The sequence below is a fragment of the Haliotis rubra genome, unplaced genomic scaffold, assembly GCF_003918875.1.
Source record: "Haliotis rubra isolate DU_JTF1 unplaced genomic scaffold, ASM391887v1 Scf356, whole genome shotgun sequence".
NCBI lineage: Eukaryota > Metazoa > Mollusca > Gastropoda > Lepetellida > Haliotidae > Haliotis > Haliotis rubra.
This window is the reverse complement of record NW_025767031.1, coordinates 615220-687308: the sequence shown is the minus strand read 5'-3', so window position 1 is coordinate 687308 and position 72089 is coordinate 615220. Positions and strand designations below refer to the sequence as shown.

The following is a 72089-nucleotide window of genomic DNA, read 5'->3' as shown; positions in this document are numbered from 1 at the left end:
ACTCATTCAGCTTCAGCTTGTTCTGAAACATCCAAGCTTGTATATCCTCACAGCAGCCAGCTACCTGTAAAACTGCATCGTGAGCATCTGTAGCATTGGGAGAGAAAACCTTGTTCAGCTGTGTGTCGTCTGCATAGTGCTGTCGGCAGACAGAGACATGTCTATTACTGATATCAAGTTTGGATGGTTTCAGCAAAACCCTACGCACTGTGTTCACACTTTGAACATTATGAACACCGTATACCTGGCGCATAAATTCTTCAGCGGATCTGGTCCTGTCTTGGTTCAAGTTTTCAGCGCACAAATCCATTAGGAGATGATGATGATTGAGAAAGACCCCCAGGCTGATCTCTTAGTATGATCACAGAAGTAGGATGTGGAATCACAGCCCGTTGGTGCATGAAATGGCAACAACGATGCAACAGAACATGCTGGCAGTTAGTCGTAGACTTTACCAACTGGAATGTACTTTCTTTTTCTGAGCAGTTCCGGTCAACATCCAGATGTTGTCAGCTTTAAGAGATGGAAAGTGTGATAAGAGAAACAGGCATGTTAGCTGAACTGACTTTTGACATGACATCTGGAATATCAAAAGGTTTGATAGTTTCAATGTGTAAAAAATCATATCAGGGGCTGGTCCATGCTGCCATCCTGCTACTTGTGTTGCATGGAAGGTGTTTTTTTTCATCCAAGGTTTCATCCAGGATATCAATATTGTCTGTTGTGAAGAAAACAAATCTGTTTGGTATGAGGTTTAGTGATATCACAGAGCCAGCGTGTGATTCATTGTTTTCAACGTTGACTCTGTCGTGGATGTGTCAAGTCGCATGAGCTGCTTGTAACTTAAAGTCTGTTCTGCTTTGTGAAACAACTGAACAAGATCTGGATGAAGTGTACATACAAATGTTTAAGGAACATGTAACTATCCGTGTGTGCTCACTGTAATGAGAAGACAGACACAACAGAAGATTGTGACAGTAATCATAAGAAATGCACAAGTTGCTCAGGAGACAATTCCACTTTCTCTAAGGAGAGTCCGATTTGCAAGCAGCAGATCAAGTTCACTCAAAATATTAGTTTTGCTAATGCCAAACAACTTATAATAATAATAATAGTTCATTTATAAAGCGCATAATTCCATGCACAATGCATGCTCGTAGCGCTGATGTCATGACGAAAAAGCTTTTTGGAAAAGGTGGGTCTTTAGCGATGTTCGAAAGGTTGAAAGTTCTGTCATTTCTCTCAAATGTTGTGGGAGATGATTCCATTCTTAGGAATACACAGAAGATTATGTTTCTCGGAGCGGAGGGATCTTGTTGGTTTGTATGGAGAAAGGAGGTCGGACAGATATTGAGGTGCACTTCCAGAGAGACATCTGAAGGCGAGAATGCAGAGTTTAAAAGTGATGCGCTGTGGGTTTGGCAAACAGTGGAGGTCCTTCAACACAGAGGTGATGTGAGCTGACTTGGGTGAGAGAGTGACTATTCTTGCTGCTGTGTTCTGGACCCGTTGCAGTCTACCAATCTGGGATTTTGTTGCGCCAGCAAAGAGGCTGTTGCAATAATCCAGTCTTGTCATCACCAATGAGAGGACAAGGATTATAGCTGACTCCTTTGTGAGAAGCTATCGAATGTTTTCAATGTTTCTGAGGAGTAGGAAGCATGTCCTGCACAAGATGGTAATGTGCTGGTCCAATGACAGCTCTGGATCAACAGTCACGCCAAGGTCCAATGCAACGTGTGCTTAAAAAACCAGGGCGCTGTCTGAAGCAACTAATAAAGTACCTAAATCATCTACAAGCTGTCAAACAAACAAACTTGGATGAAAACCGATTTCTCCACAGATTTTCTCACTTATCCACTCAAACTCAGTCAGAGCCATCTTCTGATCATGACACATGACCAAGCACAAAGTTTCAACCGTTATCTAAAGTTCAACAAATTAATGAAGGCAAATTAACCAAGCCTGAGGTGGCATAGCCCCAAACGAAAAATACAAATATGGATCACCTGACTAACCGGAGAACATGGACGTCAGACATCTTGTCGGCCTCCATAAAAGTGAGAGAGAGAATGAATGAATTTTACCCAGAGCCCTAATACACAAACTACTAATCTCCAAGCACTTGGAGTGCCACTTACGTTACACGTTGCGTTTACATTATTCTCTCTGTATGTCTCACCGTTTTCAACATTTCAGAAGACTGATCTTCAAACTCTATATGACCATCTCCCAAAACCGTGTCTTTATTATGGTGGATTTAAATGACCACAACAACCCTATTAAGATGGTACAACTACAACTGCCCAAGGTGAAATATTGGAAGACTTCTGTTCCGATATGGTTTTTTCATATATTTTGAGGGTTCCAACACATATTTACATCCTCGCACAAGATGTTCTTGAGAAGCATATAGAAGTTATTATTCAAGTATAAGCCCGGACACGTTGTGTATACAATGAAAAAGTTGACATCCATAATATTTTGTCTTATACTGGCACAGGAACTTATTCAGCTATTGATTTACAAGTTACAGATTCAGACCAACTGAATGTGAATGTGAATCCTCAAGCTGGATCTTTAAAAAGCATTTATATGGAACTCTGTGTTGTAACAAACTCAAACCTGAACTTTTTATAGAGGTTCCTGATGCTATAAAATATTGCTCTGATGAACAAAATAACATAGCTGATGAGTGTATCCCTACATCCTCTGCAATTCCACAAATACGAAAAGCACAAAAAAGTTTCAGCATTTGTTGGATAAATGAAAACTTATAAACGCGAAAGCACGGCATACTTTCAAGCAAGGTGAACGCCAATCCGCGCGAAATTATGTCTCTGCTCTTGAACAAGCTCACGGTACTGCTACAGGAGCTGATAACATACATTATCCACTCCTGAAGCACTTACCAGAATCATATTAAGACACCCTCTTAAATATTTTAGAAACATTTCCGTCTTCATGGCGTGATGTATGATTGTCCCATTCCTATACTTGGACGTGATCATCGACTGATTTCACAAACTAGCTACGTTTTCAAGTAGCATTGATCATTCAGTGCGTTGAGAATCATTCGTCCAAATGGCATAATTAATAAACAACAGGCTTGTTTCTCTTTTTCGATTTAGAAAAAGCATACGACACTACATGGAAACATGGTATTTTAAGAGATTTTGGATTGCGATGCCGTTTGCTTCAATTCATAACCAACTTTTTAAATGACAGGCAGTTTCAAGTCCGGATGTATTCTACCCTGTCTGATCATTATAATCAAGATCAGGATGTCCCACAAAGCAGTGTTTTGTCTGCCACACTATTAAGTATCAAGATCAACAATTTATCAAAGGTTTTAAATGATTCAATTGATGGACCACTCTTTGTGGATGATTTTAATGTTTCTCGTCATGCATACTATTGAAAGGCAACTGCACATAAAATTCGTATTTGGTGTTTAGAAAATGGATTAAAATTTTCAAAATCTAAAACTAATGGCGTTCACTTTTGTCGAAAATAGATACCTCAGAAGGACCCGGATCTATTTTTCGATGGTAACCTTGTTAAAGTTGTAAAGGAAGCAAGTTCTTGGGTATAATTTTCGATGAACATTTGACCTTTCGGCCACATACCAACTATTTAAAGAATATATCCCTGAAGGCACTTGATACATTGAAAGTTGTTGTACGGAGCACTGATCCATCTTAAACTTGATTATGGCTTGATCGTATATATGTGCAGCCTGCAAAAGTAACCACCACCAAGATCTGAGACTTTATCTTGGATCATTCCGAACATCCCATGTTGTTAGCCTTTACGTTAAACAACGCCGCATTAAACTATCTTTGCAATATATGACAAAACTATATCCATGGTCTTATCGCTGTTCCTCCCAAGAACTTAAATAGCTAAATTTTGTTCGAAATCGGACTGTTGGTTTCAAAGTTACAGATGTTTGAAGTGTATTTGAGGGCAAGAACTCGTCGAAAACACACCCAGAACACGTTTTTGACACGCGAGCGGATTTCTGAAATACAGCCGGGGTCGCGGGGGTCATGTACCTTTTTAAATAGTTCCCTCTTTAAAAGGCTGTAGCTCCAATGTCCGTGGGTGTACAGTGGATACAATTAGTATTCTGGAATTGCCAGGGCCTCAGCTGTCAGACACATATATTCAATGTTTGTGTTTTTTAAAAGTTCGTTTCAGTTTTTACCTGGGAAGTTTGGTTTGGAAACAATTGTGCAGAGTAGTTCCTGGACACAATGTATGGAAATTTTGGAAGCTCTGGAGCTGAATGTTCGAGCTCAGCACATTTTGGAAGACAAGCACCCAGAAAAATGGTGAAAAACGCAGCCAAAAACTTCAATCCAATATGGCTGCCAAACGGTGCCTTGTAGCTACCTGGGTACTACACTTGAAATTAAAGGGATTCTGATTCCGGATCTGTACCCAACATTTGGTGGTCTTTGGATCAGTAGTTGTTTTGGTTATTGGTCTGGAAATTGAATTTTTTAAATTAATTTTGAATTATATGCCCTTTGTTATTGGGCCTAGAGCCTTGAGATCTTTAAGAGGAATATCTTCACCTCGGTGGGCATCTGGGTGATTTTTTGGAGCGATTCACGGCACTGGTTTAGGAGTTATGTTTGGTACAAAGTACGGCGGAATAATAAATAATAACAATGCGAACGATTACAATAGGTCTCCTTGCCTGAAGGCATGAAGCCCTAATTAATCCAACCCTGCATATAACGGTGTGTTTAATCCCCTTTATGAGGCTTTGTATAATAATATAATATTTAATTAGGATAATAAAAAGATGTATCTTTTAACCGTCAACCTTTAATCGAAATACTTAAATCATTTAATGATGTTGCTACCGGCCAATACGACATCGTTTTTTATTGTTTACACAGCCACGTTGGAATCATCTTAATACAATGGCTGCTGCTGCAAAGGCGGCACTCAACAGATCTGTGACACCACTTCTGACACCCTGACCCGATTATAAACATACAAGACTAGAGGTGGCACTCAACAGATCTGTGACACCACTTCTGACACCCTGGCCCGATTATAAACATACAAGATTAGATCTTACATCTGAGATCTAATGCAGAAAAGTAGGGCACCCTTGTGAATGTAAATAGATTACATGAAATTAAACCATTTGTCGGTTACATCTACTTGGGTTGTCAGTGCAGATTTGAAGAGGTCAATATGCAACGATGTCTCATTAGCTATTCAAGATATACACATGAATATTCATTGAAAGGTGAGGATCCGCCATTTTGCATACCTTGTGGTGGTATGAATATTCCATGTGACTTAAAATCTAAGCCCAATCACTCGACTACAATCGCCACCCACCAGCACAAAGGGATTGTAGGCTAGGATCATCGATTCAATCGAAACTTATAATTGGTGTGGACCAATCTTATGTTCCTGGGCCCTGTTCTTCAAAGCGATCGTAGCGCTACAAAAGTCGTAAGTCTGTGTTAAAGTATGGGAGATACGATCACCTTAGCGCTACGATTACTTCGAGGAACGGGGCCCTGATATCGTTGGAGTCACAAAATGGTCTGTTTCACACAAGTTATCAGTTCGAAGATTGCTTATGTATTTTGTTAAAACTGTATGCTTCGCCTCGACACTTCAACAACACGGAGAATGCACACTTAACGTCGGAAACATCGTCATTTGGTGTAGGGAACCACACAATTATCCAGTCGATATCTAACAGTACTATTCCCATACCTTTTCGACGATCAAAGAAAGGATAACAACGAAAGTTGTCTGTGCAGTAGGGTGGTGGTTATAACTCTGAGTAGTAACCACTTAGGTGCCACCCTCTAATAACCCCCACAGCCTTAATAATAATATAGCAACTGGATGAAATAAGATGATAACAGCATCAGTACCAGCATATCTCAACCTGCAACACGTCAGGATTCATGAACATCTAGACCATATCTCCGAAGATCCGAGTTAGAGCCGGTCTTCAGTAATCAATGTTTGTCGTAAGAGGCGACTAACGGGATCGGGTGGTCAGGGTCGCTGACTTGGTTGACGCATGTTATTGTATTCCGATAGCGTTGATGCTCATGTTGTTGATCACTGGATTGACTGGTCCAGACTCGATTACTTACAGACCGCCGTCATATAGCTGGAATATTGCGGAGTGCGGCGTTAAACAACTATCAATCAATCAAACCCAGTATTGACATAGCCGATTCCCTATGTCAGAGAGATTTCTTCAGGAATTTTGGCTTTCTAGTGCATCTGGACAAATCAATACTTCAGCCCAAGAGAGCACAGAAGTATATGGGCGTCATATTCAACAATAACTGAGGTATTGTTATCTCCCATTGGAACGTTACCAGGATGTCACAGGATATCAAAGTTCAAGGAATCTCCACACAGTCTACGGCAATAGATGTCCCTATTAGGAGCACTCACATCTCTGCAGGATGTTACATTCAGAGGCCGACTGCATCTCAGATACATTCAGAATGCTCCCACACCTATCTCTACTATCCGTTATGTCTTCCTCATTGGCCAACGTTTCTCTGGCAGCCGAAGTCAGTCATGTTCCATTGCAATCTTGAACAGTGCCACCTACACCGATGGAAATTATCCAGTGACACCTCGGTGCAGCAGGATCTTCTGAAGGAGTTTCCTCAGCTGTTACACAATCAATCAGAGCTTCAATATCTGCTTTATATGAATTACAAATGGGGCCGATTCCAGCAGTGGACAATCAGATCAGGAACAGCCAGTACTATAACAGTGTTGATGATTGCAGATATTTACATACACCTCAGACAAAATCTGAATCTTAAGCAGGGACTACAGAAGGTTATTTCTTGGTACATTAGCATCTGTTCCTACGAAACAGGAGATACATACTGAGAGGGATCTAGCAGCATGTTACGATCATGTTAACTCGGGGATATCCTATAACAATGCATAAGTACAAAGTAGGATTTGTCAATTGTCTTATCATTATTGTTAAAGCATTCATTTGAACCCATGGGAAAGGTAACTCCATCTCATCTTGCTTGGAAGACTGCCTTCTTTATGTCACTGGCTACAGCTTCACAGATTTCCGAAACGCATGCTCTGGATGTTAAATCAGTCCAGTGTAAATCTGATTTTTCCAGCTTCACCTGGACATCCCCTTCTTCTTTCAGCTACTTTCACCACTAAATATACTCTTTATAATACACTTAATTCATAACCCAAACAGGGTCCTGTCGGTAGTTTTTGTTTTGCATGCGTTTACGTGCTTTCAAGAAGTCCATGGACAAAAAGTAATAAAACGAACACTATATAAAGAGGTGGCTCTTAACATTGTTTAGACGTCGACGGGTCCGAAAAACACAAATTTGGAAGCATCTGCTTGCATTTCTCTAAATGAAAGATGGTGAACCATTGGAATGCTTGAAACCCGAACACCGAGGGTAACGTTGCACAGAAATTTATTGTGCACAGGAACACCATATCTGTGGAGACATTATCAACAAAACGCCGTCGTTGCAGACCGTCCCCGAAGTGGCCGTCCACCTGTAACCACGCCACGCAGCGATCGTTGGATTCGAACCACCCATCTGCGCCAAAGTTTCCAACCAGCCACACTGACAGCCTGAATGAGTGAGATTTATGCCACACACAGCAATATTCCAGCTACACGGTGTCCGTCTGTAAATAATCGAGTCTGGACCAGATAATCCTGTGATCAATATCATGAACATCAATCTACGCAATTGGGATACGATGTCATGTGTAAACCAAGTCAGCAAATCTGACCACCCGATCCCGTTAGTTGCCTCTTATGACAAGCATGGGTTACTGCATTCTCCTCCCACAGAGGTTACTTGTCATATACGAACATCTGTTCTAATACGGCCAAATTTCCCGGTTCTCGTAAAATTCCCAAGCGGCAAAATATCGCAACACGCATTATCTCCCTTCTTTCTTTCCAATCAGAACACGTGTTACATAGACTTAGATCCAACTTGACTAATACAAGCAAATGTGGGGCCACAAATATCCTTCCACTGCTGGGGACTTGTGTTGATGTGACACACAAGGCATTTAATGGCTAGCTTGTCCGCTGTCAATGAGGGCGATGGAGACGCCATTGATCCGCTATTACATGACTGAGTTCTGTCCTGAAGAAACGTGTGCACATCGCGCAGGGGAAGAGGTTCTAGTTTTCCCGGAGCATACGGAAATTACCGAAACTTGCGAATGATCACTTTTGAAACAACGCCGCTGATTGCACAACTAAATCTGATTGCAACCAATCACGAATCCTGAACACTCGCACCATGAAAGGGCAGTATCAGAACAGAGGTTCTTAGGAAGATGTGACAAGTAACCTCTGTTGGAAGAGAATGGGGTTACTGAAGATCAACTCTAACCCGTAAATTTTACATTTCTAAAATATATCAACGTGATAGTTTTAAATGTAATACACAGTGACATAAGTATTAAACAATGACTCACTCGAAATATTATTTATTATTCATATTTCCCCATATTTCTTACAACAACAATTCCTTCACTTCTGGAATAATTTGGGGATTTTACAAAAGTCCCCCAAACAGATTAAACAAGGACTCATTGACAACAACTGACAGAGCATACATTTCCGTGGTATTTTATAAGGAAATATTCTTTATATTTCATATATTAATTTTCATAATTATACTGAACAGCAAAAGAAAAGCAAGTTTCGAAAAAATGAAATCTCATGAAGGTAAGCGTTCATGTTTATGGAACGTTCATGGTAAAGTGACGTAATGATCCCAGATGAGATGATGTCATGCAATTTTACGTCCATACGAAACATTCGCACAAACACGCCAACAGTGCAGCAAAACCATAATTTTAGCACGTGCATCGACGGTTATGGATGAAAAGCGTGCATTTCACTCGGAGGTATCCTTTATAAAGGTTTGTGTCAAATAAACAGTTCAGTATTGACGCTAGGAGGTGTACATGCCACACAAACGATGCCTAGACTAACGACTGAGCAGAGGGGAATGGCCATTGGAAAGTTACACGGAGGTAGCACTGCAACCGCTGTAGCTAGACAATTGGGCTGTCATCTTACCACCATTACACGACTTCCTCAACGTCATCAGCAAAGCGGGTTGCTGCTGATCGTCCCAGTACCGGACGGCAACGAGTGACAACTCATGCGCAAGATCGGTTCATCCGGGTCACTCATCTAAGGAATCGAACTGAAGCAGCAACAGTAACAGCAGCCTTAGTTCTTGGGTCAAGGGGAGCAGTGCCAAGCGATACGATTAGGCATCGTCTTCGGGCTGCTGGAATCCACTACCGAAGGCCATATGTGGGTCCAATTTTGGCACGTCAACAACGCCAGCGACGTTTGCAGCCCTCACACAGCAAGGGTGTCGATGGATTCTCTGGCTCAGAACAACATTAACGTCGCTTTCCCCGGATATGGCACCCATTGAACATTCTGGGAGGAAATTGGACGGAGGATTGCTGCAGGTAGACAGCCACTCACACTTGCACAATTGGAATAGAGATTGGTGTTTGAGCGGAACCAGTTGCATCAGGCATTCTTTCAGACTCTAGTGAACTCAATGAGGCCACGTTGCACGGCCTGTATGCAAGCGCAAGGTGGCTATACGCGCTACTAAAGAGACTGTCACTTTTCGCGTTCAGGGGTATCTCCATTTGACGGACTGTGATCAATTTGAACCTATTGCAATTCAATGTCAACAGCAACTTTTAGCTGTTACATTGACAGTGTTTTCTATAGAATAAATGATTAGACATAATTTGGGTTGTCTCCTATTAAAAAAATTGACAAAAAGCCAGACTTGCGTTTCTTTTGCTGTTCAGTATATTATGTTACTAAATCTAGACCCAAATTTATGAATGTATTTATTCGTATTTCAATATTTTCATATAACATGTAGTTGCAATATCAAACTCACAGTTCCTAAATCACGACAGTTTGAATGGAAACAAAATCTTGATTGTCTTCCTAATAATCGTTTTCTTCAAATATACTCAGCTGCAAAAAAACGTCAGTACGAATTCAAAATTAGATAGGCACTGTAATCAGATCATTACAGAAATGGACATAATAAGTGGATCAAAACCATTTTTGTGTACAATATCTTGACACATCAATGAATAACTAACACAATTCCAAGACATTACGTGAACGTTTGCAGTATATTCAGACCCTTGACTTCAGTATCTAGTGTGACCACCACGAGCAGCAATAACTGCAGCACAGCGTCTATGCATGGAGTGCACCAATCGATTGATGAAGGCCATTGGCACCTGGAACCACACTCTGAGAAAGGCCTAGCGCAATAAATCGGCTGTGTTCGGCCTTAGTATGACATTATTCAGTCTCCTCTGAATTTCATCCCAAAGATGTTCAGTTGGGTTTAAATCAGGACTATGGGCTGGCCACTGCATAATGCTGACACCGTTCTGCTGTAGGAAGTCCCGTGTAGCTCTGGCAGTATGGGCCCGGGCGTTATCATGCTGGAAAATGTTGTTCCGGTGACGTGCGAAATGTGGTATGACGTGGGGTCTGAGAGCTTGGTCGATGTAGCGCACCGCTGTGATGCCACCTCCTCTCCCTGGGCCAAGGTTCTGGAACACCACAGGACCCACTCTCTGGTTCAGGCTTATTCCACCCCCATACCATGATGCTTGCACCTCCCTCTGAGTCTCTTTCCATAACACATTGGTCTGAGTAACGCTGGCCACGTCGTCGCCAAATTCTTGTTCTGTCATCTGCAGTTGATACGCAGTACGGACTCTCATCTGTGAACAGAACAGTTCTCCATTGCCTGTATTGCCAGTGTTGGTGTTGTAGGGCAAACTGTAGACGTTCACGCCGATGACGAGGGGTGAGGATAGGTCCATGGTAAGCTCTACGGCAATGGATGTTCCTGCTGTTAAGACGTCGGCGTACTGTATCAGTACTGATTGGTCTTCCGTGTGTTCCCACTGTCTGGCGTGCTGTTCGGATGCCTGTATGGAGGGATTCTGTACATCCTGTCGCACAACATGGCGGTCTTGTCGTCTTGTGGTCACCCTTGGTCTGCCAGTACGGGGGCGATCATTTGTGGTGTTGGTGGCCCGGAAACGTTACTGCAGCCTGTAGATGGTCCGAACGTTGACCTGGAAGTGAAGTCTTCCTAGCGCCTGCTTCCTCTGAGCTGTCGTGAGTCGCGGCATCCTGCTTACGTAGTAATGTGAATGTTTTTACCAGGTTTGGGGGCGCATTTTATAGGGCTGGTCCTTGTGAACAGCACGTGCAGCATGAGATGCATGAAAAACATGGAGAACATCGTACCATCTCCGAAATCTGGTTGCGTTTTTGAGACCATTTCCTGTGTTCCATTCTGAGTTTGGGAAGGAATGTCTTTGCTCAGGTAAAGTTGGAGATGTCAAAAATATACAATCAAAACATTCAATGAGTTTACAGTTATCCGTTTCTGCGAAGGAAAATTCCAAACTGACGTTTGTTTTCCTGCTCAGTATATTTGTGTGGAATGACAAGTGTGCAAGGTGCAATGGAGGGAGGTATGTGCTTAGTGCCGTCATTGGTTCTACCTTTGGTTTGAGCAGCATGTTATGCCTGCTTGCAGACGACTGTAGACAGGAGTTGAGTTTAAAAATTTGTACCTCCATCATCGAAGATTTTGACCTTAGCAAAGATTGCAATTATAAATCCAAGTCGTCTCACAATCGCACTAAGATCGCTATGTGCAAGTGGAGTAGGGCAGTATGGTGATTGTGAACTTGATTGTAGGGACCTAAGATCAATTGTAACTAATTTAGGCACAGGCCTCAAATTACAACTTGACAATGCAACACCACACACAGCTGTTTTGACATGAAATTTCCTGCAAAATGCGGATATTGACATCATAGAGTGGTCATCAAGATCACCTGACCTCAATCCCATCTAGCATGTATGGGATGCTCTTGGAAGAAATCCTCGTGCCTTGAGACGTCAACCCCAGAATGTTCAAAAACTGGACGCCATATGTTTGTAAAGCAACGGCGTTGGGTACATAATGTGTTCACGGGTGGTAGTCAGTCAATAAGACAAAGTTGCCATGCTGTTGTAAATGCGAGATGAGAGCATTGCGGTACTGAACAAGCTCCAATACAGATGGCTAGTCCTTGTGAAATCCATAAGTGAGTTATCATGCTACTGTTGACAGTGGAGGGTGCACCAAGTGCACCTTAATGCCTACTATTGCTTCTGTGTATGCTCAATATATCAATAAACCAGATTTATGTACTAGCGACACACTTTGTTCTACATGTGAGTGAGTGAGTGAGTTTAGTTTTACGCCGCACTCAGCAATATTCCAGCTATATGGAGGTGGTCTGTAAATAATCGAGTCTGGACCAGACAATCCAGTGATCAACTGTTCTGCATGTGTATGTTTGGGACATAAAATAACACATGTGTCGTTTCTTTTTTTGTGTTCAGTATAATAACCATATTGCAGGAACATTGGCTATGATGTAATAAGGGTTTGGCTATGATGTAATAGAGGTTGGGTATTCACAGTAATTATAGTCATGTCTTGGGGAATTAATCCAGCATGTCATCAACACAAAGTTACAATTTCTGTCTCTTATGTCCTTTCCACATAAATGTAAAGTGAGTTTTATATTGGTTTGTAAATCAAAATAAAAAACTCATCAAGAAAAATGCACTGCGATGACTTACCTATGATTTATTAAGAATTCTTCCAAATGTAATAGCACATGAAGTATTAAGGGACTTTCAACTACAAGGCAAATGCTATAAGAGCTTTCTATTGGTTTAGAACACAAAATGGAATTCAACATGCCAAAGTATCCCTGTCTTAAATAGATTCTATACAAGTTTTTTTTTCAAAACTCAATGAACGTGACAATGCTGGAAAAATGTAAAATTCAATACTCACATTTGGATATTTTGCATAAATTTAGTCTTATAACTATTCACTAAACAGTTTTGAAAAAAACAAACATATGGGGGACATCATTTTACTCCATTCTTAGACTCACACACAGTCTAAACTTGGCGAAAAGTTTCACTTACACAGATCAAGACAACCAATACAGGGAATTTCTAAAATACCAAACAGGACTGATAATGTTTTTTACTTTTGAACTGTTTGAGTTACCAGGGGAATATTATGTTTATTTTGGAAACTTGGGACTCCAAAATAATTCTTTTTACAAATCCATCTTTAAAACGAAGGTTGACTGTACTATCTCATATTGTCTTACGTTTCCGATCGTCATATGTTTTCGATCCGCCATAACGGTTCCTGTTTATAGTGTGAGAATGCGAGAAAATCCATGAGCAGTCCAAATGTCAACAAGCTGATCCCAGCTATCGGTCTGACATCAGTATACTACTCAAGTTTCCATGAGTAAGCATCAATCAAAGACCCACAAAAGATTAATTTTAATTCAGGGATCATTAATGCTACTACTACGACTTTCTGTATCATATGCTACTCTACATGATGAATTGAATGGGAAATCTACATCCGTTGGTGTTTTGTTTCCAACGGGCATGTTCTACTATTACAACATTGCTAAAAATATACAGCCAACCAAAGGATCGAAAACATGTGACGTCACGTCCTGTAAGACTTTGAGATTGCATCGACTGTAATGGCAGGTTACCGTTATGACATGCAGAAGGTAGGCGGAATGATATTAACAAATAATATTTTTTTGTTAACAAAATAGTTTACCGTTATCCGATAGAAAGCCCAAAATGCCAGGTGTGACAATAAATTTTAACTCACTCACTCAAAATGCCAGGATAACAATGTTTGCTGAAGGAACTGATTGTTATATATGAATGTCATCCAGCTCCTTCAACAGTAGGAAGTCACGAAGGCCCTGTGGTATGGGCATCAAACTAAGGTCATGAAATAGTCGAATTCCATGATGGTGTCTGATCCAACGTCTGCATAGCTGTTTCAGTGTCATGGTTTGTTGAACCTTTTGTAGCCAAAAACTGAGGTCAGTGAGTAGATCAATAGGTAAGTCTGACGATGGCAAATTCTCTCGAAGGTGCAATGTATCAAAGCCCGAGACAATAAACATTTTGAGGACAGCAGTGTTGCCTTTTGTTATTGCCAGTTGAACTGGACAGCTATCTTCTGGAATACCTTTCTGGCACTGATAAGTATCTACCTGACTATTCGCTTTCAGGAGCAACTTCACAACTTCCAGACGCCAGTTGGATACTGCATACCACAGGGGAGTGTGAAATTCACTATCTAGCAAGTTTATATCAGCACCAGCTAACAGGAGGTCATTGATGCAGTCTGAATGCCCTTTGAATGACAGAATGTGCAAAGGCGTTTTTTTCACCGAGTCATTGGCAATATTTGGGTTACAGTTGGCTTGACAAAGCAACTTTACAACATGAGAGAAGCCTTCTGTTGATGCAAGTAGTAGAGGAGTGCAGTTGTTTATATCACACACATTGGGATTTGCACCAGCTGCCAACAGTATGTCCACACCTGTACCATTTTGGCTGGCATAATGAAGTGCTGTACGGCCACTCTTGTCTTGACAGTCGATGTTACATTTTTTTGCGATGAGATACTTCACAGCACTGAAGCGGCGTTCACGAGTAGCAACAATCAAAGGAGTTTGCCCTGCAGAATCTCTTGCATTTAGATGAGCTTTGTGATTAACAAGGTGTTCCATGCATTCTGTCATGTTGGTTTTGGCTGCTATATGCAAAGGATAACATCTAGATAATCCAATAACATTAGGGCTTGCACTTGATTCCAGCAAAAACTTGGTCATTTCAACTTGATTGGCAGCTACACTATGATGTAAGGGTTGGTTACCGCTTGCATCCTCCCACTCAACATCTGCACCTATCAAAATTAGGTAATACAGAGTCAGACCATAGGATTATTTGCAACATTTGATGAAATATTTCTAGAATATTATACTTTAATCGCATTCAAATAACTGGCAAAGAAGTTCAAAAGACACTGAAGTGTTTTCAAATTTCAACAGTACAAATATTGAAGTATTATCAAAAACGAAAATTATTATAATACTACCTCTAACACTTGACTGTCATATTTTCTGAAACTTGTTTCTGATCCACAGGTTAACTTGTGTTGTCTTAGGTACTAGTGGTCTTCCCAAGCATTATCTATTGGCGCTATCTCTTTTCTTCCTTGGGTACCAAAAGTTATGTAATCTGGGATTCCGAGAGAAGGATTAATGGGCCTTAACTCAAGTGGTAGAGGTAGTATTCTAAGAACTATTATCATTGTCTAACACTTGATTGCTTGGTAGGCCGCAGTACCCCTAACTATGTTAGGAAGACAACAATACAAACGACAAATATACAAACAGAAAAAAAGTAACTGTGCATAACATAAAACGCATAAAAAAAAAGGGTTTTGAAAATAACCCTCAATAAACATGTTACAAACCACATGCATTAAATTTGATGTCATGTATAGCGCGTAGCATTTGCACATTTGTACACGACGACCTTACTCAAACATAACTGCGCGTACGTAATGCCACGAATTACAGAAAATCAGCGTCTCCGCGCCGTAGATATGCTGGGGACTGGAATTGCGCATAATGATGTGGCCACACATTTTGGTGTCCATCGAAACACAATCTCATTTCAATGGAGATGTTTTCCACATGATGGGAACACAAGATATTTGCCTCGAACTGGTCGTCCACGTGTGACGTCACGTCAACAAGGCAACCACATTCCGCTGATCCATTTGAGGAATCGATTCCAGACTGTCGGTTTGACTGCTGGGACCATTCCTGGCTTACATCCAATCAGTTCCAGGACTATATGGAACCGACTGAGGGAGCACAACATCCAGCCCCCGATGGCCTGCAATACGTCTAATTTTGCTCCAATGTCACCGACTGCCGCGTGTTGCCTGGTGCAGACATATAGCTGTACTTGCATGAAAAGAAAAGATTGGGATGGTGTTTTGCTTACTGATGAGACAAGATTTCATCTGGACACCTCAGATGACAGGGCAAGGGTATACAGAAGGCGACGTGAACGGTATGCTGATGTGTGATAATGCCCATCCACATGTCCCTCGTGTTGTGACAGATTTCCTGAGAGAGCAGAACATTCGGGTACTTCCCTGGCCAGCAGTTTCTCCAGACCTGACCCCTATCGAGCACACAGTCTGGCTGGTAAGGCACATCGTCAGCTCAAGGCCCTTACCTCCTCCAAATGGGACTTCTCCCAGGAAAGGCTGCCTAGTCGAACCCAACAAGAACCTTCCAGAGAATATGTAGACTCCCCAACACTATAAGGGCTGTACTCCCGGTGGAGAACCTCCGCACTCTCCTAATCTGTGCCAAAATATCAGGAGGTACCAAACCAAGGGTACCGAGAACAGTGGGGAGCCTGACGACAGTGTACTTGGGATGCAAGCGAGACATTTCAAAGGCGAGGTCCACATATTTATCATGCTTTTCAAAAATCTTGCCAATCACGTTGCTGTCAAAAGGGTCAGAAAATTCAATGATATAAATAATTTCATTGCCTTTATCAAAAAGGACAAGATCGGGTTTGATGGCTGGAATTCTTCTGAGGCTGTATATGGGTCTATTCCACAGAAGTTTGAAAGCATCATTTTCCATGACGCCCTGGACATGTTCAAGGTGGTACCATGGATGGACCTCGGTGTCAAGGCCACAGGCACGGCGGCGACGGAAGTGGGAACCATTCTACACTCCTGAGGGTTGCTATTTGACAAAGAACTTGATTTTGTATGATTTGTTTTTCTGAAAATATGATGAACTGCATATAATTAGACTGGTTGTTGATATATTTTAGAGCTGTTAAAATAGCACATGCTTCTGTTGTGAAAATGGAGTCATCTGGTATTGTTCTGAATCCAATAACAGTGCCACTAGCACCTGCACCACAATTCTTGCATCCATATGTCAAGATAGATTTGTAACTAAGTATCATGAGTGTTTCTTAATGCTTTATATTCTTGTTGGTAAATAAGTTTGTTTGTTTTAGATTCTTTAGTTTTAGCCAATATTTTAAGTCTAATCTGGCTGCCATGGTGGAGAGGAGAAAAGCTGGGGTTATATTTACAATATATTGTTTAGCTACAGAAATAGTTACTCAAAGTGTGAAATGAATGATGTATTTTTATTGAAGAGTTCTTCATAAAGAAAATGAAAAACACAGTCATCTGTGGGACTGGATTTAGTAGAACAAAAAATAGAAATATCTTGTAAAGATAATGTGTGAATAGTTTTTGGGACGGTTCATCAGCCTCAACATTTAAACTATAATTACATAATTTTCAATGGAAAAAACACTCCAAGTTTTGAAGTAGATTAGCTTTTTCTTTGCAGGGTGAAAATGTCTCATCTCATAGCTCTTTTGAACTATTCTCACCACACATGATAATCTAGGAATGGGTAAGTGGATATTATAACAATAAAAGAGCTGAAGCCAAACTGACATCTGTTTTTGTGTCTCCTGCTTGCAGGTGACCATCCATCAACTGTTGTTTTCATTATATGTTGTCTTTGTCTGCAGTTGAACGTCAGACCACTAACTTCTTCAATCTTGATACCTTGAGCAGCCTCTGATTTCTCCAACTTCACCTGGACATACGCAGTCTATTTTTAGCTATTTTCTCCTCATAATATAACTGTCTAGTGTCTGATTTCCTTTGACACCTGTCAGATGCTACCAGTCTTCTGATTCACCTTTGGTCCTCTTTTTGAACTTCCTTTCTCACCACTCTTTTCAAGTGAGAAACATTTCTTATCTTGTTCTGGAAATGAATATTAAGTACAGAAGGGTATCAATGCTCTTCATAATAGTGAAATATATTTAATTACAATAATATACTGAACTGCAAAAGAATTGTGACTTTTCAAAACGAAATGCAAAATTTTGTTCTTACAAGGTGGTGTTTTTATTATGATTTTACCGTTTTGTTGACATGTTTTTCAATCCAAATTGACAGTTATTACCACTGTTATTCAGTGTGTATTCTGATGAAAAACTATGTCGAACAAATGTACCTAACAAGACAGACGTGGTAAAAGGTTCCGTATGACATTCATGAAAATGAAAATGCAGGTCGGGACAACCCTACAAATGAAAGCGAGTCCCAAACTCGCCTGAAATCATTCTTGTGTTGACACAATCATCATACCATGAGATGAGAGGAACCAAGCCTTGGGACGACTGCAAGTTGGCCAGGCTGCACGGAGGGTAACCAATCATTTTAATGTTAATGTAAGGACAATCTACCGACTGCAGGAGTGGTATCAGGCTATTAACAGCATCCAAGACCATCCATGCAGTGGACGACCTGCAGTAACATCATAATGTCAAGACCGACAGACTTAGCACAACCATCTGCAGGATCGCTTCACCAGAGCCACGGAAACAGCTCGCCAGACCACTGGGACTCACAAGAGACCCACTAATGCCGATTCAGTGCGTCAACATTTACACGAAAGAAACCTCTGCTGTCACAGACCATATCGTGGCCCTGTCCTCATTATAGCCAAACCGACTGCAATGGGCAACTCAGCATCAAAATTGACGTTATCAACAATGCAGAACTGCGCTTTTTTCTGATGAAAGCTGATATTGTGTTTCGACAACTGATGGCAGAGTGAGAGTATGGCGAAAGCATGGTGAACGGTTTTCCAATGCATATATATATATTGTTGAGAGAGACTTGTGGGGAGGCCCAAGCATCATGGTGTGGGGTGCAATCGGTCTGAATCAGAGACTTGGCCCCCTGGTGTTCCAGAGTCACGGTCCAGGACGAAGAAATGGCGTGACAGCTGCTTGCTATACTGACCAAGTACCACATTTTGAATGTCACAGAAATCACATCTACCAGCAAGACAACGCTCATGCCCACACTGCCAGAGCATCACTGGACTGCCTAAGACAACATAGCATCCAAACCCTACAATGACCTGCACTCAGTCCGTATATAAGTCCAATAGAACACCTTTGGGATGAGATTCAAAGAAGACTGAATGACCTCCAACCAAGGCCAACAACTGTGCCTGGACTCGACCAGGCATTTCGCAGAGTATGGGCCCAAGTGCTTATGGCCTTCATCAACCAGCTAATTCAATCCATGTACAGACAACGCAAAGCCGTCATCGATGCCCATGGAGGCCAACACGATACTGCCTCTGAGGTATCTTAGTGGTACCATTTTTGGTGAATTTGTTTGTGTGAACTCTAAATGTGATTCCCGAAAATGTGATAACCGTAACTGTCAAGTTTGAATGCAATCCTCTGTTTTGATTTTTAATTAGAGTGAATTAAAGTGTGTGGTTTAAGAAACCTCTATCGGTGTGTTTCTTTTGTGGCTCAGTATATTTCATATATTCCCTAAATAATGCAAGCTAACACATGTTTTGCAACATTGACTGAGCACATGGTGTTCAACCATATGCTACAGCCATCTAATACCCTTTACCATAAATTATATAAATACTATTCAGCATGAACTCTTTTGGAGGGAGATTCTCTTTTCAGCTTTCCTCCCATCTTTCAAATGAACATCATCTTTCCCAAGAACAGCCTTTTTCTGATTAGCAGCCCAGTGGCTGGACATTCACAAACCATACCTGGCTACACAAACTAAACAAGACACAGTCAAAGGAATACCAGAGGTAAACCTTTATCTTGAACAAGACTGCCTAAGACTTGACCTGACCAACTGACCAATTTTCAAAAGAAATCATGGTAGTTTTCAGTCTAAACTCTTATTCCAGCAGGGCTCAAATGCCCCAGGAAATTTGAGAGACTGCACACCTAGAGGTCGGGAATCTGAGGTATCCTCCCAAAACTTCTACATCCCAAAACTTCCACACCTTATAACATTTCTGGTTGACTGCCAACACTTTAGCATACTGATTACCTCAGTCTGTAATGGTTTAATCCATCAATCAGTAATGAATACAGAGAAGAGTCTGGCGTAGAAGAACACAGCTGTGAAAGGGCCGTTACGGTGGTGACATTCTATACCGTCATAGTGTCACAGCCGTAACATGCAGTCTTTACCTGTTTTTTACATGACAGGGACATCCATAAGTATATATTTGTTTTGCCTATTACATATTCTTTAAACATTCTGAAATATCAGACTGACAAATTTCATTAAATTATCTTTTAAAGTAAACATTTAAAACTGGCTATTATTAAAAATGTCACTACCATTATTGTGTCACTACCATAATAATTAATGCCAATGCCCATACCATAACAATATCATTTTCCTTATTTATTTCAAACTGACTTATGTGTTTATGCCTGGATTTGGTAGTGCAAGCATGTTTGGTAGTAGAGCTTCAAGTAAGCATCTATAATACAATTCCTATTCTCATTTTGAATTTTTTGGTACACATTACTTTGTATTTGCCAATCAGAATTGAAAGGAATTGTTTGGCTTGTTGGCCTCTTTTAGGCAATAAATATAAAATTCCAAAACTCATTAGCCATGTTATATTGTAAAATTACATATTTTGATTTACATTTACAATTAAATGTATGTTAAGCTTGCAAAATTTATGTTTTGTATATTCAGAATACTATTAAAGTAATCAACAACATTTCAAGGTAAAACAAGAAAACAAAATTTACAGTTTTTGCCTACATGAAAATTTGCATGAAGTTATATAATATACATTTCAGATTTATTAACTAACTGCTCTCTTCTCTACAAAATATCTACTCTGCTAAGTCAAGTGATGTACTATCTGTTGTTTCAGTTCAGTGCACTTCCTGGGCTATCCTATTATCTAAAAAGGGGTGATGAGCAGTTGTTGTTTTAACAATGTGTGGTAGTATTGGGATGTGGAAGTTTTGGGATATAACCGAATCTGACCATGTTTCAAAAGAGGGACATTGATGATTGTCTACATTTACCAAGATAGATCCTGTCGATCTTGTTAGGCCTGTGGGCTATGATTTTATGAACATCTATTTCCCTTTCCTTGGACCAAGAGTCAAGAGGGCAGACAACTCTCCCATCTTAATGAGATCTGGAAATCAATAACTTCTGATACTGGATTCTCATCAATGTGAGAATGGGTTATTGGCTTCAGCGTATGTCTCCACAATTGACAATTCACCCCATAGGAAACATATATACTGTAAGCCATTAAAAACGCAATTGGTATTTGTTGTCCTGAAACTTACAAAAGTTCTATTGAAGATTTTTTCCTGCGATACAGAGGATGTAGGGATAAAAGGCTGTTCTTCTGGCCCATTTCGAGTTCTAGTCCCGGAGCATTCCTCTCACATGAACTTTGATACTTAAAACTGAACCTTTGACATTTCTCGTAAACACAACCACATTCATGAAACACGTTGTGCACATGCATTACCTGCATCCAGGCCCTGTAAAAGCACAAGGAATTGTGGAACTCAATCACTTTCAGAAAATGCCACACTTGACACAAGACAAAAGGAATCAGGTTATCGGTATGGTCAGCCAAGGTGCTTCAGATGTGATGATTGCCAGGCACTTTAATGTGCATCCATCCACTGTAAGTCAACTCAGACAACGTTTTCGGGCTACCGGAAGTGTTGCTAATCGTCCTGGTGCACCACCTGTGATAACAGCTCGACAAAACTGCAATATCCGAGGTTCACACTTGCGAAATCTGTTCCAAACAGCTGATGATTAGGCAAGGAGGACAATTGGGACAAATCAACGTCATTTCAGCACCCAAAAGGTGCAAGGACGCCTTGCTGCCTTCAACATCCGGTGTCGTCACCCGTACCGTGGTCCAACCTTATTGCATCGCCACAGCCTTGCCAGACAGCGATGGGCAGCAAATGGGGCCAATCTTGTCAACAGGACATGGTCAGATGTCATTTTTTCAGATGAATCCAGGTTTAACTTATACTTTGCAGATGGACGTCAACAGATTTATCGACGTAAAGGAGAAAGACTTGCGCCAAATTGTGTCCTTGAACATGATTGTTTTGGAGGGAGTGGTGTCATGATCAGACCACAGACCATCAGAGGCTGCAGACCATCCAACAGCTGTTCCTGAGAAATGTGTGTCTTTCAATGCCCCAAAGACTGCGAGCATGTCTTGCAGCGCACAGTGGACACACACGATATTGACTGCAAGTGACCCCTCCTTTGTTTGATGTCATGGTTGCGTCACAGATGTTCACTTAAAACATATCTGCCAGTTAGGTTTATATATGTTGAAATTAGTGTGAGTAATGAAAGTATGAATCTCAAATTGCATTTTTAATGGCTTTCAGTATATTATTAAAGGAACCCTAGTTGTCAGCAGCCATAGTTGCAGTCAGTTGTCCTGTATTCCTTGTTCCCAAGAAGGATTTGCTGGAAATAAGAAAGATAATACACTTAAACTTCTTGAATCAAAACAACTACCTCATGTGTCCTCCACACTTCACCATGGAATCTGTTCGAGATTTTAATGAAATGTTTCAAAATCAAAGATCATTTCATAAGAACAGATCTCAGTGTTGTTTCATTTCTCGTTTCCTTACAACCACCAGTAACAAGATTCCTTTGATTCTCTATCAACAGTTCCATGTTCTTCCTTTTGGAACATGTTGCCATGCCATAAACATCAGTCTTCTTTAGTATATGGTCAATTTCATAGTAGCAAGCATATACACTATAGTATTACAAAGTAACTCAGAAATACTGTTCGACATTTTCACTCTTGTCAAGTTCTTAGTCCATCCACCATGTTCAGAGCTTAGCCCATCTCAAATGATCAAATACAACAAGAGGCATTGTATCTCAGTCCATTTTCCTGGACAGACCATTAACACAGACCATTTTCCTGGAAATACATAACAAAATGGTTCACCTCCTGAATCAAACCTCAATGTCAGTCTAATTATGGAAATTCCTGTTACAATCTTGAACATCCATTCAGGACTGGACAGTGAGGGGAAGACTGAATGTCAGGCACAGCCAGTATTTGGTAAATCAATTCAAGATTCATTATCTCTATCAATTTCCAGGGAAGTAAGATCAGAACTCTTCTATGGTGGATCAACCCAGAAAAAATGAACTTCCAAGAACCAACTCTGGATTGACACCTTGTAGCTTAAGTCTTCAATGGAAGGATGGGGGATGCTCATATGTCAGGCCTCACAGGGTTTTTGTCTCCTTGTAGCTGCTGCTGCTTGGCCAGCAAAATCTTGGATTTCGTTAGTTTGAGACTAAAGGGAGATCAACCACTACTACTACTAATCTGGAAGCATCATCTGTGTCAACCAAATCAGACTGTTTCCACAAAAAACATGAAAAATCTTGATCTTCATGTTTGGAAAATATTAAATGATTGATCTCTCAGGATGGATTTTATTAAGAAGCATCTTTTGATGTTTCTAAATCCATCAAGTCTTCCACTTCTGCACTCTACAATTCCAAGGGGACAGATTACACCTCTAAGAGGTCTAACATCAGCATCCTGTCTCAACTTTGGACTATTCCAATCATTGCAATAGGTTCTAGGTAATAGGAGTCGGGATTGTAATCTGTAGTATAACAGGAAAGGATTAGTTAAAATCATGCTGACCTTTGGAGGTAAGATACTATACCTGTATTATTGTATAAGCAGGTACCTAGGTCACCTCTATTGTATGAGGCATGTCTCTCCTACATCCCCAGTTAGCTGATGGCTGTGTTAGAGAAATTTACAAAGTTTGGAGGATAACATATGCACTGAGGGCAGGGTTTTCTGTTATAAGGGAGATAACTCAAGGAATGAAACCATACATACAACCAAAGAAACAATATGTTTTAACCTCAAAGCAAGTAAATAGGGCAATCATATCCTTGAGTTAAGTATACTGATACAATTACTAACAATGTATGTAAGTGTGTGTTTTTTTAAAGATTAGCAGAATAATAGTTCACATTTGTCTATGTTATATTTTTCAGGTGTTTCACTTAGGTGTCATATCTCATTGGTCGTCGGATACAGCTCATGTGACAACTGTTCATGATGTTGATAGTTAAATTTTACAACAATGAGCAATCAGTCAACACATATCACCTAATCCTTTGAATAAAGCATGTATCTACATGGGCACTCCACATCCAAATATGGCTATCTTCCACCTGCTTTAATAAACTTACAAAAATAACTTACTGTTGAAAACTCCACAGTGCAAGATAACAGTGACTAAATGTTATTGGTTAGTCATTTAATCGATGAGTTTGGCAACTCAAATGACCATTCATTTCCCACTGTGTATAATGTAACATTTAATTCACTCACCACATCAAACCCAAATTTAGATTGAGAAATTACCCCCGACACAACAAAAATGTGAACCACTGATTGCTCTTTATCCATGCCCCCCTCAGAGACAGGGATGAACATTAATCAAGTGATTGATGACAGATGTAAGGTTTTTACTATAAAAATGGATGAAAGAAGGGAGTACCGGGTAATGTTGTATATGCATATATAGAGAGAACAACTTGTTTCCCACAAAATTAAGTAAGTTTTACCGCTCTTTTGGTGGGAAAGTAAATGGCCAAGGGAAAGTTTTGGCGAGAAAAGAGGAGTACTGTAGTTAGGCTCCAATAACAGTTGTTTGAAGGTAAAATGAAATATGATTTTTTTTTCCCATGTGATCACAAAAAGGCATATATACATGGATTAAACTGTACTCACATTATTATGTCCAGAAAGAGACGCTCCTCGAAACAAAATAATAACATAAATCCAGTAGAAGTCCACGAAAGAAACACAGAAACACAGCCATAGATCTCACACAAACACAGAGGAACTGAGCGTGTTGTCAACAACTTGACCACGTGTATAGAGATCATGAAATGCACGTGCTGGCCCGTAGCCACACATGTTGCCACACCACTTGTATTGTTCATTTTTCTAGGTGCGTCCATATCGTCTATATTAATGTTTATATGCATATATGGAGAGAACAGTTTGTCTCCCACAAAAGTAGGTAGGTTATACCGCTCTTGGGCGGGGAGGTAGGTGGACTGGAGAGCGTTTCGTCGAGAAAAAAAAGGAGTAGTGTGGTTAAGCTAATTTTATAGTTGTTTGAAAATACAGTGAAAAATGTAAACATGTTTCCCATGTGATGAGGACAGTTGTCAGTAATACAATAGTATTTCAGTCATATTTTTTCCACATCGAAGTCGGGATGTTAGGATCCCGTATTTCCAAGACAATGTCAGCACCCACCACCCTGACACGTGTCCACAGCTTTTGTTGTTCACGGATTGTCGTCGCTTGTCGTCCAAGGATTGCCTTTTTTCATGAATGCGGGTAGGTCAGTTTGGATACTTGATGGCGCTCCTTTCAAGAATTTACGAAATTATATACTGCTTCATGGGTCCATCATATGAATAAAGGTAGCAATTATTGGAGGGCGGGGCGGATGGCTTGTGTTGTCTTTGATACTCAGACTTGGGTAATCTGTGGACGATTTTGAAGTATTTATTGTCTACTTGGTCCTCAGTAAACCTGAGTGAATTCACCATGAAATTTCTCAGTGTTCTTTCAGTATTTTCTTGTGGTTGTTCTATAATACCGTAAGACAAGAGGTTTGGTTTCCGGTCATGGATATCCTTAAGGATAAATTTTTTCTCCAGAACTGATTTGGCTTCTCTTAACTCGGTTATTTCGTTTTGAAGAGATTTCAAGTCGTCGCCATGTTGTGAAACCACGTGCTCCATTCCACTAACAGTTTGCTTAATGTCTGATATCTCATTTTTAATAGAGTCAATAGAGGCTTGTAAGTCCATTTTACAACTTGAAATAAGAGCAGCTAACCTTTTTTCCGAGTTTTGGACAATTTCCTCCATCATGCTTGCCGAAGCACGTGTTGCCCTCGCCGAGTCGGACATCGATTGTTGGTTCACACTTCTTGGGGAAAGTGAGAAAAATAATTCATATATTGTCCAGAGATTACAGACTCTTCCAAAATATTGTGTAGGCCGTTTGTTGAAGATTCAATACAAAATTTATAAGCTGCGGTTTAGCTAAATCATCCGTGGGTTAGGAGAGCTCTTCAAGCACACGTCCTCTCGGGGTTTCATGCGCAAACGGAAGTCTAACATGTAGGTTAACATGTAGGTTAATATGCTGAAATCTTCAAAATGTCTCTGTGACCTTGAAAATTAAGTGAAGGTCACCAAAATTGAATGGGCCCTGCGCCCTCCCTCGATGAAGCTTGGTATTAAATATGAACAAAATCCAGTGAAGGGTTCCTGAGATGGCTTAACATGCAGGTTTACATGCTGAAATATTCAAAGTGTCGCCATGACCTTGAAAATTATGTGAAGGTCCTAAAATCAACTGGGCCCTGCGCCTTCCTTAGATAAAGCTTGGGATTAAATGTGAAGAAAATCCAGAAAACAGTTCTTGAGATAGCTTAACATGCGGGTTAACATGCTGAAATTTTCAAAGTGTCATCGATGACCTTGAAAATTATGTGAAGGTCACCAAAATCAACTGGGCCCTGCGCCTTCCTAGATAAAGCTTGGTACTGAATATGAAGAAAATCCAGAGAATGGTTCTTGAGATAGCTTAACGTGCAGGTAAAACGTTAAAGTCCCCTTGTGACCTTGAAATGAAGGTCAAGGTCACCAAACCTGACTGGCACCTTCCTTTTACTGTGATGAACCTAGATACCAAATATGAAAAGAATCCAGTCAACGGTTCTTAAGATATTCCAATTCGTACATACGTCCGTACATACGGACGGAGCCTAATACTATATAATTATGTTGTCTCTTTGCTATATTCAGTATATATATATATACATCTCCTCCACTTCATGTATCACTCCTGCTCGACAACGGTACAAGAATCTGTATCGAAACATCACACTCACAAAATAAAGGAGTTGTTATCCATAAAAACTTGTCCTATATTGTATGTTTCAACTTCTAAAATGCCACTCTAAAATACCACTCAAACAAGTTTTATCAGATTACACTTAAGAAAACTATTCATATATGTTTGTTAATGTGTAAGTACAATTATGAACTACAGTATTCAGCAATTACATTTAAGTAATAGTTTTGCAACAATACAGTTCACTTTTTCTCAAAACACCAATGAGTCTTACTTTCTCGGGTAAATTGCATACAATACAAAAAAAGCCCTAAACTTTTGTATTTTATGTCATTCACTTGATGCTCAGTTAATGATTTTATTACAAGCAACAGCACTCAGATTACCTTCACTATGTAAAATATATCAATAAAGTTCACCCTGCCTCTTTGTCAAGGATATATTGAAATCAGTGATTCGCATTAGACATTTCTCATGTCTGGTGCAATTATTCAATTTAAGATATGTGACAGTGCAGATAAAGAGGAATGGCCATTTGAGTTGCCAAAAAATTATGAAAGGATTAACCTATATCTTGTTGATTGATCATAATCACCATTATCTTCCTCAGTGGATTTGTCAAAATGGTTTACATATGCATGTATATGTACAAGAGCAGACACTCACATCTAGGCACTTGAGTAAAAGTAGCATACTTCAAAGGATTAATTACCATATTTGCATTCTGATTTCCTTCATTTGCTGTAAGAAGAAAGCTTCCATACATGAATATTATCCAGCAACAGCCGTCAATTCTTCTGAAGCACTATTGTTTCATAAATGTATTTAGTAAAAGCGGCAACTAAAATAACTTAATATGCATAACTTCTGATAACATAACATTCGATCATTGCACCCAAATTCTTTAACGTTATATCCGACAGCTGACTGCTAGTTCATGGTTTATATCGGACAGCTGACTGCTAGTTCATGGTTTATATCTGACAGCTGACTGCTAGTTCATGGTTTATATCTGACAGCTGACTGCTAGTTCATGGTTTATATCTGCCAGCTGGCTGCTAGTTCATGGTTTATATCGGATAGCTGACTGCTAGTTCATGGTTTATATTCGAAAGCTGACTGCTAGTTCATGGTTTGTATCTGACAGCTGAATGCTAGTTCATGGTTTATATCTGACAGCTGGCTGCTAGTTCATGGTTTATATCTGACAGATGACTGCTAGTTCATGGTTTATATCTGACAGCTGACTGCTAGTTCATGGTTTGTATCTGACAGCTGACTGCTAGTTCATGGCTCAAACTACGAGGACATACACAAAGTCATCTTTGTATCTGCTTATAAACCAATGCCTAGCAGAACAGAAAATACAATTAAAATGGTAAATTATCAATCATTTTATTGACCAAGTATGTTATCAGCTGTTCATTTGCCTGAAATCTCTGAAGGGATACTTTGTTCTTTTTTATGGTGCATAATACTGATGTTCACCAATAGCTTCACACTTTAATTCTTTTGAGTATTAATTAACGACAAAAGCATGTGTCAGCTGTACCTCTTTATTGTATATCTTTTGTTATGATAGACAATGGGTGTTGCTTTGTACCGTGCATCGAGAATAGCACTGAGCAAAAGCAAAACCTGTAAAACTTATAGTTCATAATAAGCAAATTTGTATTTTGTGAAGTTATGTTTTAAATTTGGAGTATTATTTCTCTTTAGGTGAATCTTTTGTTATGTGAGTTTCTTATGGCCAGTGAGTGAATGAGTGAGTGAGTGAGTTTCCCTTTAGGTGTGAATCTTGTGTTATGTGAGTTTCTTATGGCCAGTGAGTGAGTGAGTGAGTGAGTTTAGTTTTACGCAGCTTTTAACAATTTTTCAGCAGTATCACAGTGGAGGACAACATATGGTCAATGAAAATATGAAATACATACATGAAATAACATTTGTATAGCGCCAATTTCCCCTCAATCACTGGATGTCAATCTCAACTCGCTGGGGATCATACAACTATTGCAGCCACTAGGCGCACCAAGTGTGGCTTCCCATCCTTTCGAGGTACCCATTCACAGCTGGGTGGACTGGGACACATAGTCACAGTACTTTGTCCAAGTTCACTGCATGTTGCTGTACCCACAACTAGGTGTTTGCACGTATTCATGTGGCCACCATCTGGGACTAAGGTTACAAGTATATTTATCATGCAAAATAGCTATACACAGCATTCAGCTGTTTATACATTTCTCTACGATCTATGGATGATGAAGTTTGAAAATACATTTTATGGCCAATATCCTAATGACAAAAATATTAAAAAAATAATTCTAGGATGACATTGTGTGATACTCGATTCTGATTGGCTAAGAACTCATCAAAACTGTACTTAAATGGCAGTTTACAGACCGCTAATTAAAGTGACCGATTCACCATGTATGAATATAATGAACTCGTTGACCATTTTCTTTGTAAACAAACATGTTGGACATCAGCGAGCATCTTTGATGTTTTTTAAGTAAAAAGCGAATGGTTTAAAGAAGAATTTCTTGACACTAATCCCAGTGAAGAAACCACGAAGATGGAAAATTCGTCAGCAGCACAAAAGCGGCAGTATTCCGCCCACCTTCAAACTGGGTCTAGATCTAGCAGGCAAAACATCGACCACACGTCCTAACCTGACCGCTTCGGTCCTGGCCACAATGCCCTGTCCTTCCACTTCCACTGTCGATGTATCCCACATAAAACGTGGCATGTCAGGTCTTTTCCAAATTGGGAATAGTAGGGTGATTATCAACGATTATTTCCATGAATAAAGTTAGCAGCGACTAAACTTAGGGAGTTCACGGCCTGAATTGGGGCGAGTACATCGTCATACAGTAGTACAATAATTTGCTTGAGAAAAATCAAATAATTGCACTTGTTCACAGTATGAACTGTATTCTTTTTAATCTATGTATGCTACTTGTTACAAATACAAGCATACTGGTTCCTGAAATAAAGCATTTATGTTGTTGAAAATGTCTTATTTTGTTCCTTACACAATCTGTTCCTCAACTGGATGATTCCAAGCGATTTCCATCAAAAGACCCCTTTACGCCTTGTGTTCTTGCATGCCAAAGAGTCTGGTTTTAAAACGTTTATCAGTCATGCTAGTATGAAGATGAAGCTACTCTGTTTTCAATGTTGCGGTCCTTTATCTGTGATTTAAGACCACTAAATGTAATTCTAATTCAATGCTATCTCTAATGACTATTGTTCATTTCAAGGAGAGTTTGCGGTGAGTTGGTGCGATATGCAGTTTTGCCAAAATGAACACAGAGAATACTGAATGAGTTCATGAATAAAATTAATATGATGGAATACACATGTAATCCCTAATAAACAATGAACACTTTTATATCCAGATAGCATAATAACTGAACTAACTTACAAGCTTCACTATCATGAATGTTTATGCATGCTATACTGAACTATGAAATAACAAATTTTGAAATCAAACCATGCTTGAAGTAATCTGACGACAGATAAACATGATGCACACCAAGAATCATGTGCATCCCATGACCCACCATTTGCAGAAAATCTTCTTTTCACCTACAAATCTTATGTAATTGCATAAAACATGGTGGTTCCACAACACATTGACACATCATTCCACTGTGTACCAAAATCACTATGAAATTTTGAACATCATTAACACTCATTCTCAATAAATGGGCGCATTTGACCATATAAAAAGCCGAAAAATACAGTTTATATATGTTCATTAAGTATATGATTATATCAGAGTAAGGTATTAGGTACATAAGAGTTGTCAAGTAATCTTTGTTTTAAACATACTACTTTGCGACTCAAAGTAATGCCTCGAGTTTAAAAAAATGTAGCTAAGTAAAGTATGTTACGGTAAAAGCGAAACTCAAATACGTTGATTAGTATTTAATAGAGATATTGAAGACATATTTTCTTCTTCCTTACCATAGTGGAGAATATTCTGGTGTTAAAAAACCCAAATAACTGTCAAGCATATCAAAGAAGAGTTCCAGTCGAGATCTTCATAGGTCATTTACGTTTTCGGCCCAAAACCATGCCTTTGTAATTTCAAACTACCTCATTTAGTTTATGTGATGCCCACAAAATACACATGTTTAGAGACAAGAACATTTCCAGAAGTCGACAATTAAGCGATAATCTACTCAATAATTTCAAAATGAAGTATTCGAATGTGTTCGTTTCTTAAAAGGATTCCATGAACATATATATACATGAAATGTAATGTACATTTCTGCCTATCGGACTATGGGTCTAAAGAATTGTAATACTCCATACACTCACTCACATTGCCTGAGAAACAAGCAAACCCACTTTCAATTAATTGATATCTAGTAACTGCAAATAAAATCCAACACTCTGTGCTTCTCAACGACATACAATTTCAGCATTCTTCGAGATTCACCTACAGGAACAGGTTCATCTGTCTTGCACAACACATTAGAATCTGGAAACCATATATGACATGACCATATTTAGGGCACTGAAAAAAACTGCTTTTTCTTCTCCAAAAATGGGCGGTGGGATAGCCTAGTGGTTAAAGCGTTCCCTCGTCATGCCGAAGGCCATGGTTTGATTCCCTACATGGGACAATGTGTGAAGACCATTTCTGGTGACCCCTGATGTGATAATGCTGGAATATTGAAAAAAAAAAAACGGCATAAAACCCGATTCACTCACTAACTCATTTCTCCAATAAGGATATTTCCTCTTCAACACGGTACGATTATGCAAGTATCAGTAGCTATATTAAGTGATTTCCAAAATTCAAAAGCCTAAAAATCAATAGCTTTCAGCAAAATTGTTTACATTTAAATTCAAGATGTAAAACAAAAATGCATGGATATATCTGCTCAATCCATTCTTTATACTAGTTCATATACGTCATAAGAATTTAATAATATTAAAGATTATGAAATTGATGTTTACTTTAAATGTCCATGAATAACTGGATACTGTGGTGAAATGTACGTTACCAAGTGTAACGTACATTTCACTATCTGTTTACATGCATAGTTTGTCAACCATAGTTCACAATCAGCCACAGCCAAGATACAGAAGTAAATTGACCCTAGGGGAATGGATTGTATGAACAAAACTATTTCTATGTTTCCCTTACATTCTATGAGAAAAATAAAACTGTTGCTACCAAAGTTTCAATCACCATTTAATCATATTTTGAGCGATACAAGAATGAACTGAAAGTAAGTGTGAATGGTTTCAATAAACGCATTGAGTGTTAAGCACTAAATGAGATTAATTCGTAGATCTGCCGCCTCAGGACTCCATAGTACGTGGTGGATGAAAATAGTGACATCTGCAAAAGACATATTGAACTTGACAACATCGGAATAAAAAAATGTACTGTCATCATACATTTCTTTCCATAAACAATTTCCCCATATCTGTTCAAACTTGATAAGGGTTAAACAAAAAATGTTGATATTGTGATAAGACCGTTAATGTTTATGATTTTCATGCAAGATGTATTTGGATATATTTTGTTTAGTTTGGTATTATAATAGTCACATGCATTACATCCTTAACCATACGCATTTGACAGGCCTAGTTTAGACAGGGACACAGTAGAAACATGCAAACTTTGGGATCCGTCAGACTATTTGCACATCTCTTTCTCATGACTATCTCAAAACAGGTGTATCTTACTCGCATATATCTTAAACAGTGTCCCAAATCCTTTAATAACATAAAGAAAGCTGACTAAAATTTTTGTAAATAACAAACTGGCAACAGACACTTTAGAATTGACAGTAAAGTTATTTTACTTGGTGTTTAGTTTCTTTGATAGGTAAATAAAACATCTATCATAGCAAAATACTACGGTCTGTTTACCGGGTTATCAGTAATGAAAATGACATACTGTTTGTCGTTTAACGTGTGTATACCACTTGCGGCGACAGTCATGTACGTTTCAAAATTAACAATCAATTGGATGTATTTCATTTATACCCAACATGTGGCAGACATGTGCTGTTTAAATCTTTAGTAGGGGTGGTGACATGCTGCAAAATGCAAAAGAATCAACTAAAAAGGAAAGCCAGGAAAACACCGAGTGCAGCAACACAAATCCCCACTTTTATTGAGAATGAGTGTTAAATGTTGACTACACATAGTGCCACGTTTATCAGCTGTTGAAAGAGAACGAGCTGTTTGGTTTCTTGAGACTGGCACAAACTGGCACAACACGAGACCAACCCTACCAAGGGCAAGCATGTGTCTTGCCCCTGGCCCATTACCGTCCCATTGTCCTCACTCATTGAAGGAACAGGAAGGGGTGTCATCAGTCCCAGAAGGTACGACGGTGATTTCATCAGCCAGGACTGCACATACGTATTCACTTTACTGACGAGTCTAGATATCATCTCAGTCATGCAGATGGAAGGATCAGAGTTTGGCTGATTGTTGAGTTGAGCAGCTGTACCACTGGGTTAGTGGGAAAATTATGATTTGGGGAGGGATTGGTGGTCATGGCTGGACCCAACTACACATTTGTTGTGGTCGAGTTACAGCTCAAACTTACACAGCAGAAGAACTGAGAACAACAGTCATTTCCTAGATGGCACCAGATCAATGTCTTCATATTTTGCAACTTTCTTCAGCAAAACAACATTCCTGTCCTGTCCTGTCGTGGCAGTGCTCAACTTAAATGACGGCGCATGTATTTCCATCTTGATTGACAATTTCAGAGTCAACAAGAACAAGTTCTTCTCTTCATGTAACACCAAGTTTAAATTTTATATCTCAGTGATGCGTTTCTAAAGTAGTTCATTATATTTCCAGTTACATGTGATTACAATAATGTGTTCATGTTGTGAAACAAAATCTCATTGAATTCTAGTACTATGCCCACACAGGAAGTCAAACTGCAGCCCAACAGCATTCCAGAGTACCCTGATTTCTATTATCTGTATATATTTCATGGGTATTAAAAACAACTGGTAAGTGAGCTGCCATCACAGGGCATAAAGAAGGTTAACTATTTAGTATACTAGCCACATAAACAAACTGTGCGTTGTCAAAATATGATCCCAGTTGATAAGTACGATAACAATGTCAAAGGTACATATAAACTTTAATGGAGGGATCATGAGACTATAACAAGTTGGGAGAATTTCAATTGAAAAGTCAATCACAATGACGTCACGAGTTCACAAGCGGGACAGGGGTCAAACGACCATGTCACAAGCTCAATAACGGGTATGTCCACCATCGGCATTGAGAACAGCAGTGCATCGACGACGCATAGAGCCTATCAAACGTGCAAGGAAGGCTTGTTGGATGTCATGCCAGATTCTCTCAAGTTTTGTTGCAAGGTCAAGGACGTTATCTGAGGAAGACGGCGTAGACGTCGATCCATCTCGTCCCAAACATGCTCCATCGGGGGGAGATCCGGTGAATTTGCAGGCCAAGGCAGTAAGTCAACGTTGTGGTGTTGCAAGAAATCCATAGCAACCCTTGCCGTATGAGGGCGGGCATTGTCCTGTTGGAATGTTAACCCAGGGCCATGACGTTGCAGAAGAGGAATTGCCACAGGCTGAAGAATCTGATCCCTGTAGCCCACACGAGTTAAGTTGCCCTGAACAATCACCAAAGGAGTTCTTTGGCGTGCTGTTATTCCACCCCAAATCATCATGGAACCACCACCAAAGCGATTCCTCTCCAAGACACAGGCCTGTGTATAACGTTCTCCCACGCGTCTATAGGCACGCTGACGTCCATCACTATGGGAAATGTTAAACCTGGACTCATCTGTAAAAACAAGGTTTCTCCACCAAAACAAGGGTCTGTGGGCATGATTTCGGCACCACATTAGGCGAGCTTGTCCATCTGTCCTGTCTTGACGTTGTTACACGTGGACGTCCAGAACGTGGCCGATCGATGACGTCATTTGTGTTCTGGTAGTGTCTCACCAGTGCAGAAATGGTGTTCCAGTGGCAGTGGAAATGTGCAGCCACTTGTCGTTGAGACATTCCCCCACGGACCCACGGACACATTGTGCAGACGTGAGCCTTGCCATGCTATGCGTTTCAATAGCCGTTCAATTTTTTGAACGATGGCAAGGGCAGGGGTTGAGCTTTCCAAAGTGACAGTATTGTGTGGCATTCATTTGCTCTGTTTCTCTTTCCCGGAATGCACGTGCAACAACGTATTGCACGTCTCAAGGACGAACCCACTGACGTCACGGAACATGGCACATGCATGCATGTTGGATACATGTCACTAATCTCTGAGTTTAAATCCTTATGTGTCTACACAGGTTTGATAAATTTAGATTTTAAATTTTTGTATGCACAGTTTCTTTATGTGCCTAGTATATTTATCAAGGTTATAAGAGGAATAATTCATGAGTACAAGGTGACCTTCTGAAGAAGAAAAAAAGAAGAAGAAAAGGCTGCCCATCCAAAATATTTTTCTATTGTCATTGCCTGAGAAACAATTTTTATCTTTTGTAAGCCAAAGACAACAATTTCAAAGCTAGAAATAATGCAAACTGAGTGAAGAAGTTGTATTTATGTAATAGTTATATATTTTCCAACCCACCTGCATCAACAAGATAAGATGCACACTCAAGAAGCCCATGTTTAGCAGAATAGATGATGCTTCGATTAAGGTCTGTCTGTTTCAGAGCCTGTGGAGTCTGCAGCATCACACGTAAAATGCTCAAGTTACCATCCATCACAGTGGCCAGCACACTGAAACATGAAATCTTATGTTAGAAATAGATTTAATTGGGAAAACACAAAACACATGGCCATGATTTATCCAATGTAGTAAGGGACTTATTGCTCATTCTCTATATATATGGGGGGGGGGGAAGAAAGAGGACAGAAAGAATATTTGTGTCACCTCGGTTTTGTGTCGTCCTCTGTTTTGTTTCAGGTGGTTCTTTTGCAATTTGCAATATGTCACTACCCCTGCTAGAGGTAAAAACAACACGTCAGAAACATATGAAATATACACTATTGTGTGTTAACTTGGCATTGTATGTGACTGTTAGAGCAAATTGTATACACACAATAAACGACAATCAATTTGTAATTTTCATTATCTATAACCCAGAAAACCAGACATAGTACATTCTTATGCTAGACATTTCAAATGCCTTCCAAAGAAACTTAACAGGGGGTTACTCCTGGATACTGTGATGAAAATTACGAACCATAGCTACAAACACTTGCACCACTGTACCATGTTATTGGCATAATATTTTATATGCAGCATATAAATGATGATATGGGGCATGATGGGCGAGTTGTCTTAAGGCGCCAGGCTAGTGATCCAGCGAGCTTGAGCTATCGGGATCGAGCCCACCTGTGACCGGGTGTAAAAACCTTGGTATCAACTTTGTGTGCACTCTTTCAGTGTTGTCACAACCCTTAGTGTACAGTACACAACCCTGTGCACTTAAAAGAACCCACGAATCCATTGGAATATGACCAGATGGTGGCCACATGAATACGTGCAAACACCTACTGGCAAATAAGGATAAGTTGGACCTGCACAGAGAACACGTTTTCGAGAAGTAGGCGATGCACGGCAATGAGCAAACCCATTTGGTTTGAGAAAGGTAGAGGAGATGTAGGCTAGTGCACGTGTAGTGCATGATGACGAAGTTGATGCCGCGCATTGCTGCACGCGCCTTGCTCATTAAACTCTCACGTGGTCGCACTACACTTGATCACGGACAACCTGGGGCCCCTTCGCTCACAATGGCAAGCGCCAGTGGACATACACTCGTACATGGTAATACGGGTAAATTGTCAGGTCGGTGCTCAACTTATTCTTGTTTGCCAGTAGTTGCGGGAACAGCAATATGTACACCAAACTTGGACAAAGTACTGTAACTATGTGTCCCAGTCCACTAGCTGTGAATGGGTACCTCATAAGGATGGGAAAGCTGCAATAACTCGCCTTGTGGCGCCTTGTGGCTGCAAGAGTTGTATGCCCCCCCAGAAAGTTGAGATTGATAACATGATGTGCCATTGAGACTAACATCTAATGATCGAGAGAAAACAATATCAGCGCCTTGAGCATGTACTAGTTGCTTGGATATGTGTGCCATATAAATATGATGATGATGATGATGATACATAGTTATCTTCAAAAAGAACAAAACAGAGAATAGCTTAACATGTCCCCAGTCACACTTTGAGCAATGCTGACAGAAAGAAACAAAACCAGAAGAACAGAAAAAGGTGACAAAAGCCATGAGAGAAATCATGACACTAAGAGATGGAAGTCTAGTCTCTCCTTGTAAACTCATTGTTATGAAAGATCAGCAGCAGCTGTTGCGGGACAACAGAAGGGCTGGTTAAAGATGAAAACAGAACAGAACACTATACAAATCAAGGATAAAGCAAAGGAAAAGTGGAGTTTTTGGAAAGGCATAGTGTCTACCACTTTTGATTTGAGAAAAAATACATCCAAAACTTGTTTAATACAGTATGACTTTAAAACAGAAGAAGAAAGAAAGTTAAAGGCACTATATCACAACACACTTCTCTAAAGATAAATAATGCATTTCTCTCAATAATACTATCAGCCTTAAGGGAAGCTACCATATAAATTATTCACAAAAACATTACGTATTTAGATTACAATATTGAATTCAAAGGTTCAAATAAATCATTGCAATGTTGCATTAAATCGAATCTCGTGCCCTTTACCCGGCCGAACATTATTTCAAGCGAACCAGATAGAGTTATGACATTGGAGCGCTCTTTACGAATACCCCACCAACAACTTGTGACTGAAACCAGTTCGGTAAACACCAACAACACCGCCTGCGACAGTTTTCGATGTACGAAGCAATTGTTTACATTCCATATATGGCAAGTGTTCTCTGTTTTCGCTTCAAAGTTTCAATTATCGATTTCACCAAGGTATAATAAGTCTTTTATTACATCAATAGGAAGCTAAATTGAGTGCATATACCCCAATATATATAGTGAGTGAGTGAGTATGGTTTTATGCCGTTTTTAGCAATATTCCAGCAATTCCGGCGGGGACACCAGAAATGGGCTTCACACAATGTACGCATGAGGGGAATCGAACCTGGGTCTTATGCATGACGAGCGAACGCTTGAAAATTCAAAAGAGTGCCAAGAGAGGGTACAGAAGTAATTTGTTTAAGTCACATCAAAAGTCTACATTTGTAATGGACAATGTACAATACTATAATGTGCAACATCAAGGACATAACATTTCAACCACAAACACCTGAAAATGTGATACATTGTCATGGCGGCAATAGTGTAGCATTAACATTACCACAAAATGACTGTTGTAACCAGTGTTTGAAATAACCGCCGGCCCAGAGACCCAGCGCTGGTTGTTATTGTACTGGGCCGTCAGTTTCAAATATAATTGCAGGCACTCGTGGCTTTCGGCACATTATCTGTCAAGGTTTTTAGACGACTGGAATCTTTCCCATACTTTTTTCTTTATTAACGTTTGTGAATCCATGATCCATCATGTTACGATAACTTACAGTTTCACTTCCTGGTATTTCAGCGCTTTGGGCATAGGAATGTCAACACCAGCCTTAACATATAAAAACTTCATAGTGCCATAGCCTCGCTAATTGTTTTTGTCGAAACAGTGTGAAACTGTGTACATTAGTCTGTGTAGTCTGTAGTCTCTTTTGTTTGTACTGGTATGACTTTAACAAAATGGGCCTGCAGATTTCATTCAGGGCCTGCAGATTTTAAAGCCTGCAGGAGGCAGCAGGCCCTGATGGCCAACTGGCAAATTAAAGTATTGCAAACACTGGTTGAAACCATATAAAATTGTCTGAGGTATTGTCAAAATCAGAAAATATTATCCAGTCAAATAAAGAAGGTTTTGTATTACCATAAGTAATTTGTTAGTTGATACGAAGGAATGAGGTGGTTCTCGTCACTGTCAACTAAGTTCTAATCTCTTAAATCTTCCAATTGTATTTCTCAGCAAACAGACAGTCACAAGAGTACTGAATTTATGACTAAACTCTTCAAAGAAAGAAATGTTACATCAAATTTCAGGGAGATATATTTTACTATAAAGACAAATATTACAAAAAACAATGAATACATGTTCTTAGGTTATCAACTGATCGTGCCTCCAATATGAGTGATGCCTTGTTCACAAAATGAAACATCAATGACAATGAACAACACTTGGGAGTGTCAGATATTTAATACCGGGTATGTCCATCATTAGCATTTATCACTGCCTGGCATCACATCCCCATGGAAGCAATGAGATGTTGTACTGTGAGTTGTTGGGTATTCTGCCACTGCTGCAGTCTAAGTAAACTTTAGGCTCAGTGTTATTCGTTACACTGCTATACTGAGTATAACAAAACCTTGTGGAAGGTCGCGTCAGGTAACCTTTGAGCGACCTATGACCATCCAATCAAATGCAAGACGGCCGAACGGATTTAACCAATCAGACAACGGCTACTATTTAGGGTTTGGCGGGACTTACAAAATGGATTTTTTCTTCCCCTGTCGTAAACACTGATCTCATAACAAATGAAAACCTGCATAAAACACAGATATATGAATCGTTCGGGTACAAACAAATTTCGAGGTAAAAGTTCAAAAGGTATGTGCGAATGTCAACTTTCACGATTTGGTAAGCTTTGTTCTGATCAGTCCATTGAAAAGGTCAGCTGATGCGACCTTCCACAAGGTTTTGTTAGATTCAGCATAGCAGTGTAACAAAAAAGACTGAGCCTAAGCTTACTTAGACTGGCCACTGCTGTTGGGAGAGCCTGTAACAGTTCTTGGAATGTTCCTGGAGGAGGAAGATGATGTTGTTGAACTCGTCTATAGCTATGAAGTCACTGGAACGCATCTTGCTGGGACATCTCTGACAGGAAGTTGCTGAAATACTGGACCCACTTCGGTTCACCTACAGGTCAAGGAGACCACCAGAAAGAAAAAATTGACGAAAGTGTAACCTGTAGATAAGCCTACCTTCTACAGACCGCTTTTTTTCCCCTCCAAATTCAGCTTATCTATGGTAATATATGGTAAATGAAAGCAGTCACAATTGAAGACATTGACAAACATTCCAGGTGAATGGATAGACACTATGAAGTGATATGAATCAGGTGACTTTTTGAGGAAGCACATAACTTGGCACCAACAAATTCAGGAAATTCACAAATTAGCCAATCAATGGACAGTAGCTTCAAAACGAAGTTCATAAGTTGTGTTAATAAAGCATGAGATGAGAAAAACCAAAAACCTTTAGTATGTAATGAACCAGAACAAATGTCAGAAGGCAGCTGCTAAAAACGACATGGACATATCAAGGATGCCTCCATCCTCGAAGGGTGGATTGGACAATCCGGAATATACATGACTGTTGCCAAAAGTCCTGCTTGTGATACAGGTAAGCAGACTATGATTGTGATATATATAAAACAAAGAACCAAAAACTATCCTCTGAATGACTGTTTACATAGTAATGTGTCTTTTTTGGCGAATGAGGTTTTTCTTATGTGACATGTGACAGGTGAAGAATGAAGTTTACTAATATCTATAAATTTTGCTTCTGATATTTTTATGCCAAGCAATTAGTCTAGAACTAAGGCTAAATTTGTTTAGTATACAAATGAATGATATGTATTGATTGTATTTATTCTAGTGTGTCCATAGATGGTCCATTTAGTTATTACTGCCATCTAAACAGTTGTTTCAGTATAGAAGGATATTTAACTTTCTGCTATTTAACTTTCCATAAGCACTCTACTAGTCTTTGTTAAAAACATCCATCACTGTATCATGGACCACAACATTTTAGACAAAAAGACAAACATAAATGGGAAATGAAATAACCAATTTTTCAACTAGCAAGTGAAATAAAACTGACAATTTCACACACATATACCTCTAACATCATGATTCATTGACAAATGTGGCCTCATTCCTACTGTCTGTGCCCTGTGCTAATAATGGAAAATATGGTGTTCAGCTCTTCCCTCATATGATCGAGATATTGTTATTATTATTTGCGGATGATGTGATTTTAGTCTCCGATGTAATATCTGGTCTTCAAAGACAGCTTAACATTTCAGAACAATATGCAGATACGTGGGGTCCAACAGTAAATTTGGAGAAAACAAATATTGTAGCTTTTAGAAGAGGTGGGTGCCTGTCGAAGCACAAAAGATGGTTTTATCAGGGAAATAATGTTATAACAGTAGATTCGTATAGATAGCTAGGTATTCTCTTTGCGTCCTCGTGTATATAGATATCTAGGTATTCTCTTTGCGGCCACATGTAAATTTAATAAATGTATAGAAGATTTGTCATCTAGGGGTAAAAGGTCCTTATTGGAAGTTATTCATCACCTGTATAAACTAGATATTGTCGATTATTCTGTTTTCTTAAAGATATTGGATACCCAAATCCAAACAATTCTTTATATGGTGCTGAAGTCTGGGGTAATAATAATTTCTATAAAATTGAAAATGTCCATCTCACTGCATGTAAGAAGTAAGAAGTCCACAGACACCAAATGCCATTGTATACGGTGAATGTGGCCGATATCCACTGTACATAAATGCACAATGTTGATTTGTAGAATACTGGTTAAAACTTGTGTCTATGTGTCACTATAGAATACCAAAGAAAGCCTATAACATGTTACTATTTTATGATAACTATGGTTTGGGGTATGTATGGTTGTCTCAAGGTGTTGCTGATATTTCAGTTTTTTCTTCAAATCTTTAAGAATGTTGCAGTTGATATGTATTTATAGTCATGGAATGGTATTTTACAAGAAAGTTCTCAATATAATGTATATAGGAAATATAAAAGCCTGTTGGAACCAGAAAAGTATCTCACTCTATTAACAAATAAAAAACAACGAAATATAATGATAAGACTTAGGTGTGGAATATTAAAATTAAAAGTTAACGAGGGAAGGTGGTTGGGAATTGAATTAAGTCAGCGATTATGCCAATTTTGCAAACAATGGAATTGAAAACGAGTATCATTTTATCCTTGTATGTAAATACTATAGGAATTTAAGACAGCGTTATCTACCATGTATGTATCACCACAATGTTAATATTCACACATTTAGACAGCTAATGAATTCAAAGTGTAGTGATGTATTAAATAAATTATGTAGATATGTTTGTCAAAGTTTGATCTTAAGAGAACAATATGTTTGAAATCTGTAGCATATATAAAACATCCATGTACATTCCATGTAATTCATGTTCGATGTAAACATATAATTCTGTATGTGTATATGGGCCAATGGCCTTCATACAAATAAACAACTTGACTTAAACCAGCAAGTGAAATAAAACTGACAATTTCACACACATATACCTCTCACATCTTGATTCATTGACAAATGTGGCCTCATTCCTACTGTCTGTGCCCAAAAGATTTTCATAACCAAGTTTCTTTAGTTTGTCTGGATCCCACTAAATGCAAAGAACAGAACATGGCATTCCATTTCTTTCCTCCATGCTGACATCACTGTATTCAAACTTTCCTCCTCACTTAATCAGGCTTTACACATGGAAGTCTGAAATATGACACTTGGTACCTTTTTTGATGAAATGGAACACCCCCATGAAACATAATTTCCTTTTAATGCCTACTGTACACTAAGATTCACAGAAAATCAGTTCAGTATAATGTAGATGAATGTACTGTAAACAAAGGAAGATAGTGTTTGTCTCTACACTATGATGCCACAGCTAACAGTGAGTGAGTCTAGTTTTACACCACTTTTAGCAATATTCCAGCAATATCACCAGTAATGGGCTTCACACATTGTACCCAGGTGGGGAATCGAACCCAGGCCTTCGGCGTGACAAGAAGACGCTTTAACCACAAGGCTACTCCATCGCCCCTCACAGTTGACATGGGCACAATGTGTTAAGCCCATTTCCGGTGTCCCCCGCCGTGATATTGCTGGAATATTGCTTAAAGCGGCGTAAAACTAAACTCAGTCAGTCACAGTTGACAACTCAGCTGAAGCTGGGATTTAGATATGCATACGGTTGTTGTAGGATTAGGTTTTTTATAGCAAATTCATAAAGGACTTTTTTGTCTAAAGGTATATTTTGTTTGATTATTTAACACATATGAAGAAGCTCAATAGATCTCCTTCAAGTAACTCGAGCTCCATACTTGAGGACTATGTCCCTTGAACCATTCAAGGCAGTTCAAAACTCATCTTCCAATGATCTGTAGTTGACTGAAGTCCTTGGTCCTTACTTGTGTTGTGGCAGTGACAACTGACCCATACACCCAGTAGTTCTGTCACACACAAGCAATCAATCACATGATGTATTTGTCAATCAAGTCACCAGAACACTAGAGTTTGAAGCTGCAGTAAAATAATGCTTTGGCCACCACTCACAGAGGTCAAAAGCAACAGAGTCTGATAAAACATAAAACTGTCCTTTGAGAATTGGTGTTAGAACCTGTTACACATTTCCCCCTTGATTTTTGCTTAATTGTTGATAGATTGTAATGCATAAGGAAAGAGAAACAATGCATCTCCACTGATGTATTTTTCCAAATGATAATGAGACTGTTGCTAATCATTTATCTCCACTCCAGCCCCACCTTTAACAAAGCAAACTATTCTTCCATGATTATTCACCTTTTGAACTTTGCATATTATTTTTGCCTCTAGGTATACATGTAATAGAGCATAGGCCTGGAAATGAGCTTAATTACAATCTACATACCATACAACATAGTCCTTTTCTACAGTATACTCCACACAAGTAGTGTTCTACTATTGTGGGGCAAATGGGCCCATTACAGAAGTGTTGACAGGTTTGACAAGTCAATGGAATTCCGCCATAATATTTTGGCAACATTTAGGAGATAAACCTATGGTGGTTTGAATTTGATGCTGTCAGACAGTAGATTATAGATACTCCATTTTTTTAAATTTGAAACAGAGTGTTTTGAAAATTGGAGATCTTTCTGAACAAAAACTGACACCTGGATACAAAGGTATCAACCTTTGAACATTTGACAAAGGTGTCACCAGTGAATAAAAAATACTAGGAAACAAGTTCAAAATACTCATATGCTCGAATGGTTCTAGTTTTCTAGGAACAAATAAATTAAATCTCCAAAGAGATATGTTTTAATGCACTTCATTACAACCTGCTTTAAATTAGCAGTCAATATTAGACCAAGTCAATTCTTGCAAATTGACATGCTCTTTTTTCAGCTTGATAAGTCTTTTCTTGGTAAAGACAACCTGTATCAAATAACTTTCTTGGCTACTAGTCTATGCAAGAATACAATCTAAAGTGTTATGGCTTGTCTACCAATCAGTCCACATCTTCGCCCGTCCATATCCACAAACTCTTCCAGAAACCTTTGTTCAGCTGACAAATTCCTCTTTTCTGCATCTCCCTACAAGTTGAAAAGATTTGGTTCCCGATCCTTCAAACACTCTGCTGCTGTACTATGGATGCACGCCTTCCTTGACTGCCTTTAAATCTGGCCTAAAGTTCAATCAGTTCCTCAATTACTGTCACTTGTTAATCATTTTTAGTTTTCTGCGCTTAGAGCATGCCCATGCAGCATGGATTTCAGCACAATATAGGTGACATTATTATTGTGTTCTGTGTCATTTTACATGTAAAATGTGTTTTAACAGAAGGTAATTTATGTGCTCTTCTTCCAGCAAGAGTTAACTCCCTTAGTTTCCCTGTTGGTCAGTTTCAAAACTTCCGCTTCAAAGAACCCAACATCATCAGTAATTTAGGAATGGCTCAAGGCTACCCTTAATATATACAGGACAGCAACCAACTTTCATCAAAGTATATTTGAGGGAGTGTGTTTTGTATGACCAGGAGTATAGGCTGAAACAGACAGCAGAAGATTTCAGATGGAGTACCGGTACGACTCTGCAAGATATAAGAGAATTTCAGTTAGTACCAAAACCGGACTCAAGTACTGCTCGAGCCATACAGCACAGGAACAAAGTCGGTCTACTTTCGGTCAGCAGAATTTCCAGAATAATGGAAGACGTTGCCGATGAGGTCCATTTGACGATGATAGGGCTGAGATCTGCCATCTCTTCAATTACGGCACCTGCAGGTAGGAGAACTGCAAGCTTTCTCAAGTGTGCATTAAGCTGTAAAGCTAGGAAGACAGGTCAACAACACAACTGGATTAGCCAGATTCCAACAACAATCAGAGGTCAAGTGCTGGTAACAAGAAATCTTTTGAAAAGTAAAAACCCATTAGATTCTGACTCAAACTCTTTGAAGCTTGGAGCTTGGGGAGGGACCTGCTGCCTACTGATGACGTAAATAGAGACTACATATTATATGGTGTTGAACATGGTTTTTAATTAGTTGATAATGTAAATGGTTTGGAAATTCATTATATTGTTTACACCAAATCATCGGTCAGCAAATGAAAATAAAGAATATTAATGATGAAATTGAACTAGAAATTATGTGAGAACAGACTGTAAACCTACTGTTGTAAGTCCTTTTGCAGCCATACCGAAACCTGGTGACAGTAGAAAGGTTTGCTTAATATGGGAGTCTGCCTGTGGGATATAATATGAACAGTTATATGGTAAACTGTGGATGTCAGTATATGGATTTGTGGCATACTGTAAGATTAATCAAACCAGGCAGTTTTCTTTCTAAAGTGGACCTAAAGTCAGCATATCGAACAGTTGACATCGACCCAAGCAACTATTCCTTCACTGGTTTGTATTGGCAATTTTAGAGGGAAGAGTCAGTGCAATACTTATATATGTTACAGTCAATATGTGTAATCAGACATTTCGTGTAATGACTACATGAATCAGTCATTTCGTGAAGTGCCTGTGAGCACTAGGCAATACGTGTAATAAATGAAAATTCCAGTCATTACATGGAATGACTAAAATTTATAGCTTTCTTTTACACATAATGCCTGACTGAAGATTTTGCAAATCAGGCAATATGTGTAAAACACAAAATGACAATGTTTTCATTGTCTGATGGACACATCTGTTCATCTGCAATAAAGTGCAGTCTATAATCACTGTTGTTGTTTTTTCTTGTTGTTTTTTTTGTTTCGTGGGGCTTTTTTTGGTGTGTGTGTGTGTGTGTGTGTGTGTGTGTGTGTGTGTGTGTGTGTGTGTGTGTGTGTGTGTGTGTGTGTGTGTGTGTGTGTGTGTGTGTTTGTTGGGGTGTTGTTTTTACAGCATTGTTTCTGGGAATGTCTTTATAGCAATGTTTCTGACTTTTGTCAAATGTTTGCTTGTGTGTTTTGTGGTTGTCAAAACATTACTACAAGTACAACTACATGGCTTCCCCTAAGTAACATCCCCAAAGTGACTTCACTCAAGTGACTCAAGATGGCACAAGCTCAGCGTATGGTCAAGAGGAGTCGAGTTGAACTAGCCAGTGGCCAGGTGGGAGACAACGTAGCTGTACCTATCCCTCTGGTGGATAGGGGACGTGGTGATCCACGTAATATTCTGGGAATATCATGGACCGTGATGAGAATTGCATGTACACTATTTGTGTTAAAGCGTGGATTCTGAAAGGGAAGTTTTCATGCAATCAGTTTGATTTGCGTCCCCAGCATTTACTTACTGACACTGATGTAGACTGTACATAGACAGTAACACTACATCAGGCTGTACATATAGAATCCAGCTGTGGTGGACAGGGATATGTCCGGTGCAATTGTGCAGGTTCCAAGACATGTGGGACCAATAGTTGCAAGTGTTTCAAAAACAAAATCAAATGCTCCTGCCGTTGTCACAGCAGCCCGTTATGCAAAAACAAGTGACTTGTGAGATGAACTAGTCAGATTGTGACAAGTGATTTGACAGTTCGACTGAATGACTTCTGTGATATATGATTTAAATTTTGTGATGAACGACTCAACTTTATTACGCTTTTGATGCATGATTAAGCTTTTGATTTGAATATAGGACTTTGTTGTAATTGAGTTGGTACAGTATACTCAGTATACTCTGATTATTAAATAAAAACTCTACTTTATCTTGATGTGCGACTTGTAAAACATTTTTATTATAGCGTCAATAAATGCTTTACACTGAACATTTGTGGTCTTGACAGCATTTCAGTCATTTCACGTAATGCCTGACCATGATTTTTAGTCATTTTGTGTAATGACTGGAATTTTCAGTCATTACACGTATTGCGTAGTGCTCACAGGCACTTCACAAAATGACTGATTCATTTAGTTATTACACAAAATGACTGATTACACATATTGACTGTAACATATACAAGAAACTGCCCTTTGGTGCTGTAAGATTTTTCACAGTCAGCATTGCAATTTGCAGAAAAATGGAAGTGCGTTATAATGCAACTGTCATTGCTAACATTGATGACTTCTTCATTATATTCCTCATACGCGTGATGAATGTAGTGCCAAGCATCTCAATCTTATCAGAACTCTTACCGGATTAGGTGTTTATATAAACTGGCAAAAAGTTGACGGTCCATCCCAGAGGTTATAGTTTCTAGGCATAGTTAATGACACCAGCAATTGCACACTTGCATTGCCTACGGGAAAACTCCAGGAACTAAACAGCATCCTACAGGAATATTCTCTGATGACTAGGCCAGTAAGAAGCAACTTGAAAGTCTGGTTGGAAGACTCAACTGGGCCAGTATGGTCATTCAAGGAGGAAGGACATTTTTCCGCAGGGTACTTGACCTCAAGAATTCTTTGTTGTCATCATGTGATTGATGCAAGCTTGATGACGACTTCAAAGCTGACATTGATTGGTGGCTCCACCTTTTCTGTCTTTTAATGGTGAAACTGCCTTCCTGGATCTGCTACCAATTGTGGCTGTAGGAACAGATGCTTGTGATGTTGGAAGTGCTGGATACTTTGCCGGTGAGTTTTATGCCAACTTTTATGTTAACTGGCAACATGATATGAAAATGGTATACACATTAACATGAAGGAAACTCAAGCTAATGTGTTGACTGCACGTAGATGGGGCCATGAATGGAGGAACAAAAAGGTTATTGTGAATAGTGATAACCTATCAGCAAAGGTGTTCATTAATGAGGAAGCTGTCATATTCCCTTTGAGATGAGTTATCTCCGATAATTGTGTTATTTGAAGATATTTTATAATTTGGCATAAATCTCATTTAGTGCTTAACACTCAATGTGTTTATTGAAACCATTTGCACTTCCTTTCAGTTTGTTCTTCCCACTCTTTTATCTTTGCTTATGTCACTTTTGGTTATGTTATTTTCCAATGACGTCATAAGTCTACTTCTGATTACGTCATCACTTGTTCATCCATTGTCTTTAAGATTCCCACAGTGAGTCTATCCTCTTTGTCTACTGCAAAAGTTATATTTTTGTTTGCAGAAAGTTATATAGTTTCGCTTTCACGTCGAGCAGTCGGTGTGAAGCTTCACTTTATTCAAGCCGGTGGATTCTTAACTTAAAATCAGCCAAGGCTCCAGATGGTCTACATGTTGTTCAAGCAAAACTGGATAAGGAGTTGAATTTGGGAAGAATTGCAGGGCCATTTATTAACCCACCCTTTAAGAACATACATGTATCACCTATTAAGCTTGTGCCGAAAAAACAGGAGTTGGCACCCTCTTAAGTAACAATGGGAAAATCACCTGATGACTGTAGATAAATTCACCATCTCTCTTATCCACAGGGGAATTCCATTAATGATCATATTTCTCAACAGGATTCTAGTGTTACCAATGCATGATTCGATGAAGCGGTGCAAATGGCACAGAGACTAGGCCCAGGAGCATTACTGTCCAAGTTTGACATCAAGTCAGCTTTCGCATCATTCCTGTACATCCTGCTGATTTTGAATTATGAACAATCAAGTATATTGTCTGTAATTATTAGTAAACTTACCTCTGGGTTGTGTTAGCCTTTTCCTCCGTCACTTGGTGATGTGTTACAGGCTCCCTTAGATAAAATTTTAATAACAAAGGGAAGTAATCCTTACCTAGACAATCCCTGTTCCCGCTTGATTACTTCCCTTGACCTGCTCTTCTTGCCAGTAGTAACAACCACATGTCATATTTTCCCCTGGTGTAGATTCTGTGAACATACAGTGGGGAGCTAAGGAAATGACTTACCGGGCGGGTGTACTGTGTACAACCCAGAGGTAAGTTTACTAATAATTACAAACAATATACTTGATTGTTCGTAATTATAGGCGTTAACATTCCCTCTGGGTTGTGTTAGCCAGAAGCCCACATATGGTTGGGGGGGATGTTCAAGCTACACCTTCCAGAGTGAATGTCTATTCCTATTAATAAAGCACAAATCCTGTATAATTGACTGTGGTATTGAATATGATAATTGATCATTATATATATATACTTAGGTAATTCAATTAATATATTGGATTTACTGAAACCTAAGTGCAAATTTCCACCACCAATAAGGGATTTCCTGGTGAGATAGGATGATGTAGGGAATAATGGAGTAATACAGTTTCCTGTTAATTAAACGGAATGTCAAGATTAAGGTATTTTGTGAAGTCCTTTCCGATTTCCATGACGTCACTACCTGATTTATGACGTCACTTCCGGTTCTATGACATCATTTCCGGTTCTATGACGTCACTTCCGGTTGATTTTAAGTTCGAATAGATAAATAGAAACCTTACTCATCATCATTCCCCACTATAAAGGATATGGGTGTGAAGCATAAAACGACAGAAAACCTGATCCATCACCTGGGGGAAGGATGTATTAGTACTGGAGTCCTTCACCAGATGAGACCGCCTCCGTGGTGTAGTGGTTAGAGCGTCCGCCCGGAGAGCGGTAGGTCGCGGGTTCGATCCCCGACCGCGTCATACCAAAAGACGATAAAATATGGTACTTGTTGGTCCCTGCCTGGCGCTCGGCATTAATGGGTACAACAAGGACTGGTCGGCTCGGAGTCAGTATAATGTGTCTGAGTGGGGTATTCATGCTTCACTGCGGCATGGTATCTCAGTGGGCTAGCACTATAAAACCAGCTTAAGTCTGGGCTAGTACAAGCAGCTGTACATACACATACACACGCATGCACGTCGTCATATGAGGAAATATTCTCAAGCACGACGTTAAATCCAATTTCACCTCACCTCACCTTCACCAGATGTTCCACAACTATCTCACCTCCTCATCCTAATAGATTCCACCATGAGTTGATCCTTGATGAACTTGTGTAGAATTCTTGTGCAACACACACACACCTCCTTTTTTTATATTAAAGGGTCAATGCTGGGAGAGCCTTTGAGCCGCAATGAGTGGTCAAAGGGAGTGGAGCCCATCCAGAGCCGGTGTAATGTCCCGTAAGTATGTCTTTCATGAAGGTATTTGACGACTTCCACTGGCAGGAAGCCACAACGTGTTCGATCGAGAACGAAGTCCAAGCGGAAAGAGATGATGCTAATGCTCTGATTTCATGAGGTGAAAATCTGACGTTAACATAATCTTGATTACAATCTTGATAGGCAATAGTGATAGTTTTGCGAAGCCAGGCAGGTAACGTATTCTTACACAATTACGGTGTGATATGTGGTTTGCAGGGAAGGATGAGTCGATGACGCTTATGCCTAAAAAAGTTCGTGCAGTGTGTGTACCAGCGGATAGCTCGGAGTGGACACAAAAGATGAGATCTATCAGAGCGAGACACGGAAGGCAAGGTCGGGATAGTGTAGGATCTCCCCCCAATGGACCATGTGACGTGGATTGATTCTTTGCAACGAATTCCGGGAGAGTACGGCAAGTGAGGCTGGTATAATGTTCTGTAAAACGGAGAGATGCAAAGTCTATGGCATGCAATTCGGATACTAGTGTTGGGAATTGGTTAAAATCTCATCATTGATGATTGCTTCATTACAACCGATCAATCATCGAAAATAATTGGTTAGCGTCATTTATGAATTTTTCCTGGTTATTTTTGTTAATGCACAAAAACATAAAGAAAACACACTTAGTTCTTTGGGGCTTTTTTTGTGTGGCAAATTTCACATCTTGAAAGGATGACTAGTATGTTAGGAACATAACTTCTTTGGGGTCTTAAAGATAAATCAATCATGACTTGGAACGAGCTTGTAAGGCTCATGAAATGTAACTGATAAAACCAATCTTGTGAAAAATATTGTTAATGCAAAAAGTGTTCCAGAATTGTTTGTGTTCGATTATGAGAAAACATGATTGCGTGGTCGCTTCATCACTGCGACCAATCTTAGATTGTTTCAATTAATCGGACCACCACTATCAGATACGCGGGCTGCCGTGGCAAACGCTAAGAGGAATGCCGTTTTAAACGTCAAGTACTTGATAGGAACTGATTCTAGTTGTTTGAAGGGCGCCTTAAGAAGGGCCCAAGACATAGATCCCATTTGGGGAATATTGATGGTGAGGAGAGATCCTTGAGTTGGAATGAGCATACTAAACGATGCAAGGAGATCTCCGATCCTACATGTAAACCTTGTAAGCTACAAACCGAGGCAATGGCAAAACGGTAACCTTCAATAGTGCCGACTTTAAGCTTTCTCTGCGTACGTAAATATAAAAAAAATCAGCTATCAGAGGGATAGATATTGGTTGTCCGAGGAGCTGTCGCTGAGCTCGCCACTGGTAGAAACATTTCCACCTAGAGTCATAGAGGTGCGCTGTGGATGGACGTGGATAGCACATAGAAACTTTATGCGAGGAGCCGGGACAAGTTCGGACTTGTCCGGGTGAATGAGAAATCCAAGATGTGTGAACACATGGGTAATAAACTTTGTATGCTGTACGAGTATCCAAGTGCGAATGTGACGGGCCAGAAACATCACAACAGTAAAGAGCCACAGAGCTATTGAGATCCCGAATGGAAGTACACGGAACTGGAAACGGCAACCGTTGACAGCAAAACAGAGATATTTTTTAGACTGAGGATGTATCGGGATGTGAAGATAGGCATCCTTCAGATCAAGACTTGTGAACTTTGTGTCTGGACGAATAAGTTTGCGGACATTCCAAAGTGATTCCATGGTAAACTTGGGAGGCCGACTTAGAACTGTTTGTTTAAGATTTTGAGATCGATCACCATCCTCATCTCTGGAGTATCCTTCTTGGGCACTAGGAATACCGGAGAGTAAAAACCTGGAGTGCAGTCTTGGGGAGACAACTCTAGCCTGCTTGAGGAGCAATTGCGGGAAGGCACGGTCCCTTGAGGAATAAACAACGCCCCTGAGGATGGACAGTTAACGGCGGAAGGCATTCAAACTGGAGGTAGTAACCCTTTTGAACAACAGAAAGAATCCAGGGGTCGTCCGTGACCTGAGTCCAGTTTCCGTGATAATGTGATAGGCAGACGCCTACTGGCGATGTTTGAATTGGTTGATGAAAGTCCATAATCAGATTCAAGTCCGTGTGCGTTTCCAAGTCGTAAGGGTCGGAAGGCTGGGCTACGTCAGTGGATAAGTCAACGTCTTCTAGGCAAGGAGCGGGAGGCTCAAAAAGACCTTGAACCCCTTGGTCTAGATGTAGGCAAAGCTGCGCTGAGGATTAGGGCGTGACGTATCTGACTGATGAGCAGCCCTATCGAAGGCTGACCGTTGATAGCGTGGAGGGGGGAGGGCGAGAGAGAGAAGATCCTCTTCTGACCCGCTTGGGTGGCCTAGATGGACGAGCTAAAAGTGCAGACGCCAACTGTTAATTCAGATTCCTAGAAAGCTGTGCATCTTGAAAAGAGATGGCTTGACTGCACTTACCATTGAAGATGGAAGAGGCGTCAACTGGTTGCTGAAACAGTTCATCTTTCGCCATATCAGGGATGTTCTTTACCCCATACAACAGATAAGCCCATTCTAAGGCTAGTAAATGGCCCATAATATTGACTTGGGTTGCAGTGACATCAGCCACGGCCTGGTAAATCACATCCCAAAAAGAATGTGCTAGAGCTGATTCCTGTGCCGACATAGCAACCATTGGTATTTTGCAAGTAGATAGTTTGGAAGCACGGGGATCCAGTGATGAAAAATCCTTATCAACCTCCAGGGTTGAAGATGGAAATAAACGCTCGTGGATACTGTATGATTGCCGAAGTTGAGTTTTCGGAAGTGAATGCACAGTTGAAACTTTGGAGAGAGATTCATTAAATGCCGACAAGGCAGACCTAACCACCGTGGAATGAGGTAAAGTGAGCTTCGGTAATCTCTGAGAAGCCAATAATCCGGAAGAACTCAGATCAGCCGGGAGATCAGCGGGTACGGATGTGGAGGGCGGCGGTACAGTGCATGGCTTCAGTTCATGTAATAACACTATCTTGTCCGTATATGCCCAACCCGGATTTAAATCCGCAGCCTCCGTATCCATGGAGGGCACCGTAAGGATACCTTCATGCATCGATACTTGAGCATCTGTAATGGGATAAATGACATGGGTATCTGGGTCCGTAATAACTGAAACAGATTGGAATGATTGGTTATCAACGTCAATTTGATCCACAGCCGACGGATCAACCACAGCCTTGGTGTCCAACAGTTCGGAGCTAACGGACGCCTCTGGTGCCGTGGAACACCTAAGGGTTGTATCCAAGCCCGGTCCGGCAAACCTCAACTCCTTGGTCTTGTTTGGGAAAGTGGATTTATGAAACAACTGAGACTGGGACAATGCCGTGGCTAACGCCAGTTCATCAGATAGTTTGTGAGTAGCCGTGGAAATGTCTGTGACAATCCGACTGTTATCAAGTGGTACTGTTTGATTTTCCTGACTAGAGGTAGAATCGATCTGCAAAGCGGCTATGGAACGTTTAAGTTCTTTCATTTTTGAAAAACTCCCCTGTTCAAGGTCTTTAAGAGCTGATCCGAAAGATGCACTTAAATCTTCCTTAAAAGATGCTAACATAGTCGAAAAAGCATTCAAATCTAAGCCTTGTGAAGCAGGGTTTTTTTCAGGAGTGGAAGGCTTACTGGATTTAGACTTCCTTACACTATCAGAGGAAGATGACTTGCACTTCTTAGCCCTAAGCCGAGCGTCATTCATGCTATTCCACTCATTCTCAGATAAGTCTTGGCACAATAAGCAACGAGTAGATAAAGCACAAGGAGGGTCTGTTGTACACGCAAGACATAATGAATGAGGGTCCTTATCCTACTGAAAACGTTCGCATCCAACACACTTCTTTTGAGACATAATACTGTAATGTGTAGTCAACCGACTTAAGTACAAAAATGGTAGGAAAAAAAGGAGCAAGTACAATTCACAATTTTTTTACGCAAATAAATGTTCAAAGTGAATAATACGATTGTGTGGCGACCACACTAACCATGTCTGTCGCTGAGAAAGGTGAACTTGAAGCACAACGTTGAAAAAAATCCAAGGCAGTCCGAACAGGTGTTCACTTGGTGAGTACAGAGGAAAATATGACACGTGTTTGTTACTACTGGCAAGAAGAGCAGGTCAAGGGAAGTAATCAAGCGGGAAAAGGGATTGTATAGGTAAGGATTACTTCCCTTTGTTATTAAAATTTTATCTAAGGGAGTCTGTAACACATCACCAAGTGACGGAGGAAAAGGCTAACACAACCCAGATGGAATGTTTACGCCTATAATTACTTGGTATCTATTTCCAAGGAAATTATTATGTTGACAAATGTTTACCTTTTGGTTGCTCAATTTCATGTTCCATTTTTGAAATGTTCAGTACATTTCTACAGTGGTGCTTTTTTGCAGACACTTGCAAACAAACAAATGATGCACTATCTTTCTTACCGGCAGCCGAGCGGATACACAAGAGTGCAGTGACAATCTGTCGCACTGTTTGCACCTCCTTCAAGACTGTCCACACAACAACTTGCATTACGTTCCTGGGGCTGGTTATTGACACAGTGGCAGGGGAGGTGAGAGTAGCTCACAACAAGATCCAAGAAGTGAGGCAACAGATATTAGAGATGTTTGCCTCAGATGCAAAGAAGGTAGCAAAGCGAGAATTGCAGTCACTTGTTGGCAAACTCAATTTCATTTGCAGAGCCATTCCTATGGGACGAGCATTTTGCCGTAGATTGATTGACCAAATTAGCACAGTGAAATCAGCCTTTCATCGCATTCGGCTCACATGCTCAGTGAAAGAAGATCTTAACATCTGGTTAGAATTTATTTCTTATTATAATGGAATTTCAATCTTTCAGAGATCACATTGGGATGATAATAGTACATTGCAGCTTTTCACAGATGCAGCAGGCAGTGCAGGTTTCGGAGCATACTTTCAGGGCCACTGGAGTGGGTGGAGTCAAGCTTGACCAGAGATCTAACATTTCTGGAGTTGTTTCCTATTGTTTTGTCAATCAGGCTATTGGGTAGGTCAATTGCAAATAGGAAGGTGCTATTCAACTGTGACAATCAGGCTGTAGTTCACATTATTAACAAACAGTCTTGCAGACCCCCGAGAGTGATGGCTCTGGTTAGAAAACTAGTCCTGTTGTGCCTCAATTATAACATCCTCTTTAAAGCTAAGTACATAAGCACAAATGAAAATGTTATTGCTGATGCTATTGCAAGATTTCAGTGGACACGTTTTCGGAAGGTAATAATAATAATTGCATTTATATAGCGCATCATTCACTATTAAATGCTCTGTAGCACCAGCAGCAGATCTAACACCATCACCAGTACCACAAGACATCTGGCAGATCTAGACCAGGAGGCACAGAGGCTTCTTCAGCAGTCACTCTCCAGCAACACATGGGCAACTTATGAAACTGCCATAAACACTTTGCACAACTTCCGGGAAGTACATAATCTGAATCAGGTTTGGCTCGTACCAATTGACCACATGGTACACTTCATTGCTTACATGTCTTTGAGGCAATTTTCAGTACGTACTGTAAAGACATATATATCTGCTTTATCCACTTATCATAAACTCAAGGGGATAGCACATTGTACAGAGCATTTCCTGATACATAAGCTCCTTGCTGGCATGAGTAAAGGAAACACCACAACAGATATTTGCCAGCCCATTACACTTGATCTTTTACAAACAGTCATTTCAAATTTGCCATTTGTCTGTACCTCATCCTTTGAAGCATGCCTTTTCTCAGCAGTTTTCCGTGTTGCCTTCTTTGGATTTTTGCAGGGTAGGTGAATTAGTACAGAGTAAGACTGGCCAAGCAGGTATTTCAAGGAAAGATGTCATATTACAGAAAGAGCTTGGCCAAGTAACCTTGACTCTGCGACACTCAAAAGGAGACAGAGCCCAACAGGGGGTAGCGGTTACACTAACAGCAATTCCACAGCATCCATTGTGTCCTGTCAGGGGTATGGAGCAATATCTCAACATACATCCCACACAGGCAGAGTCAGCTTTTGTTTATTTTAACCAATGTAATCTGACCAGATATCAATTTCAGGCAGTCATTAAGAGTTGAGTTGAATTGGGCTTTACGTCACATCGGCATTATTCCAGCCATATAGTGACGAGATCAAGTTTCCATTCATTACCACTTTTGGTCCAAGCTTCAAAAGAGTTATATTTTAAAAACATATATATTCATAACATTTCTATTTCAAAACAGAAAATGTCATAGCACCAAATACAAAAGCAAGTAATTTGTTATTCTCTTTACAGAGTTACAATTTATGATACAGCCTACAGGTCAGCTTCCCTCAGGTAGTTTACAATCAGATGCCCGCTCACGCGGGAAAACAGATCTTTCAAATTTCTCGCATCATAATGTGCATTCCTTGCAGTCGAAAAGTCCATGCAGTCAAGCAGAATATGCTTGATGGTGAACACTTCATCGCAAGAGATACACATGGGAGGTCCATCCCAATCCATTTTCAGGAGATAGTCATGAGTAAACCGAATGTGGCCAATACGACATCGTCGTAAAATTACCTCATCACGTCTTGACTGACAACCCAAGTAGGTATAACCAATTGTTGGCTTCAATTCATGAAGTTTATTTCTTCGACTTTTTTTGCATAAGGTCCCGAGTATAACTTTTGATAGTGGGTTTGAAGTAACTGTAGGGGATCAGCAGTGGAGATAAGGGCTTGTCAAGAGACGCCTTAGGTGCAGCATCGGCCTTAGTGTTCCCTGCTATGCCGACTTGACCCGGCAACCAGCAGAGGACGATGTCACATTGGCTAGTAGAAAGATCGTTGTAAAGTTCTAAAATGTCCAGGATGATAGGGTGACTTGAAGTAACATTATGAAGTGCTTGAAGGCAAGACAGTGAATCTGTAAAAACGATGAAGTTTTTGGAATGGTTCTGTTGTTTGATATAGGTCAGAGCTGTGAAGATAGCTTTGGCCTCAGCAGTGAAAATGGGGCTATTGTCAGGAATTCTAGAGCAGACAGTCTTGAATCCAATGACTGTAGCACTGGCAACTTGGCTATCATCCTTGGATCCGTCTGTGAAAATGGATCTATGGGTGTCATACTTAGAACGTAACTGGTTGTATTCCTGTTGGAACACCAAAGGATTTGTTTCGGACTTTTTGAGTTTGGTGAGGGTAAGATCCACGTGTGGTTTCACCATCTGCCAGGGTGGGGAAGCCAGAAGCCAGTAAGGTGCTATGATATCAAGATCAATGTTAGCTGCAGATATGTGTGGTTGAGATTCCAAGTGGTGGAACCAGGCTTGGTAGATTCGGATACAGGTTTTCATAGAGAGGGTTGAAAACACAATTGTATGCTGGATTGGACTCATTTGAATGTAACTTTGTGATATACTGCAGTGAAAGTTTAATGCGGCGTTGTTCAAGGGGAAGTTCATTAGCCTCTGCATATAGACTGTCTACCGGAGAGGTCCTAAAAGCTCCCAGGCAGAGCCGCAGGCCTTGGGGGTGGATAGAATCTAATTTTTCTAAATTGCTTTTGCATGCTCCACTATAGACAATGGAGCCGTAGTTTAGTTTAGAGCGAACCAATGATCTGTACAGGTGAAGGAGGGTGGTCTGATCCCCTCCCCACTCTGTATTTGAAATGACTTTTAGCAAGTCAAGGGCCTTCAAGCACTTTGTTCTTAAATATTTTATGTGTGGTAAGAATGTCAAGTGACAGTCAAATATGAGTCCCAGGAATTTGGCCTCCTCCACAACCTTGATAGGCGTACCATCTAAGGATAGGTCGGGATCCTTGTGTGGTTTGTATTTACGGCAAAACTGAATACAATTTGTTTTGGATTTTGAAAACTTAAAGCCATTTTCATTGGCCCATTTTTGGATTTTGTTAAGGCAGAGTTGTAGCTGCCTTTCTATTGCATGCATATTCTTACCACGACATGAAATATTGAAATCATCCACAAAAAGGGACCCATCAACACAACTGTTCAAAACGTTAGTGAGGCTATTTATTTTGATCTTGGTGGAAATAATCAAGACAATGTGGAACCTACCCGTACTTGAAATTGTCTGTTGTTTAAAAACTGGGATATGAACTGAGGTAATCTGCCCCTCAATCCAAATTCATTTAAATCTTTTAAGATACCATGTTTCCACATTGTATCATATGCCTTTTCCAAGTAGAAAAAATAGATACAGTATGTTGTTTGTTGACAATGGAATTTTTGATAAATGACTCCAGAAGCACCAGATGGTCAATGGTACTTCGGTTCTTTCGGAAACCACATTGTAGGTCACTAAGGAGGTTATTGGTCTCCAAGTACCATATTAATCGATTGTTGACCATGCGCTCCATGGTTTTACAAACACAGCTAGTTAGTGCTATAGGACGGTAGTTTGAGGGATCAGTATGAGCCCGGACAGGTTTTGGGATGATAATGGCATTGTGCCACTAAGGAGGAAAGTTGCCGGTTGTCCAAATGTCATCAAATATATTGAGTAGAGTTTCCAACTTGAACCAGGGAGGTGTTTCAGAAGGTGATAATGAATATCATCAGCTCCTGCTGCAGTGTCGTGAGCCTGCCCAAGGGCAGTACGTAATTCATGGAGAGAAAACGTTTCATTGTAATCCTAACCATTATCAGAGTTGAAATTGACTGATTTCTTTTCTTGTTGGGTTTGGTATTTCTGGAACTTGGGGTTATAGTTTGACATGGAGGAGTGGTTTGCGAAAGTTTCGCAAAGTTTATTTGCAATTTCAAATTTATTTGTTAAGAGAGAGTCACCATCTTTGAGATGGCGAACACCAGATTTTGGTCCTTTGCCCTTAATCTTTTGAATCATGTTCCACACCTTGGACATGGGTGTGCGGGAGTTGATTTTGGACACATATTTCCTCCATGACCGGTGTTTAGTTTGTTTAAAGATACGTCTTGCCCTGGCATTTGTCATTTTAACTGCATTCAGGTTATGCACAGTAGGATGTTGTCGGAAGGACTTTTCCGTCTTCTTCCTATTTTTCCTAGCTTGTTTACAGTTTGTATCAAACCATGGTTTGCGTATGTGCGGGTTTGCAGAGCACTTAGGAATGGTTTCATCTCCAGTAGTATTTAAGATATCAGAAAATAGTTCCATGGGATCAGGAACATTTCTGAAGTTTTCCGGGTATAAGTTTTTCAGAGCAGAGAGTTGGAAATAATGGCCAATTGGCCTCAGTAAAATTCCACCTTCTTGAAGGTGGTTCATCCGCGGGATTGATAGGAGTAAGAATAGTTGGGAAGTGGTCACTTCCACAAAGGTCATCGTGGACCGACCATTCAAACTCGTTATTAAGAAGGCTTAGCCTTCAGTGGCTTACCCACCAATAAGTATACATCGCATTCTTTCAGGATAGGTGCCGCCACGTCAGCAGCTGCAAATGGACTGGGTCAGCAAGTTATTCAAACATTTGGTGGATGGGGGTCAGATTCAGTTAGGTCATATATACATTTGCCACAAATATCTATTTGACTTCAATCGAAACTTTTCTGTGTTGTGCAATTATGTTTCAGTATGGCTTGTGGGGTCAAGCTACATAGCAAGGGCTCAGCAGTTTGTCTGAAGGGAGGGGTGGACATCCTGTCTGTGGCTGGCCAGAGGAGGAATGAAGTGGGAGGAACTTCTTCCTATCGTAGAGCAACAACTTAAGTCCTCACGGCATCCCAGGGCCATCCTATTTCACCTGGATCGAACAACCTGGGATCAGTAGTAAAGGCCAGCCAGCTCTACCTGGACATCCATGCTGACCTGTTGCACGTCAAATTATTGATGCCAAAGACCACAATCATCTGGTCTAACATGCTGCCGAGGAGGCACTGGCACAGGGCACGCTGCTTTGACTCGGTGGAGACGTTAAGAAAGAAGCTTAACAGGAGGATATCTAACAGAGTGCTTGAGATTGGGGGGTGTTGTTATGAAATCCCGGATATTACAACTAATAGTCCTGATATGTATTGTTGGGATGGTGTTCACCTCTCGCATGAAGGTTTATGTAAGTTTTCTCTGGCCATCTGCGAAGCCCTTGTGCCCTATCTCTTATGAATCATAACTAATAACGTAAGTACAGCATGGCATAAGTATTACATTTCCATTATTAAATGGCTGGTGAGGGAAGGAATGTTATTTCCTGGTTCATGGTCTTAGGTGGACTGAGCACATTAGTGCTTTTGGCCTGGATCTGGTGGGCTGCAATCATTAATACTTAGTCAATATTCAAAATTATCGCAGACGGCTCTTCAGCTGTTTAACCCTTCTGCTTCTCAGCGGATAGGAATCTTATGGCTTTGCCTTATTATTGTCTGCTTTTCAGCAGAAATGTGATTGCTCTATTTGCTGCTGGCAACATTGTTGCCCATTGCTGCTGCTGCTGCCCATCCTGACTTGGAACGAGATTGCAGTGCTCATGGTAACAGACAAAACCAACCTTGTGAACAATATTGTTAATGCAAAAAGTGTTCCAGAATTGTTTGTGTTCGATTATGAGAAAACATTATCGATTGCTTGGTAGTTTAGTCACTGCGACCCAACTTTCATTATTTCAATTAATCGGACCACCACTACTGCTAATCACCTGTTAGCACAATTGATAGTATAAGATAGGGCTGTAACGATGCATCGAGATATATCGACTGATTGCAATTGTTGAGTCTCTGATAGCAATTAATCGATGGAAGAAACAAAAAACTATCCATGCATCGATAGTATGTGTGACTATCGACAGATTAGTATTTGACTTCTGTTGATAAATGCTTACACTCATTCTCAATAAAAGGGCGCATTTGTGTCGCAGCACTGTTTTCCTGGCTTTCCTTTTTAGTTGATTCTTTTGCATTTTGCAACATGTCACCACCCCTACTAAAGATTTAAACAGTGCATCTCTGCCACATGTCGGGAATAATTGAAATATATCCAATTGATTGTTAATTTAGAAACGTACATGACTGTCGCTGCAAGTGGTATACACACCTTAAACGACAAACAGTATGTCATTTTCATTACTGATAACCCGGCAAACAGACCGTAGTATTTTGCTATGATAGATGTTTTATTTACCTATCAAAGAAACTAAACACCAAGTAAAATAACTTGACTGTCAAGTCTAAAGTGTCTGTTGGCAGTTTGTATTTTACGAAAATTTTAGTCAGCTTTCTTTAGTTTATTAAAGGATTTGGGGCACTGTTTAAGATATATGCGAGTAAGATACACCTGTTTTGAGATAGTCATGAGAAAGAGATGTGCAAAAAGGTCTGACGGATCCCAAAAGTTTGCATGTTTCTACTGTGTCCCAGTTTGAACTTGGCCTGTCAAATGTGTATGGTTAAGGATGTAATGTACGTGACTATTATAATAACAAACTAAACAAAATATATCCAAATTTATCTTGCACGATAATTATAAACATTAACGGTCTTATCACGATATCAACATTTTTTTGTTTAATCCTTAACAAGTTTGATCAGATATGGGGAAATTGTTTATGGAAAGAAATGTATGTTACTGAAATGTACGTAGTCCAGTTCAATACGACTTTTGCACATGTCACTATTTTCACCCACCACATACCATACAGTCCTGAGGTGGCAGATCTACCAATTAATATCTTCAGTATCGCTCAAAATATGATTAAATGGTGATTGAAACTTTGGTATCAATATATTTCTTTGTCTCAAGGGAAACATAGAAATAGTTTTGTTCATACAATCCATTCCCCACGGGTCAATTTACTTCTGTATCTTGGCTGTGGCTGATTGTGAACTATGGTTGACGAACTATGCATGTAAACAGATTGTGAAACGTACATTTCACCAGAGTATCCAGTTATTCATGGACATTTAAAGTAAATATCAATTTCATAATCTTTAATATTATTAAATTCTTATGACATTTAACTAGTATGAAGAATGGATTGAGCAGATATGTCCATGCATTAATTGCTTTACGTCTTGAATTTAAATTTTGCTGAAAACTATTGATTTTTAGGGTATTTGAATTTTGGAAATTTTGGCTATAAGAAAGTGCCAGGAATCTTGGTGTCATCCTTGATTCCAACATGTCCATGGATGCACACATCACCTCCATCAGTAGAGCCTGCTACTACAACATCCATAACATCAGCAAAATCCGCCACTACCTTGATTCTGACACCTGTAAACTTCTGATGTCACTTCCAAACTCGACTACTGTAATTCACTATATGCCAAGCTCTCTACTAAATCACTCCAGAAACTACAAAGAATCCAAAATTCCGCTGCCAGGTGTATCACCCACACTCATCGTCATGACCATATCAGCCCAGTACTACAGTCTCTACACTGGCTCCCCATCTCTGCAAGAATTACCTTCAAAATCCTCATTCTGACTTAAGACTGCCTCTACAACAATTGTCACTTTCAGTAGTCAACAATATCCGATTCTGCCAGATTCTTAGACACTGCTTTATTCCTTGATAGTTTTACGTAGTACACTTCAATAAGTATATCACATGAAGCAGGTTCAAGCTGAAACCATACAAAATATAACCTTATTAAAATACCCTTAAGTCCAAAACAACGCTTTATACAATACAAATTCACTTATTATCTTAATACTCCTTCTCATTCAAGATACGGTAGTGTCACGCACGCGTCACAACACCATTGTGGTAACTATCAAAACGATTTGGGCTACTAAGTGAACTGTTATAAATCATACTTTCATAAATGCATATACCATACATGCATATATACAAACATATTACTCACAAATTTCATGGCAGAATCAATACATCTGAAGTAGCCGTACTCGTACATCATTTTCTCCCCCACAGCGATGCACACTGTCCTCTCACGCCATACTGCATGCTTTTTCTGCCTCATGCCCTCCACCCGCAGTTACCACCCCTGTTCAGAACTAAGCCATTTAACCGCATACCGCTAAATAAACAAAAGTGACTGTCTGTCTGTTAGCGTAACAGGACCATCAATCCTGTGATAAAGAAAACTAATTACCCATATTTTTACATTGCAAACCTGACACTTTTGTGCAAGAAAATAATTAAATAATTATGAATACGCTGTGGTGTGTGATTTGTTTTGGGTTTCTATTTTGCTCAAACTGAGTAATTGTATAGCACCATGACGATGGTCTGTAAACAACCGAGTCTGAACCAGGAAATCCAGTGATCAACACCACGAGCATCCATCTCCACGATTGGACACGATGCCATGCGGCCACCAAGCCAGTAAACCCAACCACGTGATTTCATTAGTCGCCTCTCACAACAAGCATGAGGCCACAAGTGACTTTCTGTCATTTACAACAATAACTTTCCCGACTATCTCAAACATCTCGTCTCCATGTCTCTGATCCTCCTCTGACTCTCTCTTCACCCAACACAGATCTCCAAACCAACTGTTTGACCGAGCCTTCTCCTTTGCCAGACCTCAACTGAGGAACTCACTTCCAAAGGAAATCAGGAACACTTCATCGAAAGAAACTTTGAAATCTCTGCTAAAGACCCTTTCTGTAAAGTTATATGAACTATTTCCTTCCCCAATATTGTCACAGCGCCACTGAGCATCTCTATAGGGGATATTAGGCTCTTTATTAATACATTATCATTATTATTATTACCACAGCTACTGATACTTGCATAATCGTACCATATTGTTGGCAGAATAGTTTGTATGTAGCATACAAATGTAACTCCAGATACCTAGAGAGTAAAACATGAGAATATGTGAGATGGTAACGTACATTTCAAATGTGCTTCAAGTCGATGGCGAGGATAATAAAGTGGAAATATCCTTTTTGGAGAAATGAGTTAGTGAGTGAATCGGGTTTTATGCCGGTTTTTTTTTTCAATATTCCAGCATTATTACATCAGGGGTCACAGGAAATGGGCTTCACACATTGTACCCATGTAGGGAATCAAACCATGGCCTTCGGCATGACGAGGGAACGCTTTAACAACTGGGCTATCCCACCGCCCATTTTTGGAGAAGAAAAAGCAGTTTTTTTCAGTGCCCTAAATGTGGTCATGTCATATGGTTTCCAGATTCTAATGTGTTGTGCAAGACAGATGAACCTGTTCCTGTAGGTGAATCTCGAAGAATGCTGAAATTGTATGTCGTTGAGAAGCACAGAGTGTTGGATTTTATTTGCAGTTACTAGATATCAATTAATTGAAAGTGGGTTTGCTTGTTTCTCAGTCAAACGGACCGCCTCCGTGGTGTAGTGGTTAGAGCGTCCGCCCGGAGAGCGAAAGGTTGTGGGTTCGATTCCTGACCGCGTCATACCAAAAGACGTTAAAATATTGTACTTGTTGGTCCCTGCCTGGCGCCCGGCATTAATGGGTACAACAAGGACTGGTCAGCTCGGAGTCAGTATAATGTGTCTGAGTGGGGTATTCATGCTTCACTGAGGCATGGTATCTCAGTGGGCTAGCACCATAAAACCAGCTTAAGTCTGGGCTAGTACAAGCAGCCGCACATACACATACACACGCATGCACGTCGAAATATTCTCAAGCACGACGTTAAAACCAATTTCACTTCACCTCACCTCACCTCTCAGTCAAACCTTACTGACTGTATGGAGTATTACAATTATTTAGAGCCATTAAGTCCGATTGTAAAATGTGCGCTACGAATGAGAGTAATGGCAGGATGATTTAGTGTCAAACTTGGATGTGAGAGATGATTTTACCGATTTTGAAATAAGGTTGCTTGGAACGATTTATGTCGCTTTTACGTCATCTTAATTTTTTCTGTCTGCTGAAGTGAAATTTGCAGTATATATCTGATAATTCATAATTTCAGAACTGTGCTACAAGGGCAGAAATGTACATTTCATTTAATGTACATATGGTCGATTCCAAAGAAAAGTGTACACAACATGTTTGGGCCCATAACATTTTAGTATTACTATCTTCACTTATTTCGGGGTGCCCATCACATCGGAGACGATTGTCAAGTGAGACGATTCGGGATATATATTGCATGACTATTTTTAGTTATAAATTTGGCTTAGGGAGACAAAAAACAGGTCATTTTTATTCGTTTTCACTTATATTTTACAAATGTTTTGTTGAAAACATGTTATGTGTTAAATACTAGTCAAACTGGATGAACAGAAGTTTATTAATCTGATTGCCAAACATTTCGTGAATAAATCCCCTGAAATGATTTCGTCTACGGCTTAATTTGTGATTTTTGGTAATTTGTTTTCAAGCGGTATTTTATTGTGTTACCTACAAATACAGTTTACAATGACTGTCAATTTATGAAAATGCAACACAAGGTTATGTTGTGTATTACTTTTTACAGCATTAATATGTAAAGCACTCAAATGCAATGGCGTTACATAATATTTCTCACAAGTAATAATCTAAAAAAATGTTAGAAAATCAAAGTCTGATTTGGTAAAAAAATCATGTTACCTACAAATATTGTTAAATGTGTTGATGCTTTCACAGACGAACACATTAGTGAATGATATCCTAAGTTCAAGTGCAAAGGGCCACGAGATGTACGTGTGCCACAATTTCTGTGCTGGTTTTACGATGATATCACACAAAATAACTTGTATTTGTACGTAAATTTTAACTCCCAAATGTAACTAAAAGTACCAACAACTGATCACATTCAAGTAGGTGGCGTGGTGGGCGAGCTGGCTAAGGCGCCAGGCTAGTGATCCAGCTAAGTTAGGATCGAGCACACCTGTGACCGGGTGTAAACACCTTGGAGTCAACTTTGTGTGCAGACTCTGTCAGTGTTGTCACAACCCCTAGTGTACAGTACACAACCCTGTGCACTTAGAAGAACCCACGAATCCATTGGTATATGACCAGATGGTGGCCACATGAATACATGCAAACACCTAGTTGCGGGTACAGCAACGTGCAGTGAACTTGGGCAAAGTACTGTGACTATGTGTCCTAGTCCACCCAGCTGTGAATGGGTACCTTGTTAGGATGAGAAAGCCACAATAACTCGGTGCGCCTAGTGGATGCAAGAGTTGAATACTCCCCAGGGAGTTGAGATTGACATCCAATGATCGAGGGAAAACAATACCAGCGCCTTGAGCATGCATTAGTTGCATGGATATGTGCACGATATAAATATACTATACAAAGAATAATAAAAAATAGATTGGTGGAGTTAGCTACCTTTACATGTGTTCCTTTTGGAAGTCATCATAGATGAGACCAGACAACATCTTGGTGTTTAATAAGTGTATTTTACATTTTCTGTAAGAATGTATATATGAATAAACCCATGTCACAATAACAAATAATGCATATGACACCTGTTACAACTAACCAACTTTAATTTTAGTGAGGTTTTAAATCTTATTATTGTAGAAAAAGGCATCAGACTGCAAGTGGAACTGACATGGGGGCTTCAATTAGTAAGACATGGTGTCCCGATGGGATTTATCCGGTTGTGGGTCACGTTATTTGTTTGTAACATGTATTCGTTGTTAACAAAATGAAATAGAGAACACAATACACTGCTATAACATAATTTATAATTTTTAAAAATTATTGCAGATCATAAAACTAATTAGGTATGCAGTACTACCTGTTGATAGATTGAAATGATTCCTTGGAATTTCAAATGGCTATATAACTCAGCGTTCAATAAAAATGTTCTATTCAGGGATGCACTGCAGCTTGTGGTTTAGACTTTATTATAGTGATAGAATGAATTCTTTTTTGATTGAAATGTCAGAAAACAAGTTGATCTTGGTGATAAAAGTAAAAGTTTGCATGGTATGATGCGATAAACGGTAGATTCGTAGGTAACGTGTGTATTCGTTGGTAACATTACGTATTTGTAGGTAATATCATTCAGTGTGTTTGAAGTTGTATGTCTTTTTTGAGGGCTGTCACCAATGCACTTGTGAACATAGGGGAATTGAGACTGTAGTAGAGGTTAGTTGCATGGGTTTAGTAATTAGATTTGTCAAAAGTATGTCTTATTCGTAGGTAACTCGTTTTTGTAGTTGAAACGTTCTGTAAATGTCTATCTAATAGCAACTGTCATTGCAAAATATGGATAATTAAAGCTGATGAACTGTAAATACAGATATAGCGAGGACAAAGAGTAACAGTTCAGAAAAGAAATTTGTGTTGATGTTCTTTGTTGGATTTGCTAGTTACCTACCAACTGATCATGATACCTACACACATATGAAAAACAAAAACAGTCCTGTTATCTGCAATGGTTGCAATGTTGTTTCTATGAATACAATTCTCAGATGACACATTTAAGACAAATAATTTGTTTGTTTCATCGTTAATTCCTAAATTGCAAGTTGAAAACCTTGGCTAAACATTGAGCAAAACCACTTCTGAAAGCTGATTAACTTTATAGAGAATACAGGGAGAAACAGAACAGAGAGTAAAGTATAGTGTAGAAAGCAGATTTGATGAAATGATGTTCTTAGTTAGAGATTGTTTTCAGTTATTATTCAGAACAAATGTATTATGTTACCTATGAATACATAAAAATACCAAAATAGTTCAAGCGTTTTGAACATTTGTGATGTGCTTTCTTTGAATACAAATGTCAGTTGAAACATTTGGTAAATATAATTTAAGGTGTAATGATTTTAATTAAATTTCTATTTCCATCAGTCCAAATGACATTGCTAGTTTCGGACATACACTGAGACAAAACAAAGAGTAAGCCTTAAACTGGTTGTAAACAGTCTTTATTCACATATCCTATGCATTTAGATAAACAATTTCCAAACTTTTCGATGTCTTAACAAACTAGCTATGATTTAGTTTGACATATATAAACATTTACGACATACAGTGAGACCCCGGATACCCGGACCCCAGATATCCGGAAACCTCGCCTTCCGGTCAATTTTTAGAAAAAACAATCTCTTACGTTATAAAAGTGACTGTCTATAATGGATATTCGGTTTCCGTTTCCGGACGGTATATTTTACAAACCAACCGGCCAAATCAACACAAAATTGACTCACGTATCCGCACGAAGCTTTGATTTACCGCTGACAGTGTGAAGGGAAGCGCGACAGTGCCACGTGTTTTGACACGAGACATGGTCTGCTAATCCGGATTAATGACCGGTCAGCAAGGTATTGGTGGTGATTAGTAGGCCTAGCTGACACTGAGTTAACCATTGAGTTCAAACTGTTAAGTTGTTTATTCAATGTTTTGGAAGTGATTTCAACCCCGAAGCATATGCTCGCTACAATGTACAATAAAGGCTTGATGATCATAAACATTTTGGATTTTCCTTGAGGTGTATGAAAACGAAAAATCCAGATATCCAGACATTCAATTATCCGGACAATTTACGTAAAAACAAATGTGTCCGGATATCTGAGGTCTCACTCTACAAGGAATAATGTGATATTTGTTACCTACAAGTACAATTTTTTTGTCTTCCACCCAAAATTTAGCTTTTGATGCATTTTCAAATTTGTTGTACTTACCGTAAGTTCCATTTGTTGTCTCCCAGATAAATAAGATAGATATGTAACAATCATTTGTTTGTGAAAAGAACACTAAGTGGTGCTATCTCACTTACACCAAACAAAGGTACCAAAATGGTTCTATTTTCGTAAAGCTTGAGGTTACAAAACATGAAATAAACCATGATATGGCTTCAGACTTCCTATAGTCATTAACATATTAAGCATGCAGAACAACAGTAAATTTGGATGTTAGGCAACATACAATCCATCTAATCACAAGATATATAAGGTATGATGTTATTATAAGTAGGTGTAGTGTATCACCTTCTCATATCAGCACACAACATCTTCTTGTTTCACACACTTTTAATCACCCCAAGAGAAACGATATAGGTACATCACCAGGTTGGAATATGGCTGCCGAGTGATGTCACATAGCACTCGCTTGTATTTATACTCTACCTGAAATAATCTCTAACCCAGCTATGCGATAAGCCCGTGCATGTGAATAACATGAATATCCTCAATCCAAAGTTGAATAAATCAATACATTACAGTAGGTAATTCAGAAAATGAGCCTTCAACTTCACTGATCCACCAACTTGTCACTTTTATAGATTAGTGATGGCAACTGATTTTCATAAGAGGCGAATATGTTGACTTTACTTTGGTAAAAAGAATTACAAGGTGCAAGCAATTCTGTTTTGGAAACCTTATACGTAGCTGCGTACACTTTTCGTTGGAATCAACCACATATGTTCATGGAATCCTTTTAAGAAACGAAAACATTCAAATACTTCATTTTGAAATTTTTGTGTAGATTATCGACTTGTCGACTTCTGGAAATGTTCTTGTCTCCAAACAAGTGTATTTTGTGAACATCACTTAAACCAATGATGTAGTTAGAAATCACACTGGCATGGTTTTGGGCCAAAAGATAAGTGACCTTTTGAAGATATCGACTGGAACTCTTCTTTGATATTCATGACAGTTATTTGGATTTTTTAACACCAGAATAGTCTCCACTATGGTAAGGAAGAAGAAAATATACATGTCTTTAATATCTCCGTTAAATACTAATCATCTTATTTGAGTTTCGCTTTTACCATAACATACTTTACTTAGCTACAGAATGAGTGTTAGCGCAAGATACAGGATGATTGGGTGCAGACTTGCAGCTTCATTGAGTTTAGGTTTTAACTGTTTACTTGATCTGGGTTTCAAGTTTCTTGTCAGTTATTAAAAGAGACTGAGACCACTTCAACTTGTGTTTAATTCATTTACACTATACATTCATTTGGCAAAGGACTTCAGATGTGACAATTCTTGAAGGAAAAAAAATACTGCAATAGTAGTAGTACTGCAATAGTTGGTCGCAATAGACAATAGCTGTTGCAATAGTATGTGGGAACAGGTCACATACTCTGACTTTCCTTTGGCCCTTTTGACTTTTCTTTGGCCCTTTTGACTTTTCAATTTTGGACCTTTTGTCCACAACCCTTGTATGTTGCAATAGACTATCGCTATCGGAATAGTTTTTTTTCTACCTCATTAGTCACCCCGAATATAAGGGTGTATCCTCACATTAATGATCAACAAAGAAGAAATACAGTTTCACCTTGGAATTAATTGGGAAATGGAGTCATCTTTAATTATGACGCCTTAATATTTCAGCAATATTTTTGTATTTAGACTTTGTTTAGGGTACATGTCTGTATACAGAAAAGTACCTTGGCTACCCATCTGTGTGGTACCTGTGCCCACGACCCCCTTCAGCCATACTATATGTGACCACAATCAAAATTTGCCATCTTTCATTTCAAGTAGTTACAAATAAAATGGAAGAAAAGATCTCATCACATGTCAGAAGGCGCAACGCTGTATACCATATCATATGAATTCCACAATGTTAGGCCTGCAAAGCTGGGTAAACATAATTGTGCTGGATTGACATCTTATTGGACTTGGTCATTTCCATGGGACCATATATGGAACCAAAGCACAAATAACAACGCGTCTTTGTTTGATAGACCATATATGGTCTTGTGGCACCATGCACCAACAAATGAAAAACTGGAAGAGTATCGCATTCAATGACCGATGCAAGACAGAACTGCAGAAGATACATTAGAGCGCGATGTTGACGTGCAGTTCTTTATGCACTCAGTTCAAGTGACTCAATTCGTGACCATAGACTGGATGGTGCGGAAAAGAATATTCGACCTGCACGTTGCTTTGTGGAATACACCATGAGTTCATGCATGACATGTTAGTAAAGGAACATCTACCTACCTAGACATTGTGCTTGTCTGCGTAGAGTTTGCCAACTGACAGCAAGCTAAAAGGTCAGAACGCAGTAGCTCGGTATGGTGCCAAGGGGCGTAACTCTTGTACAGCTAAAAGACTTTCCGCTGCAATGACTTGGATCATGTCGGTGCCAAGAAACAGGGACTACATTCACCAGATGTCTCAAAAACACGAACAAGGAAAACACTTATTTGCGTTCAGGTATCAAAACGTTCTTTTCTGTTGTTGTTTTGTTTTGTTTTATACACCGATAAAAAAAGCAAATCACGAAATGGAAATGATTTATAAACTTTTTCAGATAAATGAAATCAATGACTAAACGTATTAAGGCATTGCGCCCATTCATTACAATCATCAGTTTGGCCGTGGTTGATAGTATGAAACAAAATTCTTACCCTTAGAAACTACAACTTTCGTGAATTTGTTTACACACGACTTTGAATGTGATTTGGTGTCGTGTGCACCTGCCTTGGCTGCCAGTCCAGACCACGGCCATTATGTTACCATGGCATATTAGCCATTCTTGATATATACACGAATATTTAGTGAAAGAACAGGAACCTCCATTTTGTAGCACTTGTGGTGAGAGAATTAAAGTCGAGCATATTTTGCTTGACTGTGTAGATATATTTCCTCACATGGGATATTTGAAATTCATATTCCGTGTTCGTTTATTTATTGTTTTTTTTAAGAGAAATGGAAGTTTAAGATTAATTTTCAAATATCAATATATGTTTTAGATTAGTTTACTATCATGATCAACATAGATTATTCTTCAGTAATTGTGTTCTTGATCAAAGTGTAAAGTACTAGCACTGTAGAAATCTGGATTTTTTTTGTGTTTTTAAGATGATATGAGCTAGCTTTACGTACCCCCACTGTGATCAAAGTGATGGCATAATTCCTGAACCAAAGTACTGTTAGTTCCCATGGTCTCCAGTAGGTGTCGGCCCGGGAAATCAAAATTTCAATATTCCCTATTCCCGGTAAAGCGAAAACCAAAGTTGTGCTAGAAGTGCCGCGAAAGCCTATTGC

The 72089-nt window shown here is 39.6% G+C and overlaps 1 protein-coding gene across 3 annotated transcripts; it reads right to left on the bottom strand.

Moving 5' to 3' along the window:
* Nucleotides 1–12741: 12741 nt before the first annotated feature.
* Nucleotides 12742–71130, bottom strand: LOC124285246 (serine/threonine-protein phosphatase 6 regulatory ankyrin repeat subunit C-like). Of its 3 annotated transcripts, XM_046721447.1 has the most exons (4): nt 71040–71123; nt 39700–39867; nt 35512–35663; nt 12742–14927 (listed from the first exon to the last, which is right to left on the bottom strand). In XM_046721447.1, exons 3-4 carry the CDS (start codon nt 35645–35647, stop codon nt 13882–13884), a joined length of 1182 nt encoding a protein of 393 aa, XP_046577403.1. In that variant the 5' UTR covers nt 35648–35663; nt 39700–39867; nt 71040–71123; the 3' UTR covers nt 12742–13881. The 3 variants fall into 3 exon arrangements, with proteins under 3 accessions (XP_046577403.1, XP_046577402.1, XP_046577404.1); XM_046721446.1 differs by lacking the exon at nt 39700–39867 and having other exon boundaries at nt 71040–71130; XM_046721448.1 differs by lacking the exons at nt 12742–14927; nt 39700–39867 and adding an exon at nt 32100–32266 and having other exon boundaries at nt 71040–71130.
* Nucleotides 71131–72089: the final 959 nt, after the last annotated feature.

Coding starts and splice junctions, on each gene's coding strand:
- LOC124285246 (XM_046721446.1), bottom strand. Junction 14,928..35,511: donor ATCTTATCTTGTTGATGCAG/GTGGGTTGGAAA, acceptor TAATTTTGATAG/GTGCAGATGTTGAGTGGGAG.